The sequence below is a fragment of the Podarcis cretensis genome (genome assembly GCF_951804945.1).
Source record: "Podarcis cretensis genome assembly, chromosome: 3".
Classification (NCBI taxonomy): Eukaryota; Metazoa; Chordata; class Lepidosauria; order Squamata; family Lacertidae; genus Podarcis; species Podarcis cretensis.
Window position 1 is genome coordinate 76,286,408 of NC_137172.1, and position 72,089 is coordinate 76,358,496.

Consider the following 72,089-nt stretch of genomic DNA (forward strand, 5'->3'; position numbering starts at 1 on the left):
AAGATATCTAAAGGGAAGATTTTTAATGTTTTATGTTTTATTATGTTTTTATGTATATTGGGCAGAAAAGAAAAAGAAGAAGAAGAAGAAGAGATGATGATGATGATGATAATAACGCTATTTTCATCAGAGAAATGTTGGAGGTTATGCATTCCTAGTCTCACATTTCTAACTCAGTTCGAAAGCCAACCTTATATTCAGCAAGGGAACCATTGTTACTGAAACCCAATCAGATTAAAATTCTTTTGAAGCCTTAACACTGGGACATAAAATGCTGCTCTCACTTCTCTACCATGTGTCTCTCCAAACACATCATTTTACATAGCACATGGGAAAGCATGGTTCTATAGCTCTGGAATAACACTCCAGAAGGTCCTGCTTCTCCTGGAAGCCTTGGAGTAGCATGAGATCAAAAGCAGGGCTGCCTCAGCAGAACATGAGCTGTAGAGAGATTGATTTGGAAAGAGGTGTCCATGAATATCCAGTACCCAGACTACTCTGGGCTTTATAGGTTAGCCAGAACCTTGAAGTGGACCTAAGAACATGCTGGTACACTGTTTCTGTACCAGTGTAACACACTTCTCTTTTGGTATTCTCATGCAGATATTATCCTCAGACTTCAGAACACATCAATGCCTCATTTTTATATCTCCATTTGAATTAGGAGAAATTCTATTTGGAAAATGCCAAGTGGTGTCATTTATGTTAGCCAGTTAGTGATGGCATGTTGACTCCTAGCTGAAAACAGAACTGACACATCTAGTCAAGAAAGTGCCAGCTGGATGGATTTTTGCCCAGTTCCTCTCCCAATAGAAGGATGACAATGTGCGATTAATGACCAACCATGTGGAAGCTGCGAATTAGAGTTATTCTGCCACTACATGAAAGGCACTCAACAATGAATTATTCTTAGTTATCATAAACAGACATTGGGAAAACCTTGAGAGACTGCCACCATAAGACTTTTTGTTCCTGCTACTGAGAATCCTTCCCCAACACACATCAATTAAGCTTGATAAAGCAGAATAAATAAAAGTCACATGTGGTGTATTTCTGACTGACTGCATTGATTTTGTCCTTGTGGGTAGATTTAATTACACAGTGTATCCCAACATTGGTGTTTTGCTTTGGGTGAGGTGTTGTTTTTTTGTAATTTTGTTGGTTCACTTCATTCAATAACTTTCTATTTCTCTGTTAGGGTTACGGAATAGCTTTCACAACCTTTCCATTCTGCAAATTTGTATCAGTGCCAGTGAGTTAAAAAAGAAATGCCAATTGTTACAGGATATGACTACAAAAGTTTATACGGAAACTGTAAATGGCTGTTAGGTAAGCCTGATTTTTTTTTCCTTCCAAAAATGTTTCTTTCCGACTTCCGGAGGCGGCGCGAAACAGCAATGGCGGTCCTCTTCGCGCTCTGAAGAGGGGCTCCGCAGGAAAGGGTCGTCCGCTGCGGCACAGCGGTGACCCATTAAGAAAAACCACGGGCAGAGTGAGCTTGTGGCTGTGGGACTCGGCGGGCGCCAGGAGCCCCCCCGGAAACGGAGAAGGAACCCCGTAAGGGGCTCTGGAACGTGAAAGGGGGAGCGGCGCTGTGAGTTCATCGCTCTTTCTGCGGAAACAAAGCCGCGCGGCTGCGGCTGATGAGCGCCGACCTTTCTTCTTGGAACATCAGATTTGCAACTACAACCCGTGAGTAAGGGGACTTAAAAAATTATCGGGACTAAAGTATTCTAATTTGGCTGAAAACGGGAAACGCAACCAGGAAGTCCGTCTCCCAACTGTGCTAAAGAGATCAAAGTAAAAGTTTCGACAAGCGGGAAGCGCTTTGAAAGAACTTTTAAAAGATTGGATTATTGTGCAGACAATTGAACTTTTGGCCGGGAATTAACAGAGACAACTTTGGAGTATTTATGCTGGTTTTACTATTTACAAAAATATTATAAGTTGTATGAATGTTAAGAATCTGCATGATTTGGAAACTCTAGCTCCTGCAACTAGACTGGGAAAATAGAAGATTAAGTTATAAGTAAGAGAAAGCTAAAACTTAAGGTTAATCTATGTTTTACTTTAAGGTATAAATAATTGATAAAAAGTACTTTAAATCTAGAAGTATAATATTTGAAAGATATAAATAAGGTACGAAACAAGGTAATAATTTGCTGATATGTTTATTGTAAAGAACGCAGGGTGAGGGAGATGTGGGGAAGTCCAGTTAGTAATGTAAAAATGTCTTTGAAAGTTGGATTGCTTTTTTTTCTTTTCTTTTTCTTTTTCTTCGGCTTTTTTCGTTTGTGTTTTTTTCTTTTAAGTCTTTTTATATTTCTGATTTTGTAATTGAAAATGTAATAAAATTCTTTTTTTAAAAAAATGTTTCTTTCCTCTTTCTTTCTTTTTATCAGTAATGAGAGCTGTTCTTTATGGCCTCTTGCATTTACATGGGCATCTTCAGTATTTTGTGCACTGTAATGAAGGGGTTTGTCATTGCTTTTCTCCCAAGAAGCAGGCATCTTTTAATTTTGTGACTGCTGTCACCATCTGCAGTGCTCATGGAGCCCAAGAAAGTAAAATCTCTTACTGCCTCCATTTCTTCCCCTTCTATTTGCCAGGAGGTGATGGGACCAGTGGCCATGATCTTAGTTTTTTTCATGAAGACTCCCTGGAGAAGACCCTGATGTTGGGAAAGAAGAGTCAGGCACGAAGAGTCAGGCACGACTAAACGACTATACAACAACAATGAAGGGGGAGTGACCAGGTACAATCTTTCCAACTGCTCTTCACAGCTTCACAGCCCCATGACTATTGCCCACTACAGTGTCTTCAGTTCTAGCCTCTACTTTTGCTTTCCTACCTACATTTCCCACAAATTTCTTCTGTTACAAAGACTTCTTCCCTTCAGCAAAAGATGGGCCAAGGGCAAAAGGTCCTTACATGCTCTGAGACATAGGATTATAGGGGAAACACCCAGTTGACAATAGCAGTTGACAAATCATAGGATTCTCAATATTTTTTTCTGTCCAGCAAATACCACTTTAATTGGCTAGGATTACCCTTTCCACGTTAAACAGAATTACTTCACTACCTAAGAACCCAGCACTTTCTAGTTAAGACAGGAATGCAACTCAGCCTTCAAAAGAAGAAAGAAAAGAAAAGCCTCATTTTAATTTCTCACTACAGGGAACGTTTTTGTTCATTTTCTTTCTCTATTATATAAAGACTCTCCTCCTGCAAGAGAGGGGAGTGGTTGCGGTCGGGATCCAGACTACGCCTCAAGCAGGGGGCGTTAGCCCCTTCCTCCCACTCACCTGGCTGGCGCCCACGCCCACTGACAGGCACCCAACCAGGTGCCTGCGAGGGGGCATGTTTAGCAGCCTAAATTGCTGCGGCGCCATCTTCCCAGCCTCACTCTCCGTCGTCCCATCGCAAGTCACCCACCCTCCACTCCCTTAGAGCTCAGGGTCTCAGTTTTCTTTTGGCCTTGCTATGGACCTTAGGTTGGTCGCCCTGGTTGTCCAGGGGGCCTGGTAGGAATTTTTCCATTTGGCATTAGGCTTTTTGTTTTTTTCGCCTACCTCGTAGCAATCGTCACAACTTTTGTGGTATTGGTGGGTAGGTTAGGCATTGGAATAATGTGTTGTGGTGTGTCAAAGGGCTAGGTGTGGCCATCCCATCGCCTATGCCTTCAATTTTTGGGTATTCCGTTAAAGGAATCCAGCGGTCGTGTATTCTGTCTGCCTGCGTGGCGGGAGGCCATGGCACAACCCTTGGTGACATCAGGGGAGAGCTTATAGTTGGATTAGCATCAACAGGCTCCACCTACTGGTGAATAAACCCCCCTGTTTTAGACTCACCCCTCTCTGAGGGGGTGGAATCAGCTGATGTAATCCAATGCCTAAGCCAATACCTTTTCACTTGCTGTAATCAATAAAGTTGTGGCCTTTTCTTGCCCATTAACCTTATATCACGTGTCCTTGTGTTTTCATTCAACTATGCGGAGGTCGGGTCCTCGAACCACAACCAATTATTCAGTCAGGGCTTGTCCACACTTACCCTTTGGACTCTCTTTCCAGGCACAGGTCCACACTTTAAAGCTCAATGTCCCAAGCATCCCCCCCCCCATTTAAAGCTGTAGTGCAATGAACAGCAAATTGGTTGGATTCTCCTGTTCAACTTTAAAAACTGGGGTTTGGCATGGAGCAGAAAGGAAAGAAAGTTCTAAAGCGTGGACCATGTCTGGAAAGGACAAGGTATGGCCCCTCAATGGAGATGACGAAAACTATCAGTGCTTTGGCTAACCTTATATTACCTAGCTGCATTTGGAAAGATGCATTTGTTGTGGGAAGTGGAAGAGAACTGAAGGATTGTTTCTTTCCTTGTGTTATATTTGGAAAATATACTAAAATTTAAATAGTAAATAAAAGACCAAATATGTCTGAGACTCAAGATAAAATAAAATCAGGTATGGCTATAAGGTAGGCTTTCCTAACCTAGCTCCTTCCAGATATTCTAGGCTTCATCACTGGTGACCATTTGTCATGCTGGGTGAGGCTGATGGGAACTATAGTAAAAAATATCTGAAGCGGACAAGTTTGCAGGGAAGTTGCTATGGCATGAGCTGTCAAGAAGCACTTGCATTTACTACTTCTCAACAGATCTGATTTTAAAAGTGATCCAAAGGAAAGGAATAAACACGCTCAAATGTCTCAGCTCTATGACTATTCCTAAATCTACAGAAACAGAAACTTTTTTCATGGCAAACTAATACTGCATCCTATATCATTAACGATCTCTTGACAACAATGGAAAAATTGCCACCCTGGGCTCCTTTGAGAGAGAGGGCAGGAATAATAATAATAATAATAATAATAATATGCCACTACAATGCTACAGGGTACTTCTAACAAGGAAAAGTGGGGTGTTTGAAAAGCATATATTGTAGGAAAGATTTTACTATTGTTTTTAAGAATTAATAACAGAAGTGCTTCAATGTTCCTGCATATGCATTCTCTTGCTTGTATTCATTAAAATAAATCTAGATTAATAGAGCTATTTGCACAAAAAGGATTTAGATAGCAGGGAATCCATTTATTTAAGAAGCTTTGATGTTGTAGGTTGTGAATAATAAAAAACCACATTAGTGTTAGCAGTGGGAGAACTTACATACAGGTATTTTGTTTCCTCGAGTACTTTCACAGGAAATGCCTCTAAGTGGATTAGCTGGCAGGAAAGAAGTAAAGTGTAGTTATAAGTGCTTAGTTCTTAAATTTATAAAATAAAAATAAAATAGGATTGGTGTTCCCCTTCTGCCTTGAAGGGTCTGAAAAGCATACACTGAATTATGATTTGGAATAATAATAATATCTCTGTTTTTCTAGCCCAAGTACCAACTGCACCAACTGCTCAGTCATTTTTGTTGCTTTTAAAACAGCGAAGTGGTCCCAAAATAGTTTTGTTACTTTGGGGAAAAACACACAAAGGATTGTTAACAGAAATGCGAATGTGCACTGAATGGTTGTTGTAAAATATGGATGGTTTCTTATTATTTACTCTGATTTCACTCAAAAGGAATACAGTGCTCAACCTGGTGATAACAGAAAAAACAATATAAGGAGGGAGCTGCAGCCCAAGACAAGAAAAGAGGTGCTAAGGGAACGCCTCTCTACTTTAAATGAATTGTTGGCTGTGCCTCATTTCCAAAAGGAAACATTTAACCCTGTATAAGTACCTGGAGGCGGGTGGACAATGGGACGCGGGTGGCGCTGTGGGTAAAACTTCAGCGCCTAGGACTTGCTGATCTCATGGTCGGCAGTTCGAATCCACGCGGCGGGGTGCACTCCCGCCGTTCGGTCCCAGCGCCTGTCAACCTAGCAGTTCGAAAGCACCTCCGGGTGCAAGTAGATAAATAGGGACTGCTTACCAGCGGGAAGGTAAACGGCGTTCCGTGTGCTGCGTTGGCTCGCCAGATGCAGCTTGTCACGCTGGCCACGTGACCCTGAAGTGTCTGCTGACAGCGCTGGCTCCCGGCCTATAGAGTGAGGTGAGCGCACAACCCTAGAGTCTGGCAAGACTGGCCCGTACAGGCAGGGGTACCTTTACCTTTACCTTTTTAAGCACCTGGAACCCATTGGTATCTTGCACCACTTGAGACATTGGGCTGTCTTTATGATATATGTTTTGTTTACACATATATACAACCCGAGTCTACAATGGAGGGGTTTGCAGACTTGACACCGAAAGGAAGTTCTGCTTTTCCTATGGCCAAAGTCCTGGGTTTCAGCCTGGCTCACTCTCTCTCTTCTCTGCTTTTCCGTCCTGCAGATTTTGCATGCCACTTCTAGATCACCTAACTCATCACTCAACTCTAGCCTTTTGTTTTTCTAAGTAACAGACAGTTGAGGGAGGGAGAACCACCCATTTGCCCTCTGGCACAGAGCCGGCCTCTTTGTTCCCAGGCTGGCCTTGCTATTCCAGCAACTGAATCCATGCTGGATCCAGGAATTAGAAGGGGGGCTCAGACATACATCCTACCCCCAACCCAACTCATAACATTACCCTGGAATCTTGCACCACTCTTAGATTGGGGTGGTCTGCAACAATGTGTACTAGAACTTTTATTACAAAAGATGTTTAGATAATCAGTCTAAGATGTCCCACTGTCCATGTGAAAACAATGTTTTGCGCGTTGCACTAAAGGGAAAAACAATCTCCTATTGTGCAACAGTATGAACAAAATGATGATCCTCTTTTAATCTGAATTATCCAATTCACATTTCTCAAAATGGCAAGCAGCTGAAAGTGCCCCAGTAGATTATTTACTCCATTTGTTCATCTATATCAACATAACATTGGCATGAATCATGATTTTTTTTGTACTGATGCTAAGACAAAATGGATACTTGTGATGGATAGACTTCTGAAATATGATGCCAACCTCCTTTCCTCTCGCTGTATTAAAAAAGTGTGACATTTATATGCATCCCACATTGTAATCTCAGGCTACTGGCAGTTGGAAATGGGATTGCACCAACCATACAGTCAGAGAGTTTCCCATGTTTAAAATGCTGGTCACTGCTAGGGCTTTTGTTACTTTTGCTCTGGGGTCAACTGCAATAATAGCATGAGCCTTGCTAAATCTTCCAATTTCAAACAGAGAGAGTTGTCAAAAAGCACAATAAAATAGATGAAAAGCATGTCAGAGGGAGAAGATCAAAGACCAAAGGACAACCACCTTCACCTCAATGTTCACAGTTAAGACTCATTGTGGCCTCTTCATGAAGGAAGCGTTATACCAGGAGAGAGCAAAGTGGCAGGCTGTTTCTTATTACCTCTCATCCCCATGATAGAAACATCTGAGAGGGGCTGACTAAGTAGTTGTAGCTGAGAGTTGTTGTAACTATTGTGACTTTACCAGTCTTTCCATCTGATCTTGAAAAAATCACTTTCGTGCTTTGTTTCTGTGACTGTGTGAAGTTTGCGAGAGGCAGCAGCCAAGAGGGGCACTGGCTATAACCAGGTGAGGATATACTCTCACATCTTTTAAAGTCCATGAGTGTCTCCTTCTCAAACATCTACTCTAGAAGTAGCCACAGTGATGTTTTCCATAAGTTATGGACAATAGCCCCCATGAGCTGCAGCCAACATGACTATTGGGCAGGGATGACAGGAGTTGCCATCTACAATGTCTGGAGGCTACCTCTGCACTGTCCTTCTGCCATGTATTCAAAATATCAAATTCTATGTGTAGACTGAGAAAGGAATATTCAAAGTGTATATATATTCTAATTCAGTTTGCATTACAGGTTAAGTACTTAATTCATTCCAGAGGTCCGTTCTTAACCTGAAACTGTTCTTAACCTGAAGCACCACTTTAGCTAATGGGGCCTCCTGCTGCCGCTGTGCCGCCAGAACACGATTTTTGTTCTCATCCTGAAGCAAAGTTCTTAACCCGAGGTACTATTTCTGGGTTAGCAGAGTCTGTAACCTGAAGTGTATGTAACCTGAGGTACCACTGTAGTAGTAAAAAGATAATCTGAAAAGGTCTGTTCAATGTTTTGACTAGCTAGTAAGACCAATTTTGGGGGCGGGAGGAGGGAGGGAGAGAGAGAGAGAGAGAGAGAGAGAGAGAGAGAGAGAGAGAGGCTTGATCTGCTTTTCAGTTCAAGTCCTAGTCAAACCCAATCTGAACTGCAAACTTAACTCTGCCTTTATTTATTCCAGTGCTGAACCTGAAACATTATTCGAATGCTAAAGCAGCAGGACTCTTTAGATGTGACTGTGAACAAGACAAAAACGAAAAGAACAAGTATGATATCATAACACCATCCATCACTCATTACAATAATAAATTCAACCAGCATGTGGTGACAGGATTGTGGCCAAAACAACGCTGGAGAGAAACAAGCGGGGACATGCCCAGGGCATGCAGAATACTAATTGCCTCTATGAAAAAATTGTCCAGTAGTGACCAAGTATGCTCAGTGGTTACAAAATGTTGGATGTTGTCATGCTTTTCTCTGTTGGAGGAGTGATGGAACACAGTACCCTGAAAAAAAAGGAGGCAGAAACACAAAGAAATGCAAGAACACAATGTAGTGCTTTATGGTGTACCTAAAATGTCTAAATGTATCAGAGGTGAAAGACTGGAAGAGGACCATAATTGCTTTCCATCCACACTAAAGCAGGAAACAGAAAGGTTTGTTAATTTGTTAAACCACTTGGCCACATTTTGCTTTGAATTCTACCTCACTTGAGCTGCCATAGGTCACCAAATGAGTCCCATCAGCACAAGCCCTGCACAAGGGCTTCTGTTTGTGCAATGGGGCTTTCCCTCTCATTCCCCCCAGAGCCCTGCAAATTGGCTCAGGGGCTCAGGAGAACCCTCAGAATAGCACAAAGGGAGAGGAGAGGGAGATTGTTCCATCAGGCAAGCTGAAACGTCTGCACTGACAAAATGTGCATCATGGTGTGACACTGAATTCCAACCATAAAGCTAAAAGCATATTCAACGTTTCTGTTTTTCCATTGTTTAATTCTCAATTTATTCCTTTTTAGTTTTTTTAATCGAAAAATTTCACTAAGCATATGCAAATTTCCATGATAAGGTTTACAAAGTACGCTGATATGTATAAAAGAAGACACTGTGTCTTAGATGCAATAACGTCATAATAGTTGTCTGCCACTCTGTGGAGATGCTCCATAATTTTGGTGCTCAAATATAAAGGCTTGTTTTCATATGTTCAGAAGCCACGGAACAAAATTACCAGCAGAGTGCTTTGTTTCCATTTTATTAAATACAGTAATTATTGTATAAGCAGCATGTTATTTGGTGTGTCTGTAGATGTTAACAGTTCTATGCAACTCAGGGTTCTGAAAAGAATAGTGCTTTCATTCACTTATAAATAACCAGGTTGTTCCATTTATAGAGTAGACCGAGAGATCAAAGACCACTCAGTCTAACAACAACATGCAGAAGCCATTCATTCTGTTTTCCTAGTGGGCCATCCCTCTCATATTAAAGTACACAGCACTGATTGGAAAAAAACCCATCATGAATCTTGTTGCTTTAATTGGGGGAAATATCACATGCAAACAGCAAAGTTTCAGATCTCACCATTGCTGTAGGTGAGTGTAACAAGAAGTGGGAGGAATGACCGTTCCCCACATCAAATGGGGGGAGTACTTTGCATGGATGTGTGCAGCACCCCTGATCCTACATGGCTCCTAGCAGTTTTGCCTGGCATTGCCCCCCCCCAGCTGGATACCTGGAGGTTTCCACCCAACTTCAGATAGTCAACCAATCCCAGTGGGGGAGGCGTTGCCAAGGGGAGTTGGCGAGGTAGGGGTGACACTTCCCCACCCACACAATAGACGGTGGAACTTACCTGGGGGATCAGAGTCAGCTCCAGAGCTTCGCAAGTGGACATCACTGGAATTCTTCCTACATCTGGAGAGGTGAGACTGGGGCCCAACCCTTAGTAGCCTGGCTGGGTGGGCCACGAGGAAGGCCTTGCCACATCGTGCAGCCTTCTCCTCTCCCCCCCATGCCTGTTTTGGCCCCTTGGGGGGTGGAGGCGGCAGAAGGGGCCTCCCGCCCGTTTCCCGTGATTCTGGGGGGCTGGGCAGGCTGGGGGGGGGGCTTGCCACGTGGGAACCGGTCTTGGATTGGTGTGGTCTCTGCCTGTCCATGCAATGACATACAATGGCTACCCGTCTTGAGAGATAAGGAGGAAAGAGAATCGGTTGTCTGGATTTTCGCAATGACATAAAAGGACATGGTCATGGCTGTCAGTAAGAAGGAAGGAAAGGAAAGGAAAGGAAAGGAAAGACACAGAGAGTACTCCTATGATGGATAGATGTTGGGTCATCCTCCTGGAGACCCTGCAACCAATCATGGCAAGGTGGAGAAACAACCAAGCAGGAGGGAGTGGGGAGTCAAAAGGTAGAATGTGAGAGTTTAACTGCCAGATAGAACTTGGCTTAGGATGTAGCTGGGTGCTTAGGGGTTTATTAGGCAGGACAAACTCATTTAATTTCTTTAGGACAGTAGTTCTCAAACATTTTCCCTCTGGGCCACACTTTCAGAATGAAGATTGGATCACATCACACGAAATTTTTAATCGATAAGTGGGATCATCCTTAAGGATGCTCCTGGTTGCGGGCAGGCCCCCAGGCCGGTTCCTCCCGCTCCTGGCGTGGGCGGAGTAATGCCGTCATGCCAGGGTGGCACCACGATCACCCCGGCTTCTTGGCCAATCACTTTTGTGTGGGGTGATATAAAAGCGGCAGCATGACGTGTGTCAGGCACCTACTTCCAAACTTGCAAAACATGTCTTTGTTTAAAGTATTGTTTTATTAATGGCTGGAGAGGAAGGAGGACAATGTTCTTTTAAAAGGGGGGGGGATCCTGTGTCCCTGTATACAGCCTTTAAATTATGGGCATGTTGGTTCATGGTCAATCTTTGTGCTGCATTAACTGTTGAATCAGATCAATTTCTGTGAGTCATGGAGTTTCACAGGAATGTCTTTCCGCTCTTCCTCCGCTATGCATCTTCTAGGAAACAGCAATATAAAGCTGTCAATGCCTCTAAAAATATATGTTTCTATTTGCTTTTGGTGGACTTGAGATTGCTCCGCAGCCATCCTTGTTTGCTCTTTTGTTCACAAGCACTAATATGCCCAGAATAAAACAAAAGACCAGGTAAAAATGTCTGGTCAGTACCTTGAAAATAATAAATAGTACTTCAGCATATTTTCACCTGTTATAAGACTACTGTTTACCTAAACAAAGCTGAGGGGAAATGTGACTAGAAGAGAATAACTATTTTCCCAATTGAGCTAAGATCCCATGTAACATATGGACCAACTGAGTTAGAAATGTCTAAGAGTACTCATTTCTCTGTATTTCCATTAAAAATGCCTCCTAAGGAAGAATTTCCCAATTATTTATAGGGCACAAACATAGAAAAATATAGGTGGAAAGTCAAAGATTTATAATTATTATAATTTTCGATTTAATGCTGCAGTGAGGCACCCCAGATACAGAGGGCTGGATATAGCCCAGAGCTAGATTTCATACTGCTTTCTGAGTCTCCATCTGACCACTTGCCTTTCAGCAGGGAGGGGAAAGGGCTTTGATGTTGTACAGGTTGTTCAAACTGAAGCTTTTTTTCTCCCTAGAAGTTCTATCACAAGCAGATTAAAGCAGGGGGCAAATTTCTCTGCAGACTTGTGTTCCTCACAAATATACCAAAAGTAATTTATGCATTCTGCCACTGATAAATGCAATTGCATTTTAAAATTTATGACTTTAAATATTCGTAAGTTGGGACTTGCAGTTCATCTGTGCATTGGCCTTATTTCCATTCTTCTGCAAGGATTACCAAGATCTTTTTATCTCCCCCCTCCCAAACAGGATATCTGTCTGTCTGTCTATCTATCTATCATCTATCTATCTATCTATCATCTATCTATCTATCTATCATCTATCTATCTATCTATCTATCTATCTATCTATCTATCTATCTATCTATCATCTATCATCTATCTATCTATCTATCATCTATCTATCTCTATCTCTATATCTATCTCTATATCTATCTATCTATCTATCTATCTATCTATCTATCTATCTATCTATCTATCTATCATCTCTATATCTATCATCTATCTATCTATCTAATCATCTATCTATCATCTGGAGTTATGAAGAACTAAATATATGCCTTGATTTCCGTGGGGAAGAGCTATGTTAGGGTTGCCATACATCCAGAATTTCCCTGACATATCCAGAATATTGCAGTCGGTGTTGGTGCCTGGGTACATGGAGCTGGACTCACTGGTCTTCTTGCACCAGCTTGGAAAACACCAGGCAGTTGCATTCTCCCCCACAAGCTACCCTCGGGATGATTCATCACTCTTCTTTCCCGATGCGCTTCTGCGACATATATCCGAAGACATATGCACACAACACATTAGCAGAGTCCAAGCAGAAGCTAGGCATTGGTGGTGTGGGTTTCTAAGTTACTTTATTATGTACAAAACAGAACAAAAGAAAACATGGCTCCTCTCTCCTTCTTCATCTCCGAGAGAGCAGAAAAGCAAAAGTACAGCATAACGGAACAGTGTAACTGAACTTCCGTTCTCATGACTCCAACAGTATGGAATGTCAACACAGACATGTGATGAAAACAATCACACATCCTGCAACGGGAGGAATGAAATCACAACAGTTGGCAGCAGTGTCCAGGCGGAAATCAGGTAAATGTCTGGGAAAATCCGGACATATGGCAGCCCATATCAGCAGTGTCTTTTTGATCCAGAGTTTTGATCCAGTAGAGGAATCCCAATATTAGTGGGGGGCAGAGGACTCTTTTGATGATTCCTCCCCCTTAATGCCACCTCCCATTCTGTTCTAAAGAGTCCCATTGAAGGTTACAAAGGGAGGGAGAAACTGGCAAAGGTCACCTTCCCTCTCTTTCCGCCCAGTGGAAGCATCCCTTATTGTAACTCTGCTCTGGCAATGCTACTGTTGTTTGAAGCAAAGTGTGAATCCAGTCCCATATCTGCTGCCAGAGCCTGCTCCATGGGTTCCAATTCTGGGATTCTAAAATATGAGGTTTTGATTGGGGAAGGAAGCTCACAGACTCACTGCCCCAGCACTAAGTCTACCTGGTGATACTCTGAGTTTTTCCACAATGCCCACCACCACTTCCTCACTGAGTATCATAACCCACTTTCGGTTGTTACCCATTACCATGTTCACAAAGTTGCCACCATTTTAAATCTATAGTGGATGTCTGTTGGGATGAAATAAACGACAGACGAATGACAAGTGTCATATGGGAGGCATCTCTCGAGCATGTCTCGGGGAGTCCCTTTTATTGAATATTACAGCATTGCCACATATGTGCTTGTTGCTGATTGGTTAACACAAATACAATGCAAGGGTTGCATATAGGCATTAATCATCAATAGATTTGGGAAAGGGAACACAGAATTGGACAGGTATGAAAACCTCCTTATTAAACTATTACTAGTGATTGATATAGCAAGACTTAAAAGAACATAACTATCGCATTCCGTAGATGTGGTTAACCATGCATTGAGAACAGGTCAGGGTACGATGTTTCATGAACTCAATGTGAACTAAACATTCTAGGGTGGGTGAGGAAGGAACGCTTCAGCTTAGAGCGGTTTGCCAGAGTCATGTGCAGAAGGAAAACTTCCCATCAGATGTCTTTGTTTAGCAAGGACACCAAGCCTTTGACCATTCCAAAGCTGTTTTCACTTTCGTCCATTAGCTTTGCAAACTCTGCTGCTCAGACCTTTTATCCTTCTCAAGTTCCTAGTCCTTGGTGAATAGACACTATTTGATACAATTGAGATATCCTCTATATAAAACGGTCCAACAGGGCTGATCACGACAGTGCAGCATCAGTGATCCCTAAAACCCCCAAAGCAGAAAGGGTGCATAAAAGGATAACCACGGTTGTCAACTTGTCTCATAAAAGAAAGTGTGAACAACATGAGCATTAAATAATCATTTCTGACAGTCCAAGGCATTTTGTTTAAGACAAAGAATTCATCTTTAAAGTTTATAACACTATTTCCCCATACTTCCTCTCCCTGCCATAACAGGGCTAAACATGCCATCAATCAGAAAACCAACACAGCAAGACCTTGGGAGAAATCACTCTATAGAGGTGACCAATGATTTGACAGATTCATTAACATTAGCACCTGCTGTCACTGTGAGGATCACATTTTTTAAAAAATAGATACAATTTAATGAGGATGTAACTGCTACAATCAGATTATTCTTTATGTGTCCAATATATGGATCATTACATAATGATAATTTTATGGATAATAATAATTTTGCCTCAGATGTTGCTTTTATTCTTGTTGGTACAGTATTTAATATTGTTTTACTAGTCATGTGTACTTCAAAAACATCTGCAGTACAGATGAATGAATATGCCAATTTTGGTTTCTTGTTTTTCTCATCTTAAGTTCAGTTCTCCACAACTGTTTGAGATGCAACTTTGTCTATTATACACATTTTTTATATTTTATATTTTTATATTTTCACTAGTATATCCAGTCCATTGAACCCACTATTGGTCTCATCTGCTAAATCTGCCAGGACCTCTCTTCACATGCAGAGGAACTCCCTAACTCACCAAGCATTTGAGACCCATCGGCTACTCTCACCTGGTTTATGGAGGTTTCTGAACATACTGTAGAGGGAAATGAGGGGCAGATCGTGCTTATCAACCTGGGAAGGTAGCCCATCTAGGAGAATAAAACTCTGATCCTAAACCTCTGCTGCCTTGTGGGATATCTTTGGGGAAAGAAAAGGCTAAGGAGTAAACTCTAAAAAAATCTGGAGTGGAATCCCTAAGACAATCGGATAGTCTAGGACTGATCCCAGTTTTATAGCAAGTATGTTTTTGCTTATCATCCATTATACAAAACATGTCTTATAATACCTGCAGCTCATTGTGGTCTTTAGTATATCATGTATTCTCCCTGTATCCACTCATTTCAAAGCAGAGAAACATATCTGTTGCTTGACACTCACAGATGAGGTTTATTTATCTGTAACCTTCTCAAATCAGCTTTCCAACCCCCAGAAGATGTTTGCACTTGTGTGATACTGGAGGATGTATCAGAGGAAAAATATCGCAAAACAAAGCCATAAACCATGGAAGGAAAAACGACAAAGATGTTTCCACACTGTGCAATGATGGTGATGTCCAAGTGTCATTACCTTTGTGTCTGTTCATAGTTTCAAATAAGAGCTTATTATCTGAGCCAAACATGGCTCATAAACATACTGAGGTTTATTTAAAGCATTAAATGCAGAAAAATCCTTCCTCCACCTTCACACTTAAAAATTTTGTTTATTCCATCTCCAGGCTGTAATTTTCTAAATGCCCTGGTGTTTATTTCCCCCCTAGTCAACAGCATCATTCAACAGTACTATCAAATAAATATAAGACAAAACCACAAAAACTTCACACAACAGAGTTAAATGTATGAAATGCTAAATTTTGATATGCCAATGAAATCTTAGTAAGATGTGCTAGCATATCCAAAGTGTAAAGCACATATGAGAAACACAACTATGTACTCGAAAAATAATAACACCTTATACCAAAAATCACAAAAAGGGTGAATTAAGGTTGTAAAGGCAACTGCCAATGTATTAGCCTTTTCAAAAAACTTTCAAGTTGTTGACTTAACAACCTCAGTAACGGTCCTTTAAATGTCATTTTAAAACATGCAATTATCTAGGTTTTCCTAGGAACAGCAAAACCACAAATCTCTTATGTATTTAAAATATGCTTTTCAGAGATCCTCTGCGAGAACTTTAAATTAAAGATATAAATAAGGAACTGGTATTGGAGATATTAATATTGCACAGTTTGAAGTGACTGGATGCATGAAAACTGACTCCCTTTGAAAGGAAGCATTGTCCAGACGGATTAGATATTATTCAAAAACTTTACTTGCAGAACTTTCTTCATAACAGAATTAAAACATCAAATGATACATCCAAACAGTTTCATAAAACATAGGCTTCTCCAAGCATAGGCTTAGCATCATCTTAGAAATAAAATAACTTACAATCAGAGCTTGCAAACATAGCGCTTTTACACTTTCTCTTTCTTTCTGTCTCTGTCTCTGTCTCTCTCAGGTTCCATTTTGCCTACGCTCCAGCCCTAAGGATGTATACTCCTGGACAGCCATTTATACCTCCTTACTCTGCAGAGCTTGGGAACTAAGGCAACTCCCTTCAAAATGGTGATTTGAAATTCAATAGCCTCCTATGTGGTCTAAGGTTAAACACTCATGTGTTAGCTAGCAGAAAACAACAATAATTATCAACTCAGTTAAAGCTCAGTGTCCCTTTCTTGGCTTAAATATAGCCCCATGGAAAATCCCCATGTTAAAGCCTTCAGTAATATACATTTAGACATTCACCATTTCAGTGTTAATTAAACCAATTATACTTAACAATTGGGGCGGGGCAGGGCAGTGAAAAAGAGAAGGATTTAGGAAAGAGGTGGGAAGGGACCTGCCTGCTTGCCTCTTAGCTTCATAGAGGCAAGCTCTTGGCTAACTTGAACTGATGCGGATTGGAAGGATGTGCAGGCAGGCAGGCAGGTGACCTCTTCTAGACAGGTGAGGCAGGATAAGAGAGATAGCTCTTTATAATTAATATATAGTTCAGGGAGAGGTAATACATGTCTGGCGACCTGATCTGGCCCTTCTCAAGTAATTTTTTTCTGGTGACTGAAAAAGGAAAAACATAAAGCAGACATAGAGCATACAATTACCTGGGCACAATTCAAAATGTTGGTTATGACCTAGAAAGCCCACATGGCTGAGGTCCAAGCTATCTGAACAAGCCTGCCCAGGTTTTGGTATATTTGGGGGAGGTCCTTCTCTCAGTCCTGCCACCCCCACAAGCACGCTCGGTAAGGATTAAAGACAGGGCCCTCTCTGTGGCTTTAATCCCTTTCTAGAGAAATTACACTGGCTCCCTCCTTGTTGTCCTTCTGTTCCATCAGGCTTTTGAGAACAGACTGCATTTAATGAAAGGGCTGGTGCCATGCAGTTTATAAATATACAGATGGAATGATAGTTTTAATTCTATCAATGTTGAACTGCTTTTTAAAGACCCCAGCTATGTTTTAGCTGTTCTTATTTTTATCTGGAAACCACCTTGAGTCCCTGTCAGGGAAAAAGGTGCGGGTATAGATAGATAAATAAATTTGTAGCAGCAGCAGCAACAACAACTGGAGTAGGTAGAAAGGACACTCTGCCCTGCCAAGTGCCCTGAAGAAATGCAAATACCCCCTTTCCCAGTCATTAGATTGATCCCCCACTTCCTCAGTGGATCTACACAGATATGTGGAGAAGGTGGGGGTGTTTGTCCCTGTGGGTTGGCCACACCCACTACTGGCATGTGGTTCCAAGAGAGTTCGCCAACAGTTGACTTTTGAGGCAGAAGTTCTTAGCCGCCCCAGTATAGAACACTTTATTGTTCAATATGGTGATATTTTCCATTAATACAGCACTATCAGAAGTGGTTCAGTGGTGGGGCAAAGCAAACAAAAACATGTGGGAGGAGCACTCCAGTATCTTTGCATATTGTTGTTCCTTATCCTTTTCAGGAGATAGTTACCTGACTTACAGTTCAAAAACTGTAAGGTATCATTTTTCAAATTTATCCAAAGGCCAAACTAAGACTCAGTTTGAAGACTGCAACTTAGTTTTTTTTAAAATGAAGTATGTTTGAACATGTATATAGTGTAAAAAATGAAGTTACTTCCCTCCCAAGTATTCCTTTTAGCATGAATGATAATACTTAGAGAGGGAAAGATATTTTAGATCTACTTAGTAACAACACACGAAAATAGAAACAAACACAAATGATATTGTTAAACCTGAGTGCAAAAAGCTAAAATGCCTTGGTTTTTCAGTACATTAAGCAATTAGGATCCCTAATTTAAAAAGGACTATTTTCCTCTCTCATCAATTTAAGCAGATGTAATGCTGCTGCTCTTTCACCTTCCCTTCGGCAAGTATGTGTTAGCAACTGACAATCATCAGACATTCTCTTTGCCTTGAACCTATGGTTGCTTTTGGAAGAGAGATGCTTGCATTTGAAGTATGGGTGGTGTGAGGTTAAATTCTCCCTGTCTAGGCAATGACATCCTACCAATCCAACTTAGTCATGTTAGAATCATAGAATCATAGAGTTGGAAGAGACCACAAGGGCCATCGAGTCCAACCCCCTGCCAAGCATGTTAAAACCTTAAAAATTTTTTGGAATAGATATCAAAGAGGAATAAAAAAATATTTGCTATATATTTCTTATCAGCAGATGCTGACTGGGAATGCACATCTTTGAGGCTGCATTTGTTCATAGGAACACAGAAATTTCACTCCATGAAATTTAAATTAAATTGTCACAGGTCTAGGTGCTATGATTTGAATTAAATTGGGCTGTTTCCTGGGTTGCATGCTACATTAAACACATTAATTTTAAAGCGGTTAAAGCAAATAGATATTCTTGCATGATTTATTTTTTTAAAAAACCAGCATTTTCAGCTCAGTCCTATGGCTGCCTAGTTAACCGAGTTCCATAGCACTCACTCCTAAATATGAATGCATAACACTTCAGTTTGCACTTCAGTTTGAACTCACAAACAAATTTCATTCATTTCAATGGGACTTTCTTCCAAGTATAAACATGCTTAGCACAATTCGTATAGCATGTTTATGGATTCATTCCCCAAAGAGATGCACAAGATGGTAGTGTTTATGTCCTCAAATAACATCCCAGTTTCTCCTTGCAGTCTGCCCTCAATTACTTCCTCTTGGAAAAGTATTTTTAGAACAGCAGTCAGTTCCAGACCCTTAATAAAGCACTCCAGACCAAAAATAGATCATCGCATGCCTTTGTAATTTTGATCTGTATCCAAACACTGATTGTCACCTGTTTCACTCAAACTGTCACCATGGAGATTGGCACTTGCACATCAAGAGGGCTAAAAGAAAAGCCAGAAAGGAGGTTGCATCCTTGGGAGATGATAATTCTGTGAACTCAATGGGTAAGAATTTGATGTACCGGTACATTGTATTTACTCCTTTATCTCCACTTTCCCTTTATGTCCGTTGTTGATGTGTTGATGAATAATTGCATTTTTTAAAAATATAGCTTATCAATAAGAAGTAAACAAACAAACAAACAAACTCTGTTCAAATGAATGGCTGTATCTGCTGCTCAGAGGCCAACTGATTGTAGATATTAGGTAATATTCAGTCAAAAGTTCTTCTAATTTTTTCCCAAGCCATTGGAAAAATGGCATGGAAGTAAAAATGCCCTGAGCTATGGACACTTTAGAGTTGGGAACTGCAGGTGCTACAATCCTGTTGTGTCCATGCTCTCACCTTCCACTGCCTCAGACTCAACATTTTACGATGCATTTTGCAATTGAGTACACAAAAGGAATAATTTCCAGTGCAGTGACAAATACATTTCATAGCCCAGAACTCTTGTGTCATTGCCAAGTGGAGGGGGGATGTTTCCCTGTTTTTTAACATTTCACACATAACATCAATCAAAGGTGCTGGGCCACCTGATGGTAAATCCTTAAAGTTCTCCTTGACGCCAATTAGTTACTCATTTATTTACTCATTAACAGACTTCAGTCACCTTGTCATGTTCTCAATCAGGATTGATTACTAGGCTCTTTTCCAGTCCTTTGGGAATCCCATAGCTTATGTGTTATGTAAACATCCAAGGGAGCCCAGTCATGGGAGCAGAACTTATTGATGTTTCTAGAAGCAATGTTGGAGAAACCACAGAGCAGAAAACAACTGCTTTGCCCTAGGCAATTGCACAGGAAGCCTGATATTATAGAAGCGGCTTAGTTGCTACTCCCCTGCAACTACAGTATTGTAACACAGGAAGGTACAGGACAGGAGAATCATATGGAAAGAAGTGTGCTATTAGTACATTACTTCCCCATCTATTGCTGCTGAGCTTGTATTTGGTTGCACATTTGGGGTTGATGGGGGAGTGGATTCTGCTGTGCAGCTGTTGATGAGTAACAGCAGTTAGAATATCAGAAGGTCTTGAAACATGGGGATTGTCCCACTGCCTCCTCATTATGCGCCCATTGACAATAACAGGAAGCTAAGTCTATCTTGTTTCAGAGCTGCCCTGTTACTACCTAGCATCTCAACCAGCCACTAGAATGTTTTCAATGCTATGTGGACTACTTAAGAAGGTAATACTTGAGGGAACCTGCATGTCATCCATTTCCTGCAGTTGTCTTGGAGCCATCCATAAGTAATGGAATCAAAGCCCAGATCACCTCCAAATTAGTTGGTCCAGTTTTCAATTTGGCCAAATCTGGTGCAGACCCAACAAATTAAATGGTTAGTGGGGTTACACAAATAAAAAAGATTCAATAAATGACCAGTTGAAAGACATGAAGACATTCCAAGAAACCTCATAAACCCCCTAATTGCTGTATTATAAGATACTTTTTCTTTCTCTGAGAAAAATTGGCTATAAATCCTCTAAGTAAATAATCCAGATTCACAGGGGTGAAATTTCCCCCACATAATGGTGCACCTTCAAAAAGGTTCTGCACTCCTACGACAGCAGGGTGGCAAAGTATATATATAGATATTGTGGAGGGTGGACAACCAGACCATTCCTATTGTGAGACTCAAGTGGCTTAAAAAAAAAAAGCTGAAAAATTATACAGTGGTACCTCTGGTTACATACTTAATTTGTTCCGGAGGTCCGTTCTTAACCTGAAACTGTTCTTAACCTGAACCACCACTTTAGCTAATGGGGCCTCCCACTGCTGCCACGCTGCCGTCGCACGATTTTTGTTCTCATCCTGAAGCAAAGTTCTTAACCTGAGGTACTATTTCTGGGTCTGTAACCTGAAGTGTATGTAACCCGAGGTACCACTGTAGCACTATTTTCACTACAAACTTTACTTCATGTTAGTATGGAGTAAAGTGTGACTGTGGGTATGGAGCCAGGAGAAGGCAGTTAATGCTATTAATTAAGGAGGAGATCTTGTGTAAATGGCACTAGTTTCTTCTCCAAGAAATTTGCTTACTACACCACATACTTTTCAAAAGCAGCAGCCTATGAAAGAAATTGGAGGTTTCTTTCTGCTACAAAGTACAACTGCTCTTTTGCAGCTAGTCATTAGTGGTTAGGCATACAATGAACACATCTGATCTCGCGGCAGTAAATATATGGTGCATAAATGGGGAACTTGCAGAAAGGGTAAATCTGTGCCAACAGTGCAATCAGAATGTTTATGTTTATCACATCCCTTTATATAGCACATTACAAATCGGTCTTCAAACAGTTGAGAATTGGTGAGATGGCGGCCACCATCCAGGCAAAATGGTAAATACTGCATTGTTACAAAGCACCTCAATCTTTGAAAGGTGTGAGTTTCCAGATGTCCAGGTGCCTTCTCAGGCTTCATGTTTCCTTTGGAATCGAGGCACAGTGGAGATTGTTGTGTCTTTATGATATATGATATTTACAAGGCTTGCCCCACAGCTAGTTTTGGATTATCTGTGCTCAGATCTGATCAGGATGGTGGAAGGCTACCGCTGTTACCATTTTCTGTGCCTCTGTTGTTGCCTCCCACAAATTCTTGCTCAGTTGAGGCTTGTGTAAATCATAATCATGACAATTTATACCCCGAAAATCTGGCTGGGAACCAGAGCCTAAAGCAAGAATGGCTCACTTGTGGTCCTTCAAATGTTGTTGGATGGGATCTTCCCATCACTCCAGACCATTGACCACATTGGCTGGGGCTGAGGGGGGCTGGGTCACAGGTTAGCCACCCCTACATAGGCATGCATGTGTGCTTCACAAATGTCTCTAAAACATTTAGAGATGGAAATATTTGCAGGAGTTAGCTCAAGTGATGTGTACCAACCTGAATGGCTTTAAAAGAGGGTTACACACATTCATGGAGGTAGAGACCTAGCAGTGGCTACCAGCTACTAGAACAGCAGGAAGGGACAGCTATTGTCTTTGTGTGCCTGCTGGAGGGCTGGAGGGCTCACTGTGTGTCAGTGGCCCCAGACAGCCATTACCAGAAAGTCCCTTCTGAAGTTTTTTCTTAAAATAAAAAAATAAGAGCAGGAGAAAGTGAGAAAGTTCCATAGCCTTACTTCATACCAAAGCTGTATCAGTTACTGCCATGGAAACACTTAATCTAGTATCTCTCACAATAGTGTGGGCGGGGTAGGATAATACAGCTTTCCCTGTAAACTAGCAAATAAAAGGAAAGCCTATAATTTAACACATTTTGTCATTAAACCCTGTCTTTAACATCTATAAGTCTATTCTTCTACATGAAGCAACCAATCTGGGGTTTGGTCAAGGAGAATGAACTTCTTAATATATACCACCAGTGTGTTTTTCTTGCCACATAGTTTTCGGAACTTGAGAAAACTTGTGTGATAAATGCATTACTTTAAGTCCTAAGCACAACTATAAAATGTGTTTTCTGTAGTTAGTACTACAGTTTGAAAAAGACACATGGGATAGGCCTAGTATTTGTGAGGGCAGCATCATACCATTTCAGCCTGGACGTGGGAGCAAATATGACTGAATTGGTTCCCCAGAAGAGCAACAACACCAACAAACAAGCCCCTTTATATAAAACTACCACATCGGAGGAAAGGTTATTAGTTTTCATTTATTCAAAGGGGGAGGACAAGGCAGGGTACACAGGGTTAATGGCCAGCAAGACCTGCTTAGTAGAGTTGGGCAAGCACCAAAATGTTCTCTCTCACACACACCCCAAGTTATTTGCTGCCCTTTAGATTTAAAGTTCTTTTGAGTTGGTTTTCTGGGCTTTCAACATCAGTGCTTGCAGGGCACATATCAGCTCTGTACATACTATCCCTGAGTTTGTCCATGATAGGGAAGGAAGAGCTCACTTAAGAACACAAGAAGAGTCTGCTGGATCAGGACAGTGGTCCACCCAGTGCAACATCCTGTTTTCACAGTGGCTAATCAGATGCCTGTGGGAAGCTTACAAGCAGGGCCTGAGCTTTAACAGCGTTCCCCTCTCCTGAAGTTTCCAGAAACTGGTATTTAGGAAGCATTACTGCCTCCAGGTGTAGGTGCACAGCATAGCTGTCATGGTTAGTATATCTGATAGCCTAGCTGTCATGTTTAGTAGCATAGCTGTCATGGTTAGTATATCTGATAGCCTTATGCTCACCTAGGGAAAGTGTGTAGCAAAAAAAGGAAGGGTTCGGCAGTGGTGAGAAATGATATACTGAGCATCTTTTCCCACCAGGAATTATGGGGTCCAATATTGCCAGTGGGCTGCAATGCTCAGAGCATATTTTTCATCAGAAGAGACAGGTTACTGGACATGAACAATACCTTGGGAATCTTTTCCTGCTGGGGATAATGGGTCTTGTAGACAAGCACCTTCATATTTGGTGAGAAAAAATATTATCAGATATTGTTAGGCTTCGGGGAATCAGATCCCTCCCCCGGTGGCAGCACAGAAGCAGATAAAAAGAAGAGTTATTACCAATTCAGTAATCACAGTGAGAGACAAAGGAATGCGGTCTCTCTCTAGAAATTGTGTTGCTCCAAGTAAAGTCTCTACTATTCTACGTCACCCCTACGTCGGCTAATCTGAGCTTTCTGTTCTACTATCCTTCACGCCCGCCAAGTCTTGGGGGAGGAGGAGTCAGGAATGCTTTCCAAAGACACTGAGTCTGTCAGCTGTCTCTCCTTCCTGCTGTTCCTCTTCCAATATTTCCCAGCTTTCCCCCTCTGCATCCTGAACTATGACCTTCTGCAAACCACTGTTCTAAATCTATGCTGTCCTGTCCTCGGAAAGGTTCAGGAGAAGGGGGCAGCCCCCACCATTCTTCCTCAGTCCAGCCCCTGACAGATATGGGATTACGTGTCCTACTTTACAATGGACAGTTTTTAAAGGCCTATTAGGGGACTTTATTTGAAGGGTGATAGTCCTATAGCTGAAAAGGTCATATATTTCAAAGTGTTTGCAGTAGGAATCCCAGTGTAGGTCTGTTTGTTCTCCCAATCGGGCATTAGCATAGAAAAGAAATCCTACCATACTCCTTCCACCCTGGACAGCATGAGGGGCAGGGCTGTGAATGCAGAGGCGGTTCCACCACTGTGTTAAGCCCTTCTGCTTCTGAGGCTGATGCTCTGGCAGGGTCAATATTGAAACCATAAGCATTTGATCCACTGGTAGATTCATAACATACAAAGCTGATTTTGGTTCTCATTGATTATAACCATTTTATTGCATCCATGAATGAGAGCAGCTAACTTACAGTATTTGTCTTATTTATAGTTTATTAAGCAACAACAACAAAATAACGACAACTTGAACATAAAAAGTGTGTGAAGCACATTAATCAAACTTGGTTCTTGTAAAATTGTGAAGAGGGACAGTAGGATAATTTGAACACTAATATGCATCCTGGCAGTTATTTAGAATCTGTTCCCTTTGGGAAAGAAATATGGTAGTACAGAGTATATTGTTATTAAAATTTGGCCTGGCTTTACATGAAAGGATGGGTTAATAAGTTACAAATCTGGGAAGATGCTTCCGCTGACATTTCCATTTATCTCTCAAAGGCAAAAAGTAAGACAAATTGGATGGCTCATACTTGCTTTTTCTGCATCCATTTGGACTAGCGTGTCAAGATGCTTGCTACTCAGGGGTTTAAAATTGATGTTCATTTTTTTTCACCTGATGTTCCAAATGGATGCAGAGAAAATGGGAATTAAATGATTGCTCATATTTTTAAACCATCATCCTATAATTTCAGCTGTTCTCAAAAAGAGGCTATATATCTCAGTCTAAAGCTAAAATTTAACAGTCGAGTGCATGGGAGTGGGGAGCAGGCATCACAAGATGACTTGCATTTAGTATGATTTGAGGGTCTTTTTTTTTATTAAAAAGGGGTATTAATTACAAATAAAATTCATAGTAGCATTGTGCATCTACCTACAAACTCTCTTTCAAATCTCACCTCTCTGGGTATTATTAGTTTGATGGATAATTCTCTTTCCATTTGTTTATGTAGAATTCTTATATCTCACTTTATAGCCCCAAGAGGTTCTCAAGGCAGCTTACAAAAAGTGATCACTATTAAAATAACACTAGTATTATTATTATGTATTATTTAATAAATTTCACCCTTCATCTGAGGATCACAGGACAGTTTACAATATAAATATACATAACACAGTAAATAACAAAAACAACACCCCCAGACACACAGTTTAAAAGACTATAGATGGTTTAATTAGCCAAAAGCCCGGGGGAAAAGGAATATAATATCAGACAGAAACCAGGCAGCAAATGCCACCATCTATGTAACTTCTCCAGCCCACAGCCTCAGCTAAATGTGATTTATCAATGTGTTTTGGTTGTACAGTGGTACCTCAGGTTACATATGCTTCAGGTTACATACGCTTCAGGTTACAGACTCTGCTAACCCAGAAATAGTACCTCAGGTTAAGAACTTTGCTTCAGGATGAGAACAGAAATTGTCCTCCAGTGGTGCGGCGACAGCAGGAGGCCCCATTAGCTAAAGTGGTGCTTCAGGTTAAGAACAGTTTCAGGTTAAGAACGGACCTCCGGAACAAATTAAGTACTTAACTCGAGGTACCACTGTATTGTTGAGAAACATGCAATTTTATGTTGGTTTCTATTATCAGATTACTCATGGATCTGGAAAATCTGGATTGATTGTGGAAAAAGTACAGAACCCCACTTTGTTGAGGAAGTTGTTTTCTGGATTCCAGCATAAAAACTGAGACAGAATGAGCTTTGAATCCACATATAGCCAGGTTTCTTCAGGCAGCATTTTTGCCTAATAGGTAACAATAACTTGCCACCAAATTATTTGACTTTTAGGGTGAAATCCAATGCCATCAGGACAGATTTCTGCTCACATAATAAGAGTTCTTCTTCTGCTCCTCCTCCTCCTCCTCCTCCTCCTCCTCCTCAGGAACTATAAGTAAGCCACAACCCACATCTCCCCTGGGTTCTCTAGTGATACATGTCTGTGCAGACCTTCCAAGTGTCCCTATTTTCCAGGGATGTCCCTGATTTAGAGAAGACACCCCAATTTCTTATTTGATCCTGGAATGTCCCATTTTTTCTTAGGATGTCCCTATTTTCATTGGAGAAATGTTGGCATGTATGGAGTTATCTGACCCCCGAGCTATCTGAAAGCAATCCTGCATAGGGAAGTTTTTTAAATGTTTAATGTTTTATTGTGTTTTTTTGTATATGTTGGAAGCTGCCCAGAGTGGCTGGGGCAACCCAGTAAGATGTATGGGGTATAAATAGTAAAATTATCATTATGGAATGGGACGTCCCTGGTTTCATCAGAGAAATGCTGGAGGGTATGAAACTCATCCTTAGCAGTTTTAAGCATTCAGAGTTCTTGTTGTTATGCTCTGAATTTTGAACGCTGAACACCCACCTCCCCACCCACTTGCTGGCTGTGTTCCAGAAAGCACAAACAGAGTCAAATTAAAAATAGCTGTAGCGCCAATATGCAACCCAATCTACTGACAGAATAGCCGTCTGTAGATGTGTCTTGTATCAGTGTCCCGACATGCAAGCGCCAAAGCACCTCTCCACAGGTAAGAAATGAGAAATTTTCAGGGCTGTTGAACACCGCACATTTTCACAGTGGATCAAGACAAAACTATTTAGTCCAGGTGCTCCTGTAATTATGTTACATTGGAAAGCTCAATATTGTTCAATGGGCCTCAAACTCTCATGTCTGAGGTACAGAGACAATGGAGCTATCACTAGAATATTGTGTTGCAGTCATGGAATAAAATACAGGTCAAATGTAGGTGTTTATACTTTTTCTTCTTACTATGTTCCTTAGGAAGATCTAGATGCCAAGGTTTGTATTAAGATGTCTCAGTTCCAAAGGAAGATATTGCAAATAACTAAAAGTTAATGATTCACATAGATTATATTGCTATTGTGTGCTATTAGACTTTTAGACAACAAAACAAGCCAGTGAGATTATCTGTACATAACTATTATTAGAATCATCCTCTGTATGACTCAAAGGTATGCTTGAGAAATTTATTGTTGCAGCTTCTGATATGATCTGGTACCCAGTCCAAACTTTCCAGAGTAATGTGCATATCAGAAATTAAGCTACCCATTAGTACTAGAGAAGCTTTTTTATTACAATGCATCACCGTTTAAAATTTTAAAAAGAGAAATGTTTGGTTAATGTGAATATATAACAACAAAATCTCGAGTTAATATCCCCTAGATGTGCTCAACGAGAAACCAGCCAAATTCTGTATCAGTTCTGTATTGCAGTAGCTATCACCTTTATTTGTTCTGCTTTATACTTCCTTTAACAGCCTATAACAACATAACAACAAAATAAAAGTCCACACATTTTATTCTTTGAAGACCATTAATGGTTTAACATCTTCCCATATATATATATATATATATATATATATATATATATATATATATATGCTTTGCAAGTGTTTGCCTTAGATTTCCTTTACTTGCCCATATAGTTAGCACTAACCTTGGTGGTAACTAAAAATAAAAATAACTGCAAGTTATTTCACATGTTTGATTGCATTTTGTGCAGGGGTAATTGACTTATGAATTGGTGTGGAATTCAGCTGAATCAAAAATTGACTGTCAGTTAGGCAACTGGATTTTTGAAAGGCTATGTGTAACATTTAAAACAATGGGAGGTTTCTCTATATTCCCCACCCCACCCCTGCTGAAAGCTTCCACATGAAACTACTCTAGGGATGGCTTTACAACTGAAACTGAAACCATTCATAGGATAACGTTAAAAACCTGAGGTACTACTTCTTGGCTAAAGTTGTTGCTGTGTGAGTGACAACTTTATAAATTGGCTTTTGAATTGTCTAGAAACCTTGAACTTAATCATGGGTTCATAAAAAAAGAAGCAAGAAAGAATATAAGTTAACTGCTTTGGAAAACAGTGTATTGTGATGCTGTGAGCTGCTGCATCCACTTCCAACTTACTTTGTTCCTTGATTCAGAAACTGACCTTGGGGCAAATGTAGGTAAACAAGGAGAAAAGGAGGCCTAGTTAAGGGTGCAGTCAGAGCATCTTTTCTCACCAGGGACTGGGGCAAAGATTACAAAACCTAGAGTTCCCCCCAAGACACTGACATGACAAGCATCGTTTTCATCCAGGAGAAGACCCTCTGAGACAAAGATTCTCTACTAGGATCCTGGGAATCCATGTCATCAGCGTTTGTCCCTGCCACAAGGTACATTTCTGAGCTTTGAGGAATGGGGAGGTGGCAGGAGCAGAAGTGACCTACAGATAACATACAAGAACAAGATGATACATTACATCAGTGTCCTCTGTCAGCCACAAAAGAGTGCTAATGGGTGCATTGCTGGTGGTTCCCAGTGCTAATGGGTGCATTGCTGGTGGTAGTGCTTTAGTTGTGCATCTTCCCTCTGCAGGTATCATGGGTAATGTCACATGTTCCACAGCCTCGTTGGGATCATACATGAATTGGCAGGCTCAGACAGAGGAGGAGGATGAAGGAGAAGGGGTGTGCATTGTGGGAACTGGGGTTGACTCCAGTTATTATGGAAGGGGGAGTAAGAGCACCAGCTCTCCTCCCTTGCCTTTTCCATAGAGTGTAGAGCCTCACTGGGGTTTGGGAAGGACCTTGACCAGCTTCTGGGAAGGATGAGTAGGAGACAGCAGGGGAGGGCACAGCCTTGTCACTGATGGCCAGGGACCACCTTTGTAGATTGGTACAGACCCACATGACCAAATAAAAATGCAAAGTGAGAGAGTCTCACTAATAAGTTTACCGTGCCTCACCTTTAAAACTTTGACTGGAAGGGCATGGAAATTGTTGGGACATTTCCATTGCTTCTGTCCAGTTCTGAACTTCTTGCTTGGTTCCTGAATTCTTGACCTCTAATGCTAATCCTGCTGCTGAGCCTTTACTGTTACTTGGCTAAAGAAAGAGCTTTCTCTTACTCATAAATAATAGCCTATGTTGTCATCCTTTAGGTAAGAGGCATGATAGGTAGCCAGATTACAAACTGCTAGGATGTGTTAATTAGGTTGAAGGTCAGGGAGAAAGTGAGGGGCATTTTATTTTATGTGAAGATTTCTAAACTACTTCACAACAAAAGGCTGACAATGAAGTAAGATGAAATATAAAGTACAAAAGGTTAGAAACCCAGTTAGCTCAAGACAATAAAACTAGTGCATACAGTGCATACAATTATTCCATAAAATGGCCAGATCACACTTCAAGGAAAGTGTGATCTTCCTTACCTAAAAATGTCTTTAATGGACACCTAACTATGAAAATGTTAGGGTCTTCGTGAATGTAAGTTGCTAACTAATTCTAGAGGACTGGACCTGCAACACTAAAAGCCCATAAGAGAACATCTGTTTGATGTAATATACATAGTAAAGGTAAAGGTAAAGGGACCCCTGACCATTAGGTCCAGTTGTGACCGACTCTGGGGTTGTGGCACTCATCTCGCTTTATTGGCCGAGGGAGCCAGCGTACAGCTTCCGGGTCATGTGGCCAGCCTGACTAAGCCACTTCCGGCAAACCAGAGCAGTGCACGGAAACACCGTTTACCTTCCTGCCGGAGTGGTACCTATTTATCTACTTGCACTTTGATATGCTTTCGAACTGCTAGGTTGGCAGGAGCAGGGACCGAGCAACGGGAGCTCACCCTGTCGCAGGGATTCGAACCGCCGACCTTCTGATCGGCAAGTCCTAGGCTCTGTGGTTTAACCCACAGCGCCACCCACGTCCTTTGTAATATACATATGGAACAGCAAATACCAACTACACTTTATGCTTTGTTTGCTTACATTTTTGCTTTGCACATTTTTCCAGAGCAACACGGAGATTTCTTGAATCAAGAGACTAGAGATACTTAATATGATTGGAACAGTGAGTTTCTTGGACTAAATCACAGTACACCAAGGCATTTTAGTGCTGTTGCTTTGGCTTTTTTAGTTGCCATTTTTATTCTTGGCTTCTTTTACTGTGATATATATCCTGGTACCAATTTTGATGAAGCCGGTGGTATATATGTATGAACAGGGATGCACAGCATATTGACATCCGGGGCCATCAGTTTCTATACAGAGCCCCCATATGTATAGCTGATGGGTAGCTAATCAAGCAGAGATGCTTTGGATGTTTTGGACTGCAACTCCCACCAGCTCCAGCCAGCATGGTTAATGATAGAGAATGATGGGACTTGTAGTCCTGCCCAACAAATCTAGACAGTGCCATATTGGCTACCTCTGCTTGATCAACTGGATCAAGGACCATGTTTTTATGGCAAACCTAGCCCTCAAGTGGCACATAAAACACTCATTAATCAGGATTAGAAGTTATTTACATAACATAATTACATGGCTCCAATTTTTTAAATAAAAAAAAATGCGATGAAACTCTCTACTTCAAAAAAAAAAAAAAGATTTAAAATACTTTATTAATGGTTTTATACCAAGCACTGTTAAGGGGGAAATATATTTGATTTTCTTAAGTGTGATATAATGTTATATAATTAGCTTCCAATCACAGACAAGGCCCTATTCATCTGGATTAGATGGTATTAGCATAATAGAATTGCTGCTTAAGAAAAAGAAAATGCCGCAAAACACTCAAGGGAGCCTAAATACACCACACAGATATTAATGTAAAATTATAATTAAATTGAAATGATCATAAATTTGCCATACTATCATCATAACATTTCATTAGCCAACATATATTCATTGTAGTGCATGGGCTCAACAAGTTTACACATCACCCACTACAACAATGCCTTGTTTTTCCTGTAACTTCAAAATTATCTTAGAGATTGAATATAGGGCGAAAAGTTGTGTATTATCTCCTTCGGTATCATCATTCCTCTTACCCAGATAGATGCAGTATGACATACAGTGGGACCACAACCTACACAAACTCCACCTATGTGATCACAGCTTTATATGAATTGCCCATAGATAGATAGATAGATAGATAGATAGATAGATAGATAGTGGGTAGGACACCCTGAAAAGTACATTAATTGAACCAATGGTTATCTCCTAGAAGTTACTTAAGGTTTTGTTTAAATTGAGGACCATTGCTTTCCTGTCTATTTCCTCCTGAGTTATTCATTTATTTTCTTACATAAAGAACTGTAAGAACTTGTTCCCACCAGAGGGGATGCGTCTTCATAACATTTTTAATACAATCAAGATTACCGCAGCATAGTCTCTAATTACGCTAATACTAGCCCTCAGAAGACCTAGTAAATTTACAAAGCAAGCAAGCAAAAAGGAACTATGGACCACGATTATAACAGCAGGAATGACAGTTACACAAATGAAACCTTACAAGGTTGGCTCCAGAATGCTGGACTCGAACACCGCTGTCATTTCAAACTTCCAAGAGTGTATTGTTTGGCTTCTACTGACCATTATCACCTTGTGTCTATTTAAATATTGTCTGCATGGGAGATATAAAAATAGTCCACAGAGATCTTTGTGATACTTCAATTTGCAGCTACTCCCATAGCAATAGCTTGCCATTGGAAGACCACAGAAGAGGCTGGCTGCATCTATTTTGGGAAATGGCTCTGTTGCAATGTTTAACACAATAGGGTCACTGTGTAGCACAAGTACTTTGAGACTGTGTGGATGCCCTCCCCAGAATATGATAATTTGGAACAGACAGATGATATGACATCAACTCTGCCATGTTTAATTTTGTAAGGGTGTGATGCAAAATGGAAGCTAAAGTTATGGTTGCTTGAGGATACAAGTAATCACTTCAGCAAGTTTTAACTGTAACTCTTTATTGTGCTTGTACAAAAATAAGATTGTATAGTGGTACCTCGGGTTAAGTACTTAATTCGTTCTGGAGGTCCGTACTTAACCTGAAACTGTTCTTAACCTGAAGCACCACTTTAGCTAATGGGGCCTTCTCCTGCTGCCACGCTGCCGGAGCACAATTTCTGTTCTCATCCTGAAGCAAAGTTCTTTGAAGCATTATTTCTGGGTTAGCGGAGTCTGTAACCTGAAGCATATGTAACCCGAGGTACCACTGTACTCTACACAGAATTCTACTATTTGTTGTATTTTGGATAATTTTTTTAAAAAAAACAGTTAAAAAACAGTTCCCTCTAGCAAGCTGGATACTAGAGGCAGGATATAGTTGTCTGGAAACTGATGTATGTCAACTACTTTCAGTCAGGTCTAACTATAGTTTGCTTTTAATTCAGTGGATCACTTGATATTTTATGATCAAGCATGATAGAAACATTATTTCACATAAATACATTTACGTCAAGAATTTTGAGAATGGTAGGGGATTGTATTGAAAAAGGAGATGCTTTCAGGTGGACTATAATGTGGAATTCAATTCCTCTATTTAATTATCCTATATTTTTAATAGAAGACATAGCAACAGAGTTCACACACCTGACTTTACTGCACAGACGAATGAGCCCAGCTAAAATGTCATTCAACTCTGGTTAGGACACATGACATTGATAGATGAAACTGAAAATTGCCAATTCAAGTTGACCCTTTCTTGATAAAACATGGCTGCTTTGAGCACAAGTGAGATAACTACCTAAATTAGTCATCATTAGAGTCCAGCAAACTCTGGGAAGCTTGACTTTCGGCTTTGGCACAAACCTGAACTATTTTTATTTGCTCTTCAAAAATAAAAGAGAGAGGGTGCTTAAGCAATACAAGTTATTAGCTCTTCTATAGATTTAGTCCACTAGAAATTTGAGATTTCTTTCTGAAAACTCCTTAGTGTAGTAATCCTATACAGAAATCAACCCCACTGAATTCAATGAAATTTACTCCAGATAATTTAGGTAATTTACTCCAGGTAATGTATTTAGAATTGTAGCCTAAGATACAATTTTTTAAAACACATTTTCCCCTTCTCTTTTCTTTCAGTGGTGAGCATTGTATAAGGGACTGCTCACTTCATTTCTGTATAAGCCAATGAAGCTTCTGCAGTATTTTGAGAGCTCTTGATGAGGACCAATAAACATCATTGACTTAGCAGATGATGAATGACTCATAACAAAAGGAATTGGTTTCAGACTGTGCATGACAAATTTCTCTCTCTGGGAGACTCAAATCTAGTCTTGCTAGTTTTAATAGGATTTATCACTGTGCAGACATTACTTTCAGCCATTTTCTGTGCTCATAGGCTATTTACCATTATGGGTTGCTAATACTATTTAGAAAACTATTTGGCTACTACTATTGATCATTTATATGGTACATTTTCTATCTGCATTGCAGTGCTTTCCACTCCTCATTGTGTCTGCCCCTCCATAATAATAAGTGTGACGTAGGTTACTATCATTCCTACATTACAGGCAGTGAACAGAATGTGAGTGATGCTTAGCCTGTATGAATTGACTGTATAGACAAAGTTCATTATAATTACATTTACAAAAAGCAAAAAGAAATCCTACACAAAATACTAAAATTAGTGCTGAGTCAGAAATGTCCCTGGCCCCATTCTGAGGTCAAGAAAAAGAGAATTCTGGCTTCAGAGAAAGGGGAAAATTGCAATATTAGGGGTGACTGAGTTTGGGAGCTTCTGCTGCAAAGTGGTAAAGGCTTGTTTCTTCACCTTTTCCTTTTTATACATCTTTCAGGTAGTTTTCCCACTGTAACATGTAGTAGCAGCACTCTCACTTGCTGGGTCATTTGCAGGGATACCAAAATGCTTGTTTACAAAGCTCTTGTACTACCAACTTTACTGTATGCTTGTGAAATATGGACCACTTATAAACACCATCTCCAACTCCTCAAAAGATTCCATCAATACTGTCTCCGGAAAATTTTACACATCACTTGGGAAGACAGGCAAACTAATGTCAGGGTACTGGAAGAAGCAAAGATCATCAGTGTTGAAGCAATGATTCTTCAACATCAACTTTGTGGGACTCGTCATGCTGTTTGGATGCCTGATTATCGTCTTCCAAAGCAACTACTCTATTCCCAACTCAAGAATGGAAAGCAATATACCGGTGGACAACCAGAAGTTTAAAGACCCTCTCAAGGCAAATCTAAAAAAAAAAAATGTAACGTAAGCACTGATAACTGGGAAACACTAGCCTGTGAGCACTCCAGCTGGAGAACAGATTTTAACAAAGGTTTTCATGGACTTTGAAGTAGCACAAACTCAGGGAGAAAATGAGAAATGCGCTAAGAGTAAGGCATGTTTGGCAAAGCCTCACCGTGATCAACTCCCACCTGGAAACCTATGTCCCCACTGTGGAAGGATGTGTGGATTCAGAATTGGCCTCCACAATCACTTATGGACTCACTGTTAAGCCCATTAATGGAAGACACAATCTTACTTGGCTACGAGTGATCACCATAGAAGAAAGAAGCAGCCCTCTGATCAAAGAGCTGATAGTCCACACAACGACTCCTCTGAAAGGGCACTGAAAGGGCTTCCCCCCAAGAATCCTGAGAGCTGTAGTTTGTTAAGGATGCTGAGGGTTGTCAGGAGACCCCTATTCCCCTCAAAGAGCTACAATTTTCATAGTGGTTTAAAAATCATCACCACCATCATCATAATCCTCAGTCCCTCTTCACAGAAAACTGGGGGTCTCTGAACAAGTCTCAGAACCATTAACTAACAGGAATCTTGAGAGAAAGCTATGTCTGTTTGAAGTATTATGATACTGCTTTAAATGTATAGTGCAGACAAGCTCAATTTTTACCTCCATGACAGAATGCAACATGGGCTGTAAAAACCATGCCTTCACATATGGTAATATTTCTTATCTCCTTGTTTTTGCTATGAAACCTATCAGTGCTTGTACCTTCTGACGGATCACAGATAAGGGATGGGTGGAGGAGGTAGGCATCTAGCTCTACCTCCTGACTTGTCAGGCTCTGCACCTTGACTTTTGACCTACCAGAATCCATTGGCAGGATGGGTGAGACATGCATAGTGCAATCCTGCTTTTGAAAGCACCAGGTGCCATGGCTTTCAGTGCACAACGTTTCACACCATAGGCGAGCGAGTCCCAAAAGCTAGGAGGAAAACCAAAGTGCTTAAATAAAGCAGCTTGGAAAGTCAGAAAGGGCAACCTTCCATTTCATTCAGTATCAAAAATTTAAATAAATTGTGCCTATAGAAATCCTTTACACAATTTTTGTGACAGACTAAAAAGAAGAAGTTAACAGCTGTTATGGCTATAAAAATCTTCCTTTATTATTGGTATACTAATCCCAGGAAGACAAATAAGGCTCAGCACATGCCAGGGATGCAGGCCTTCCAATCATAAATGAAAGATACAAGGCATCAGTAAGGAAACCTATTGGCTGTGTCAATAATCTTTTATTTAGCAACACATGTTGGTAATGTAAACAGCATGGCACTAGATCCCTTTGGTAGGTTTAAATGCTTGGATGTGCAAAGCAAATAATAAAAGTAAATCTTGTCATGTTTGGTTTCATGGCCCTATAAATATGCAATCAGATGTCGGCACAACAGCTTGTAAGTTAACAATATCAAGTTCCCATTTCCAATAAAATGTGGGAAGCATAATGTGTGATTATTTGCTACTTACATTTCTCCAATCTGATTCTATCTGCTGGAGATCTGCTACAAATAAGAAGACAGGAAGAAATACAAAATCAGCCTTTAAAAACAAAACAAAACTTCAGTTTGTAACTAGGGCATGAAGGTGATAACTTTATCCTGAAGTTTCTTCCTTGCATCTGGAAGAGATGGAAGCTCTTCAGATGTTATTTTAACCAGGTCAAAGTAACATATGGAGGATGTGAGTGTCCACACCTGTCTCCAAAGCTCACATCCTCACTTCCCCCACCCTGACCTTCCCAGCTTAAAGGGAAGGTCTTAAGTAGCTCTGAAGGGGAATTCCTTGTGCATTCAGGTGAACCTGCTTAGTAGCATCTAGGTGATCAGAAACCCTGATTGTATGTGGTTCTTGGTCACAGGGAAGGTTCTAGGTTCATTTAGGCAAAGAATCATCTTTCAGACCATTCAATTCAGGAATGAGAGGGCTGAAGCTTGCAGGGATGCGGAGGAATAGAGCAATAGTGCACATTGTACACCTCATCTCTTCTGTGAGTTTCTTTCTTTCAAATGAAATGTGGGTGGGATTATGATGTGGATTTGTAGCTGGTTGATGACTCTCCATCAGCAAGAGTAGGGTGCCACAGGTTTTTGTCCTAGGGCAGGTGTTGTTCAACATCTTTATAAATGATGTCAATGAAGGTCATCAAGTGTGCAGATGACATCAAAATGGGTAGGATAGCTAATACTTTATAAGATTTTTAAAAAGATTTAAGATTGCCTTGATATTATGGGGAATTGACCATAGCTAACAATATGATTTTCAGCAAAGATAAATGCAACAGTCTGCATTTAGGCAGGAAGATGGCTAATACTGCCATCTTGGCTGCTGACAGAGGCTCTATACCACTCACAAGTGCAAGATCATCAGGTATAGCAATTCCTATCACTTCTATCTATGCTGGCGAAATCTGATACAGGTAGGAAATGTGGATTTTCTTCCAGATGTTCAGATCTTAAAAGGTATGTGACCTGTGACAAAAATGTACAAGTCCCACAAACGATGACTGTTAAGGGTCAAGAAATTGCTTCAACCCAATGAACTTTGTTGATAATTTATAATTACATTGCCACACATCTCCTATGCAAAGACAAGTGATAGGAAAATAGGAAGTTCAGAGCTATCAAAAGTGGATGATCCATGAAAGTCTAAATCACAATGAAAACAAAGATAAATTATCTGAAAGAACACGAAATAGTTAGCTGATTTGCGCCCAGGGAAACTGAATGACAAAATACTCCTCCCAAGGGTTTCAAAACCAATTAAATGTTTGTGCATGCCCTGGAGAATAAAATGATGAGGGGAAGAGAATAAAGAATGTGACTTAAAAAAAACCCATCAACTCTCAAAAGATGTGGTGTGGATTAGAAGACTGGAGGGATTTAAGTTTACTGCAGTACACATTTTTTCTTGCTTTGTGTAGACTTTGCTCCATTTTGATCATTTTGATCATTTTGTTCCTCTGTTTGTTTCCCATTCCTTTTGGTTTTAGCAATGATTACCCCATAGCTACAATGTTTCCCATCTTTCTCTCTCTCATTTGAAGAAGAGAATTAAAATTTCACCTCAAGCATTCATGGTTCCAGAGAATTACTTTCTGTGCAAGAAAACAACAAAGAAAAGACTTTTTTTTTACTGAAGACAAGCTTTTATATTTACAGAAATTAAAGTTGCCTTTAGACAATTTGGCATGGAGAGATGGAAGAGGATATGCTAAGCTCATTACCAAAGAAGAAAGCTTCATTAAAATGAATTGTAGCAGCTCAGAAATACATATTTGTTTAACACAATATAGCTTGGTTCTTTCAAAGAGTATTATGGAAATACTGCATTATAGAGGCACAGCCCTGCTCTATTCTCCATGCACTACCCCTACACATGAAGAAGACTCATTACTAGTGCCTTGCAGATGGCAAATATGGGTTCGTCACTAATCACTTTGGAAGGAGGGAGAAAGATCAAGTCTTCTGGAGCTTGGATAACAGAAGTGAAATATTGTTCTATGCGAGGATATGGAAACATCTGTCCTTCATCAAGGAAGAGAAGCTCTTCATGCATTATAACATCCCTTTAAAAAGCACACTCATCTTGCCAAGATATAAACCCATATATTTTTATCCCTGAGATTAATTTAAAATGTATTTATAGAGACATCATTTCTTAAAACTTACATTGCTGAAGATACTAAATGTAATTCTTTCCTGTTTAAAAATAATAACCTTATTTGACTCCATGGATGTAATTTCTTATTAAAGTCTGCTGAAAATTCACCATATGAAATTATGAGGAGTTTTCTTTTAAGGACATCTGTTCCATTCATCTTAGAAAGGAAAAATGACTCAGGAGATGAAAGGGGTATCTCTTCTTTCTTTCTTTTAGAAAGTACCATATTTTCAAATAGGACAGCTAGGCATACGCTAACTTTAAAATGGTTTGAGGCTCTCCATGGACATCTAGCTAGTTTCTGTGAGAACAGGATGCTGGACTAGATGGGCCATTAGTCTGATCCAGCAGAGGCTGTTCTTATGCTCTTATGTGCATTGTCTTCTCCTTACTCCTAGGTATACAGCATGAGGACAATGCAGCAGAAGAAATCCAAGGGTGCAGAATCCTATTAGCCTGACCAAACAATACATTCTTTGACCATCCAGTGACCAAGGACTGTACTGACAACTAAACAGCAGCCACCCTTTGGGAGGGATCAGCAATACAGAATAACCCTAGTTTCACTTGAATATCATGGCTAGATTTTCTTCAGCTCACTTAGTGTTGGTATTATGGCTAGAATTATTTATTTTTGCTTTTTTTTTTGTTCAACCATTTAGAGACCACTTTATCCTTTGTCTCTAAGCAGTGTACCAGTGTGATTAAAATGATACAATAAAAGTAAAAAATAAATTAGAACTAACCAGAAAAATCAGAAAACTTCCTTTATTTATTTCAACAGAAAATGCCATTTCTAAAATTAGTGATGTCACTATGGCTATTAGTGATGTCACTATTAGTGATGTCACTATGGCTGCATTCCACTGTCATCTGGGAAGATTTACTGGGTCCATTCAGAGGCAGTGTTAGAAGAACATAAGCAACATTCTGAACTGTATGGGTCCTAGACTAGACAGGTCTCTATGAGATGAGAAACACACACACACACAGAGAGAGAGAGAGAGAGAGAGAGAGAGAGAGAGAGAACTTGTGCAGTAAAACTAGGGCTTGTAGTTTCAGAGAAGAACAAATCTCCTCATGTGACATGAGCTGCATTCAGGCAGCATTTTATTCAGACTTCCTTACCTATTCAATTCCACATTTCATGTGGAATAAAAGCTACCTCTGGAAATTAAGTCAAATCTAGCAGAAGTTTTGCACTTATTTTTGTGTTGTTTCAAAAAAAAATAAAAATTTAAAAATCCATTTGCATCCCTGTTAACTTAGAAAATAATGGCAGCTTTGCATTATAATTTTCCAGCAGTTTTCATGATCATGCCACAGCCGCTCATGTGATGAAATTTGGGGTGGTATCCTGGCAAACAGTTCTTTCCTGCTGTTTAAAATTAAGCATGACATGGCAGTACATTGATCAAAAAACCATAAATGCATAATACAGTGGTACTGCAGAGTAAAAGGAATATTCAGTATTATGCATGCATGTTCTCTCTTGTGCAGACATGAGTCATGTCTGCCAGAAGCCCTCTTCAGAAGGTTTTTCCAGGATTCTACGATGCACAGGGAGGTTCCATGAGTCTAAGATCTTTCCCACTTCAAACAATAACCCTTTAATTTGTGCCCCCTTTCCATGTTTAGTGTTTAGCACAACTTCAGGATAGCAAAGAGCTGCAAGGTGTCAGATTATCAGCCATTCAGTATTTCTGTTGGTCCCATATGTTCATTTGCTTAGTTAAAAAGAACCATCCTATCTCAGTGATTGCTTTGTTTGTTTGCTGTTTGTTTGCTGTTGTTTTTGCATATATACACACTTGTGTGTCCTCAAAGACCGTTGCATGCACCTTTCTGTTTCCCTTTTTTAAATCTTGAGTCTAAACAGACTCCAGTGCATTAAGTGAATTCATGACTGCTGTGAGAGAACCTCATAAAAACGTTCTTACTTTCATGCCATGAGCGCCTTTAGGAAACTGATGTCTAATTGCCTTTTTCTAGAAGTCATAGGCCTGCAAGTGCCAGGCATTTCTGAAAAATCAAACCCTAATTTGCTATTCAATCATTCCTACCAATCTTACCACTTGCCCAGGCAACTTCGAACACTTTCCTCCCTCATACATTTCATATTCCAGTTTATTTCTTTGAAGTTGAATTTCTTGGGCATTCCCCGACAGTGTTTCTAATCTCTCACAGTCTCTTTGAAGTATTTCTCTTCTGGCTAGGTTTTGCTTCTCCATCCAATTTAATATCTTTTTGCAATTTTCTTTATTAGGGTGAACCAGACATTCAGAAGCTCCAGCCCTACAATGAGGTGCGCACGGTTAGATTATGAGGCTCTGTCAGTAAACACGTTGAAGCAACTAAAATATAGTCTTATAGACACCGAGTGTTAACGAAGACATAACATGTAGCTGTCACCAGCAATCTATCACAATTTTATGCCATCTTCTTTGATTCCCTGATTTTGCCATTTGTTTTAATGAGAACTTAAGCTCAACAATCGTAATTATTTTTAGGAACATTAATTGCAGATATAAATAAAGTCTGAACAGTAATGAGGTAATCTACACTTGTTTGCTGATGGGTAGGAAAGCAATGAAAACTAATGGGCCACAAGGCTAATGGACACAAATCAAAGAAGCTGCTGTATATGCAGGAAGAGACCTGCACTCATGGAAAAAGTGCCCGATTATGGAAATTACCAAGAGTGATGCTCCCACATAGACATAAAGCAAAGCATTTGGGAAAATAGGAAATCATTATCAGTTACTCTACTAGCGAACTCAGATGGTTAATACCCTTATCAGTTTGGAAGCAAAATGGGGTTTCTCAATACTTGAGGGGCTCTTAAGAAAAGTCACCGTAGATTTATACAGCAATCCTCTATGTATGCATTTTAGTTCAATTATGATTATATTTATATTATTTACCGTATATCTCACCTTTCCCCCCTGACACAGTCTCAAGGTGCCTTATAGATCAAATAGAAACAGCTAAAACATAGGAGGCAAAGCAATAATTAAAAAAATCAATTAAACAATATTTTATATCTATATCTATATCTATATCTATATCTATATCATCTATATCATCTATATCATCTATATCATCTATATCATCTATATCTATATCTATATCCTATTGAAACATATAAAATATAGATCATTACAATAAAGCCACTTCTGAGCTCGAGGGGGGGGTTGCGGGCCACCCCCTCCCTACACACGTGGGGGCTGGTTTTAGCCCCCGCGAGAAGAGGGAATCCCCGGGCGTGTCTGCAACCCGGCCCACCAATCGGCGGGCAGGGGAGCCGTGGCCTAGCACATTTAAGGCCAGCATGCCCGGGGACCGCCCTCTTTGCCCCGTTCCTGCTGTCCGGTTTTATAGATCATTACAATAAAAGCATCATAGCACCAGCCCTTAAAAACAAAACGGTTCCCAAAAGCCTTTTGGAACAGGAAAGTTTCTACCTCCTGGTAGAAATACAACAAGGAAGAAGCCAGCCTAATTTCTCTAGGAAGGGTTTTCTCAAGACTGGAAGGAGCCACTGAGAAAGCCCAATTGAACTCAATAGGCCTCACACCCAGGTAAATAGGTGCAGCGTTACTATTTAAAGGAGTAAGTTTCATTGAACCCAGTGAGACTTACGCAGTAGAGACGGACAGGATTACATTTTAAAGCTGCAATTTACTTTAAAAACAAACAAACAAACCCATTTATTCAAAAGTTACAATACAGTTACAATACAATGTATTTTCAATCAATATATCCCCTCCACAGACACTTCTGTGATGATGGTGGCATTAAAATACCCTGTTCTTCCTCAATAAAAGAGAAAAACGGAGACCAGATCATATCAAAAGTATCTTTTTGTGGAATTTACCTGAACTCAGCTGGAATTACTTTGGAGTAGGCATGAAAAGGACTGCATTGTTAAGTTCTGTGTCATACATCAGGGATAGCCAACATGGTGCCCTCCAACGGTTTCTGGATTGCAAGTTCTATCATTCTTGGATCACTGGCCATGCAGGCTGGGACTGGTGGGAGTTCCAACAACAAGGGGGAGGGGTACCATGTTTGCTACCTCTGCCACCCAAGGTAGGCCGAAATGAAAGACAAGGGAACCGCCCCCCCCATACACACAATTCTCCTTCCTGCTTCTTCCACAAATTGGTAGCTTTTTAGAACACTCTCTATATAAAGTGTTTTCTTCTGCACACTGGGAAAAAATAGTAACAATCACCTCAAAAAGTAAATAAAATAATAACAGCCTCAAGAGGTTTGGGACATTTTCAGCATCAGGAATTTCACAATTAAATTCTCCTCTTATATATTTATTTATATTTAAAGGAGTTAAAATATCTGCCTGCCTATCAGACGACAGAATGAAGCCTTATTTTGTTGTCCTCATTTGCTCTCTTGACTACATCAAAATGGGATTTCCTTTACGTGATATAAACGGAGTTGTCCCAGGCAAACTGGGACAGTTGGCAATTAAGATAATGCTGATGTTAAAAAGGGTGGTAAAATTGAATTGGTGGCAATAGCCTGACATCAGTTGTGTGCACTGTGGTATGCCAGCAGCATGCCAGTCTCTCAGTCAGGCAGCAAAGCAAGTGGGTTTATGACACTGGGTAAGCTGCTGCATATATCTGGTGGACTATGGTGGGTTTGGTCTCTCAAATTAAATGCCAAAGAAAATAGAAGGATGTGTAGGAAACAAGGGTTTTACTTATCATTCACTTCTATGGGACAGGGCACCTAAGTGTTCTGCCAAAGTCAGTTGTTCATTTGGATTCAAGAGGAATGGGCACACTTATGAATGAAGGCTATAGGTTTTATTGGTTACACCACAATCATTAGACATTAACATGCTCAATACACATACACAGAGCCTGCTTAGATTAGACAAGGCAAACTACCAACACACAACTAGAGTAAAGTCCATCCCAGAGTGCTTCAATCTTATGTTCCATCTGCTGCTGGGGAATGCTTAGACAGAGTAGCAAATAATCCCCCTGGCAGCTGACAGACTCATAGAGCTCTCTCAGGATCTCCTGGACTATGCTAGAGACAGCTGGAGACAGCATCTCCAAAGCTCACATTTGTAGCCCATATCCTGCTGAGTCAGATAACTGGTTCATTACTCGTGCCCATGTGAATCACATGCCAGGGGTCCTAGGTCCCTGCCATAAGGATCAAAGGGATGACTCATCCGTTCCTCTCAAAGTCACAGCATGTGACATCATCCAGTTTGAGTCTAGGAGACACCTGTTAATCAGGGCTCATGAACTTTCTGTTTTGTCTGCTATGCATTCCCATAATAAGTGAGTCTAGCAAAATATAATTAACACTTTCAAAGCGCAAGCTTATGCTATTATAATGACAACAGGCCAATGCTAAGTCCAGGCTTCTGCCTGGACACCACTGAGGACATCAAAAAGGGCAATTGCCACACACCATTCCTTATCTCCTCAAGGGTGCAAAGGTCTTCCAGATCTCATAACCCATATGTCTCATAGTCCATTTCTTAAAGAGAGTGCTAGATATTGCAGCCATTTTGAGAATAAATCCTTTACCTGCTCAATGCTATAAAATGGTACCAGCATTGAAAATGGTGGTGACAAAATTATGGCTGAAGTAGTCTCAAGGACAGGGAAGATAATGGAGGCATTACCTCTTAGGCCTATGTGAATTGTATCCAACTAAGTCATACTCGAGGGACGCAGGAGGCGCTGTGGTCTAAACCGCAGAGCCTATGGCTTGCCGATCAGAAGGTCGGTGGTTCAAATCCCTGCGACAAGGTGAGCTTCCCGTGGCTCGGTCCCTGCTCCTGCCAACCTAGAAGTTCGAAAGCATGTCAAAGTGCAAGTAGATAAATAGGTACCGCTCCGTTGGGAAGGTAAACGGCGTTTCCGTGTGCTGCTCTGGTTCACCAGAAGCAGCTTAGACATGCTGGCCACATGACCTGGAAGCTGTCTGTGGACAAAACTCCGGCTCCCTTGGCCAATAAAGCGAGATGAGCACCGCAACCCCAGAGTCATCTGTGACTGGACATAACCGTCAGGGGTCCCTTTACCTTTACCTAAGTCATACTCAGAGAAGCTTCACTGAAATATATGGGCTTCAATTAGTTGGGTCTTAACTGGAAGTTGAGTGCAGAGCCTTACCCATCTCATTTGCTCTTCTACCCTTTCTTGGAGCATATTTGCTTCAGTGTGGAGGCTTCTTCTTTCCATAGCTCTGTGGTCATATGAAACTCTGCCCATTGTTAATAAACATTTTTTCTTTTTACCTGTTTGTTTCTTTATGCTTTTCTCCCTTTTGTTTCTTTCCTTTGGGTTATTTGTTTGTTTAGGTAAAAGGATTTATTTGGCAGTGTCTCAGCCAGACAGGGTTTTTCTTTTTTCAGTACAATATTATATGACATAGCTCTAAGTTCAGAGGCACAGACGCCTATGGTTTTGCCACATTTGTTTCACATCAGAGGGAATAATTCTTGTTTTGCATTTCGGGGTGACATTGCACTTGAAAGTGAAGAGGAATGATGAGGCAGCAAAGGAAAGGAAGTGCAAACAAGATACACTGTGGTTACTGAAATACAGGAAACTTCACAGAGCCAGGGAGGTGGAGATCCCATAGACAAAGATCTTGTCCTAAAAAGGGGGGAAAGGAATACAGTGGTACCTTGGATTAAGTACTTAATTCGTTCTGGAGGTCCGTATTTAACCTGAAACTGTTCTCAACCTGAAGCACCACTTTAACTAATGGGGCCTCCTGCTGCTGCCACGCCACCGGAGCATGATTTCTATTCTCATCCTGAAGCAAAGTTCTTAACCTGAAGCACTATTTCTGTAACCTGAAGCGTATGTAACCTGAAGTGTATGTAACCCGAAGTACCACTGTAAAGGGAATTGTATTCCACATCCAGGCACTGACCCATTCAGGTTGTACTGACCCATGCAGGATTCCCTTTTGGAATAAATCCCATCCTCCTCTTGGCATCACACCAATACTAAGAAGCAGGACATCCTTTTATAATAAGAATGTGATAAAAGGCCATAGACAAGTTTGTTGTTGATGTTGCATTCAGCTACAGTAATCAGCTAATTATGCACACGAAGTTGGCTGAACTCGTAAAGAGAGCTTCATTTGCCATTCAGTGTTACAGAACGGGATGTTTTAATCTTTCATAGCATTCGCATAAACGACATTACAGCATGCCAGTTTGACATACAGTAATGCATCTGTAATGAAAACGTTTTAGTGGTACCCTAAATATTGAAGCAGAGGGTTTGTTTTAATATCTCTTTGTTTGAAAACATTTCATACATGTGGCGGGGGACATGCTACAAGAAGAGGTTTCTAAGCTGTAACAATAATCAATACAAAAATGCTTCAGGGAATCACCATACGGGCAACAGGTAGGACAACTTATGATATAGTTAAATGTATTGTAGCACTAGGTTGTTGCCTCTAGCTTCTTGAATCTTTATTTCCTCTGTGAAAGTTGCTTCTAGTTTTCTGCCTCATTCTCAGGGCCCCTTTACTCAAAGGATTTCAGACAGTGTGTGTTTTTGGAGTTTCCCTTCCATTGTGAGCTGGCCAAGTTGCGTGTATGCTTTTGGTTTCCAGTAAACATTTCTCCAGCACTCTGGAGCCTCCCTCGTTGCTTTAACTTCCTAATTTGAAGAAAAAGCCATGACTAGTTAAAGTGGTATGGTACTGGTTTAAATGTATGGTGGTACCTTGGGTTACATACGCTTCAGGTTACATATGCTTCAGGTTACAGACTCCGCTAACCCAGAAATAGTGCTTCAGGTTAAGAACTTTGCTTCAGGATGAGAACAGAAATCGTGCTCCGGCGGCGTGGCAGCAGCAGGAGGCCCCATTAGCTAAAGTGGTGCTTCAGGTTAAGAACAGTTTCAGGTTAAGAACGGACCTCTGGAACGAATTAAGTACGTAACCAGAGGTACCACTGTATAGTGTAGATCGTGCCTTAGGGTTACCTTTGTGGAACTCAAGAGGGAGGAGAATGAAGACAAAACTTAGGGCTGCCATACATCTAGATTTTCCCAGATATTACCAGAATTCACGTCTGCAGGGAATTTCTGAAAGGCGGCGCTTTGACCTGGATCTTAGGCAAGTCAATTGAAAAATTGGTGGTGGGGGTGCTCAATAACTTTTGGGATTTCCTTAAAAACGCTCAACAATTTTGGGGTACAGGCACCACTGGGATTGGTCAAGGCTGCTACATCCTCCCAATACCATTTAGGGAACAATGGAGCCTGCAATATGCTTCCTTTATTGAACTCTAGTGTGAGAAACCTTGGGCCAGGCATCCCCAAACTCGGCCCTCCAGCTGATTTGGGATTACAATTCCCATCATCCCTGACCACTGGGCCTGTCAGCTAGGGATGATGGGAGTTGTAGTCCCAAAACAGCTGGAGGGCCAAGTTTGGGGATGCCTGCCTTAGGCCCTCCAGATGCATTTGAACTAAAACTCCCATCAGCTCCAGCAAGCATGGTCAGTGGGCAGAGATGACCATCTGAAGGGCAAAAAGGATCTCCACACCTGAGTTAACCAATTGTCAGATGATCTTATACACAAATAGGAAGAAAATAGCAGTCCTTTGGCACTGTTTCGTAAGGGCAGGACAGATATTTTTGCAACTTGCACATTTAAATCTGAGATCTCTGCGCATGTCTCTGTTTGACACATTTTATTTCCCTTACCAATGTAATTCTCTTGCTCAGATCCTCCTTTGTCCCTAGACAGGTGAATACTGTGTAGGAGAATGCCAGGCTTGTGATTTATTCCCAAAGCTTTTAGCTTTAATAGCTGTGTGCTGTATGTTAAATGATTGTTTTTTGTGATGTACTGAACACGCATGCAGCTGTTGTGCACCGGAGATAAATGTGTGATTTAAGTGAGTGGGCAGCTCTTAGATAAAGGCTTGAGTGTTTTTTAAAAGGAGAAAATAAAATGAGACATGTGATATGTACATGAATGTTTTGTTCTGTCTTTAGCAATCTTTTGTTTCTTTTCTGGAAATATATTGGGGTGGGGAGGGGGATGATAAAGCTTCATTTTTGTGATCCTAGCAGTGATGGGGAGTCATGCTCCCAGTAGTGTGGGTGGCTGGCAGGCACATTTTTTGTTTTTTGTTTTGTTTTGTTTATCCACCTTGGCTCTCCAGTGTGAGAGTGGCAACACATTGCCCTAACTCTTATTGCTGCATTAGGGTGCCATGGGGTGCTGTGCTTAGAAATAAAAATAAAAATGAACAGAGTAGCCAAGTTAGAGAAGGCATTTCAGCTCAGCAATACCCAACAGTTATTCAGACAATCAACTGAAACTGTTGATCTGAAAACAACAACTATGCAACTGGTCACCAAAACCTGCCTCCTTCTTGGCAGATTGGAAGGAAGACAATAGATCACATAAGTTTTTAAAAAATAAATCTAATCCTGCAGAAATATCCAGTCCTTCAGCGTCTGTTCTTCAGTTTGAAGGTGGAAAAATAGTGAATAATAATAATAATAATAATAATAATAATAATAATAATAATATATATTTTTATATATAAATTTATATCCTGCCCATCTGGCTGGGTTTCCCCAGCCACCCTGGGCAGCTTCCAACAGAATAATAACACAATAAAACATCAAACATTAAAAACTCCCCTAAACAGAGCCTTCAGATGTCTTCTAAAAGTCAGATAGTTGTTTATTTCCTCGACATCTGATGGGAGGGCATTCCACAGGGTGGGCCCCATTACCAAGAAGGCCCTCTGCCTGGTTCCCTAGGGTGTTTGAGTGGGCAATGGGGTTGAAGGAGCCAAGGGCTAGGAAGAGAAAGCGAAAGAGAGTGGGGCTGAAGGGAGTAATACTAGAGGAAGCAGTGAAGAATGAGGAAACTTTAAAATTCTGTTTAATCTCATGGCTATCTGAAAATTCTTTGTAGTTGTTTAAGTTGTAATTGATGTGAAGTGATTTTGTTTTATTGTTTGCCAATAGATACACTGACCCATTGTGCCACCTAACAATTAAGCCAGGTTAGCTTCGTGATGAGGTGATTGCCTATGTGATTAGCCATAAAACAAACAAACAAACAAAGGTAAGGGGCTTTGTGTGAGATGGCAAATGGGTGGGCCCCCAGTTTAGAGTTGAGTTTGGACTGTGATATGACCTAGAAGGAAGATAGGAGTGCCTGGCGTGCTCTGGTCCATGGGGTCACAAAGAGTCAGACACGACTAAACGACTAAACAACAACATGACCTAGAAGTAAAGCATAAAACTGGAAGGCCAAAGAGGCAAAGCACAGTGTTTGAAATCTGTTTGAATGCAAGGCATTCAGGAGTGTTAATGCTGTGATCCCCTCCATCATAGGCTCAGGTTGTATATTTGCAGTGTTTCTTTCTGGGGGGATGCAGGGGTACGCATACCCATAAACATTTTGTGAATCTAAGTTTGGCCTCATTTAGGGGCAGTATTTCAATATGAGTAGGAAAATTAGCATACCCCTAAACATTTTTTTAAAGGAAAAAAGCACTGTATATATGTGTAAATAAACCATATATCCTAAAGACACCACAGTCTCTGCTGTGCCTTATTTCCAAAAGGAAACACCAACCCTGTATAAGTGCCTGGAACGTCTGGAATCTTTCTTTGCTTGGAGACTGGGGTGACATATTTTTCTGTTGTTAAACTGGGATCCTTGCTATTAACTACAGATTATGCCAGCATTTCCCAAACTAGGCACAGTTTGTTTTCCTCCCAAAATTAAAATTGGGGTCATGATCCTCTTTTGTTTCCTGCTGGCCCAGAATAATAGCCAGGCATTCTACAGAAATAAGTAGTTATAGTAGCCCTGTTCTGGCAGTCAGAATGTAATAACATACCTTTAAAAAGATCAAAACAAAATAAAAGAAAAAAAATTCCTTCCAGTAGCACCTTAAAGACCAACTAAGTTAGTTCTAGGTATGAGCTTTCGTGTGCATGCACATGCACACTGTGTATCTGAAGAAGTGTGCATGCACACGAAAGCTCATACCTAGAACTAACTTAGTTGGTCTTTAAGGTGCTACTGGAAGGAATTTTTTTTCTTTTATTTTGTTTTGACTATGGCAGACCAACACGGCTACCTACCTGTAACTTTAAAAAGATGTGAGAGAGGGAGATGGTTCATGAGCATCCATTCCCAGCCTCCTAGTCCTTGGCTGTTGCAGCAGAAAAGCTTCCTATAGTTAGTGAAACCTTTGAATGTTCTGGAACTCCACCGGCAGTCACTTGTGCAGAGGGTGAAGGGATGGAAATGATGGGTGAAGGCAGTGTGGTTCTGCACACTCTCCTTGTGGATTTTAGGTAGGCCACATTCTCATTGCCTGAACAGAGCACTGGCCTTCTGGTGCTCTGCTCTTTTGCTTGCCAGGATGAGTTAGGGAATGGGCAGCACTTTGTGGGCAACGATGACGCTCCTGAGGTTGCCATTGTTGGAATCCTGCCTCGGTCAGAGGAATGTGCCACTCTCCAGGCACCGGCTGAATTCCTTTTGACCTCCCCCTGCGACTCCCGGCAGGTAAACAGGCGAGGTCTGTAATCGGCGATCCTTCCCAGATGTGAGAAGAACACACCACTCCTTCTCTCTTCCCCCTTGCTATCCCCAGGGAGGGGAAAGATACAGACAGAAATGTATCTACATGCCTTTATTTCTGTCTTTTGCAGCCATACAGATAAACATGTCTGCTCACTCTTTACAAGATCAGCTGAGAGAATTAAACTCCACCCATGTACTTCCAGTACAGGTCAGATGACATACACTGAGCTAACATCCGGTGCTCAGTACGGTGAATGGACTGCCCCTTTCTTGCCATGGTAACAGTCACAAACATCCTGTCTGGCTTTCCAGCCACCTGCAGCTAAAGAAGCTGCTGCTGCTCGCTGCTGCATTGCTCCTTTTTGGTAACATCCATGCTCATCAGCCATAGGATAGGCTTCTTCAGGAAATCTCGGTGCATGCTTGCTCCTTCTCATGGGGCAATCTCGGTGCCCATCTGTTGGCAGAGAGCATCAGCTCTGCATGAAGATTTCCTATTTCAATGGTTTAATGGAATATGGTGCCTTCATTTTTTTAAAAAAAAAATGCATGCAGTTCCCCTACTTGGGGCATATAAATTTCCCTGAGTGTACAGTTTTAAGACTCCCCAGCTCATCCAAGTGATGTCAGTTGCATGCAGTCAGAAGCATAGCTCAAGATCCCCCCAGTTTGAGCACAAGTGATGCTTTTCATAGACCTGGATAATATCACAGACGAAATGGACAACAGTAGTCTCATGTTTTCATTTTTTCAGCTATCTGTAGGGGGCAGCAGAAGCTAAACTAAACAAAGAGGCAAGTTGTCCAATATGGGGGAAATGGAATCACTGAACTGTGTATCTTCCCTGCATGTAGGTAGATTGTGATGGGCCTGGATTGCTGCAAAATTAACATTTCCTAATTAAAATTCTCCATATTAGCAAACTCAGGTTCCATGTATTCCTTTTTTTTATCTAATCTCTTCTTTTATATACAAAGCTACTGAAGCTGAACAAAACCAGTGAGATAAAAATTAACACACAAATTGTTTTTCCTCCCTTTGGGCAGGAAAAATCCTGTTTACAAGGAAAATGCAATTATGTATAAATATTTATGAAAATAAAAGGGGGGAAAAGTCAGACACCAGTGATTGTGGGGGGTGTTTTTGTTTAGGGTAGAAAAATAATCATGAAACAAGGCAACATACATGATATAATTATTGAGATTTCTACTGAGTCCTGATGGGGAGCCTATTTTCTACACTTAACATTTTCTGCTATTTTAGTGCCAATAATTAATTCTAAATGGTAAGTCAGCACCTGACAGAAAAATATTCTGAGTTTTAATTAAGCAGAGATACATAGAAGTTATCTTCCATCTTGAAACTACTAAACGTTTTTACATCTGAACAAGACTTTAAAAACAAACAAACAGATCATATGGTTATGAATTCATGCAAAGGAATTGGGAATGCAAAGGAGAAAGATTCTGTGAAGAGAATGCAATCTGACCAGAGGTTTAAATGAAATTACTTTAAGAGACAACCTTCACCATGTAATGAGACAACTGGATCTATTCCTTTGGCCATGTGAGTGAGAAACCAAGGAATTAATTCACCTTTCGTTATTACTGTTCAAAGCCTTTGATGCAGTCATTGCAGCAAAAAGTTACAGCTGAATTTTAAGTTGTACCTGTAGCATATTTATTTTTAAATGATGTGCATTTTCACTAAAGACTTCACATTAATATACATTAACAGGAACTTTTTCTGATTGAAATCAATCAGAAATTGAAATCAGATGAATACAGTGGTACCTCGGGTTACATACACTTCAGGTTACAGACTCTGCTAACCCAGAAATAATGCTTCAGGTTAAGAACTTTGCTTCAGGTTGAGAACAGAAATCTTGCTCCGGCAGCACGGCGGCAGTGGGAGGCCCCATTAGCTAAAGTGGTGCTTCAGGTTAAGAACAGTTTCAGGTTAAGAACAGACCTCCAGGACGAATTAAGTACTTAACCTGAGGTACCACTGTACTGTTGCTGCTGCTGTTGTTTTCTAGATACCTTGGAGAACAGAACATGTTTCTAAGGCTGAAATCCTATCCTATACACTAGGGATAGCTAACCCAGCATGGGGTCTAATCTGAACTCCCTGAAAAAGACAGTGTTTGTAGCCCACCATGACTCCACTAGCAGCAATGGCAAACAGGGTGCAGCAATAAAATCTATCATTTGATGTCAGGGACCGTGCTGAGGAGGGCTGCACTGAGGAGGAATGGTGGGAACCTTCCAACTGCTCCTGATCAGGATCCTGAATCTTCACAGAAGCAGGGAAGTAGTATAGACTTGGAACAGTGGTTTGCAGAGGGACATAGTTCAGAAGGCAGAAGCTGGGAAGTACTGGGTGGAGAACAGCTAGGAGGAGGAGAACTGGGGGAGAGAGAGTTAAACAGACTCACTGTCGCTGGAAAGCATCTAGCCGCTTAGCCCAAGGTCAAGGAGAGCATATAAGGTGGCAGCACAAAAAGAGCACAATGGTTGCGAGATCAGGTTGCAAGATGTGGAAGTGATGGGGACGGGAACCAGGGAGGAAGTGGGTGGAACCCTTAATTGGGAGCGCCTTCATTCCGAGGAATGGATTCTTTGTTCTCTTGCTGTGATCATTAAAATTTCTAAGTGGTAAGAGACTCCCTTTCGCTTTGTTCTGCTTATCTATGGCCAAAGCGAGCGGGGGGGGGGGGAGTCCCTGAATCCTGACGAGGGGAAAATAATTTCCTTTTGCAGCTGATCTCTGTGTGTGCCTGTCCTCCGTGTTACTGTGCATGCAAGTGTATGGAGTGGTGAATCCTACCAATGGCAAGCAACCCTTGGATTGATGCCCAAAGATAAATGCAGCCCACAGGCCAAAAGGGTATAGCCACCCCTTGTTTTCTCACTAGGGCTGTGCAAGGACTCACCACAGTTGACCCTGAAGATGGAGTGGAAAGCAGAAAGGGGGGATCTGATTCTGCACAGTGCCTTTCCTTGCAGACTGCCTGCTGCTCCTACACAAGTGACTTTGCTTACATGCAGGAACTGATCCTCCCGCTGAGGTAAAGGTAAAGGACCCCTGGACGTTTAAGTCCAATCAAAGGCAACTATGGGGTTGAAGTGCTCATCTTGCTTTCAGGCCGAGGGAGCCGGCGTTTGTCCACAGACAGCTTTCCGGGTCACGTGGCCAGCATGACTAAACCACTTCTGGCGCAACGGAACATTGTGACAGAAATCAGTGCATGGAAACACCATTTACCTTCCCACCACAGCGGTACTTATTTATCTACTTGCGCTAGTGTGCTTTCGAATTGCTAGGTTGGCAGGAGCTGGGACAGAGCAACAGGAGCTCACTCTGTCATGGGGATTTGAACCACCGACCCTCCGATTGGCAAACCCAAGAGGCCCAGTAGTTTAGACCACAGTGCCACCTGCTGAACAGCTTTTCAGCCAAAGCAGCTCCCACATGTTCCAGAATATACGCCTCTGCTGAAGAACTGTAGAGCAGAGGCATTGATCCTTCATGATGTGTCACATTGGGCAGAAAAAGGACCCCGGCTTGCCCATCTTGCCTTATAGCGTAGGTAATCCCAAAATTTTCGAATATCAACTGTTTAAAAAGCACAAGAGTAGTAAACCATCACACATCCAAAGCAACATTTCCTGCCCATATCCTGAGATCTTTAGAGAAGGCTTTTCCCCATATTCCACCATAGTGATAAGCTTGCATTGTGTTGATGTGGGATAGAGACTTCTCTGCAGTGGCATCTTTTTGTACAGCAGGGATGACTAACCTGTGGCCCTATGGATTAGGTTGCAACTAAGTGGAAGAGCACCTACTTTGCATGCAGGATGCCCCAGATTTAACCCCCAGCAATTTCCGGTAGGGCTGGGTGAGACCTCTGTGCAAAACTTTGAAGAGCTTTTGCAAGTCAGTGTGGACAAAACTGAGCTAAATGGGCCAATGGTTTAATCTGGTATAAGGCAGCTTCCTATGTTCCTAGCTCCCACCATCCCATACCATTGGTGTTTCTGAAAACTGGCGTCCAACAAAATCTGGAAGGCCAAGTCTGGTTTTGCTGCCTTACAGGTACAAATAGCCCTGGCGCTGGTGCCAAGTTAAGATTTAGTTCTTCGCCCAGGCATTTTAACTTGGGTAAGCTGATTAGCGTTTAATCTGCTGTGTTGTTTTTTGCTGCTTTATTTGTTTGATGTTGTATTTTAGTATGCACCGTTGTTATTTTATGATACGATCAGTTGTTTTTATTTTATGTTCTGCAGCCTTCCCTGATACCTCTATTGATGAAGGACAGGTGCTAACTATTTTAAATAAATAAATAGGCTTTTGTGAATTTCCATCCCGTACCCATTTAAAAGGAAATACAGGCCACTGCCATTCAAACTGATGGGCAGTTATTTTGGTTTCTCTCCCCTCCCTGCCCTCTCCTCTTCAGTCTCTGTTTCCTCACTATCACCTTTAGCCCATTCCATTAACTTGGCAAGTCAAAACATAAACAAATCTCATTCTGTTTAATTAACATGATAATCACTCTTCACGCTCGCTGCCAACATCCCAACTGATATCAGTCGACTGCTTAATATGCTTCAAAAAAGTCTTTTATATTGTGGAATCAATACAGAGGAAAGCCCATCCTCAGAAATGCCAAAAGCCTGAGTTTTAGATATAAAATTCCACTGGATAAGAGACTTTTTAAAAGACATACTTGAAGGGCATACAGTTAAGTACATTTATTACTTCTCTTTTAAATGGAGATGGGGACCTCTGGCCCACTCCACCTTTGAAATTAGTCCTTCGTACCTTGCCTGTTGCCCCCAATTAGACTGGTCCCCCAGCCTGCTTTATGTCTGGCTGTTAAAAGAAAAAAAGAACATTCCCCATACCAGTAATAACTAATAGCTTTAAATGCACGTGACTATCAACAGGAGCTGAAGAATTAAACTACAATTTTATGTATATTTTCAGGACTAGAAGCCATTTAAATAAAAATAAAAATCTCATTGCTTTATTTTGGGATGTCTGTCCCACCATCCCATCTCTTGCTAGGACACTCTGTGGCCTTGAGTATCATGAAGATATACATCAACGTTGCAATATCATAATTTCAATATACATATGTAACTAAAAATCAGCAAAAATGAAAAGCTAACTACCAAACAGAAACTTTGCAGAAATGCACTAGGCTGAAGGTAGGGAACCGTTGTCCTTCCAGACCTGACCACTGGCCGGGGTGCTTCAGTGGTCATGTGGCCAGCATGACTAAGCCGCTTCTGGCGAACCAGAGCAGCGCACGGAAACGCTGTTTACCTTCCCGCCGGAGCGGTACCCATTTATCTACTTGCACTTTGACGTGCTTTCGAACTGCTAAAAGAAACCAACAACACTGATAGAAATATAAGAGGAATCATGGGTCTTGTGCGTAACCCTACTGCAGAAACTCAGTTTCCCTTTTAAAAAGTTGAAGAGAGTTTAAGTTAGTTTAGTTACTTTTCTTCAAAAGTACTTTTTTGCACTTAACTGGATCACAAAACAGTCCTTCAGAAATTCTGAAAACAAGCCACTTTCAATTAACTTAAACTTCCTAAGATTGGAATTACTTTTGGAGCTATAGGCACAGCCATAATCAAGAAAGCATCTCTCAAGACAGGATTTCTCTGTATCCTAGTTACACTTGGATGCATTTCTCTTTCCAACCAAAGAATTTATCCACAGCTGATATAGCCGGAAGGCTTGTTCTGTGGTGTGAACCTTCACTTGCCAAGGAAACAGTCATTTTATTACCATGAAGACATCAAGAAGGCTCTAGAGAGAATGGTGAAAGCTCCTAAAAGCATTTTTAGCCTCCCCACTTATTCCCCCAAAGCACTATATTTCAAAGTAACAAAATTAACAACCAGAGAATTGAACTGCACAATGACTGAAGAGTATTGCAGTTTGTTTTTTCTGTTGGATTTCTGCCTTGTGCTCTCCATGTGTCTTCTGTCCTTTAATGTACATTGTTGTTGTTGTTGCTATTATTTTTAAAACAACAACAACAACAACACTGTAAATGTCAAAATTAAAGAACTAGATCTTGTACAGTCCTGGTTGTTCTTGGCTTCCCCTCACTTCAGATAAAGTTACATTCATACCTCATGTTACGTCTGCTTCATGTTACATTTTTTCAGGTTGCGTCCCGCGGCGACACGGAAGTACTGGAAAGGGTTACTTCTGGGTTTCACCGCATGTGCTGTAGCGTTAAATTGCACTTCGCGCATGCGCACAAGCACCAAATCATGCCACGCACATGCACAGATATTGTGCTTCAGGTTGTGGGCTTTTCACGTTGCGAACGGGACTCCAGAATGGATCCCGTTCACAATCGGAGGTACCATTGTATTCCTGATGGATAGGTCACCACCCAGTCTTAAAAGTTGGATTTCCAGCACCCAGTCTTGAGATTGTGGCTATTATTTTGACAGCTTTTGGTCAGAGAAATGCCGTTTTCAACAGCACCTTCTTCTCCAGTGATACAAATTCATTTGCACAGCATACTTCTCTGCTTCATAAGCAGGACTCCCATTTCTACCAACAGGAGTGGGTGGGAATGTGTAGGTAGGAATTGGCACTAACCTAGAGCATACACTGCAGACTTAAATGAGTTTCATGGTGATCTCTACTTATTCTTGGCATCTATCTGTCTTGAGAGACAATAGAAGAGTGCGCTATCGGGGCTAAAGTTAAACTGTTGGAGAGTTAGAACACCTGCTATTGGTGCAGACCAATATGGGAGAGACAGGGGTGCCATCTGGGGGGAGCATTCCCCAAAACAATATTGAAAGCGGGGGCCAGGCCCTCACAAAATTCCATGTGGAACCCACCAAATACAGTAGCACAAATTAGCATAGGACTAGGCCTTCACTTGCTATGAAGCGGAGCCAAAGCAAATAAAACTGTCATGGAATTAGATTTTGCACGGAAATGATGGGAGATTCCAAAAGTCAACTAGTACAGGTTACTTTGCCACCAGAAGGCACAAAAGCTGACTGAAAATATCTCCAACCCTGTCAAATTGATTGTGTGATACTAGCTAAAACTGTCTGCCATCTTTGGACAAGAGATCCCTGTTCCCACATTTAGCAACAGGGGAACACATTTTGTGTGAACCATAGTGAGTCTTGGAAAAGGGGTCCACAAGAGCTAAGTCAGTGGAGAAACATTTTCAGTGTATGATTTGCCCTGATGAAGTAAATACCAGTACACAGAGCCATAGAGTCAAACCATAGAGTGGAAGGTACCCTAGAAGAGTTCTCTGGTCCAGCTCTCTGCACAATGCCAGATCTACAGCACCACAGTCTCCTACTTGATAATCTGACTTTCTCAAATATTGCCTTTGCGTGTGTTATTTCAAATATCTTGATTTGCTTGACAAATGCCCTGCATGAAGTTTACAGATTGCTTTGACTACTCAACATTTAACTTACATTGTTTGGGCTGCAAATAAATAATTCTCCAGAGACCATTAGTACACATTTTGAACAACTCCAGTAGACCTAAATTAAATTTTAAAATATTGTGCAGAATGTACATATTACCATGGCACTGCTAGAAAGTGCTTGGTGTGTTCATTCTCTTAAAGATCCCTGTAGACTTGATAATGTAATGTACTTAATATTAAAGAATTTACATGAGTAAATAATAAATGAGTAAATAAATGGCGCTTTTGCTTAACAAAGGGAAAAGCAAAAGTTTCTGAGCCCACCAAATACCTGAATTATCTTCTGCGTAATGGGCATAGGTTATGTGTCAACCAACAGCAGCTGTATGGTCAAATTCTTTTCCCCATATTGCAATGAAATATTCTATGTGACTTCATTATTAAGTTCATCTCACACCGTGTAAGCCTGTTTTAATCAACACAGTTGAAGTGTGTACTTGAAGCCTATTGACTTTTTATTCTACTGTGTAAGATCAAAATTATTTAAATAGCCCTTAAGCTTAACGTATCGGCTTAAGTTGATATTTAATGGGCTGAAGGAGAGTAATTTACTTACTTACATTTATACAATCATGTCCTGGCTTTCTTTCATCAACAAACCCAAGATGGTGTTCTTGTGGTTTCCCAGTGGTCAAACATTCAGGCACTGGCCAGACCTAGCTTCAAGAAACTGGTGCCTTCTCTGCTTTAAGACCATGCCCTGGGCATGGTCATATATTTCCAGTTATTTTTCCAGATATTTTTTATAATATCATTCTAATAGAGCGAAATAATGTTAAACAGACCAGTGTAGACCAGCCTAAGGGTCTCATGCTCTACCAAATAAGCTATCCCAGGAATACAGTGGTATCTCGGGTTAGGTACTTAATTCATTCCAGAGGTCCGTACTTAACCTGAAATTGTTCTTAACCTGAAACACCACTTTAGCTAATGGGGCCTCCCGCTGCCGCCGTGCCACCGGAGCACGATTTCTGTTCTCATCATGAAGCAAAGTTCTTAACCTGAAGCACTATTTCTGGGTTAGCAGAGTCTGTAACCTGAAGCATATGTAATCTGAAGCGTATGTAACCCGAGGTACCACTGTACTATGATATTGGCAGTTATTTTCACTTCCTTTCATAATGATCCCTAGCATGGAGCTTGCCTGTTTCATAGCTGTTGTGCACTTGAGGTCCACTATAAACCAAAGGTCTCTCTCCTGGTTAGTCTCAGCTTCAGACAGGCATCACTCTACATTTGTTTACACTGAATTGAATTTTACCAGCCATTCATTCAGTTTGGAGTCTTTCACAATCCTTGTTTAAATGACCTTGATTTAGCATCATAACCAAACCTGGCTATCTCACTGCTCATTCCCAACTCTAGATTGTTTATGAATGAGTTAAAATGCACAGATCCCAATACCAGTCCTTGGGGGACTCCACTTTCTACATCCTTCCATCAGAAGAACTGTCAATTTCTTTCTTCTCTCTGCTTCCTGCTACTCAGTGTTCTTCTTCTAGAAAAAAGTGAGCCGGTACTAACACCATGAAGTTGTTACAGTAAGTGCAGCACTTTTAACCTGGGCTTTTCTTCTATAAAAAGGGTGCCAGTACTGTATACCCTTGAATACGCCCAGAAAAAAAAGCACTGCTGCTACTTAACCAGCTCCTGATACACAAAAGTACTACACCTCTTATTCCATGACTGCTAAGCTTATTCAGAAGTCTTTGGTGGGCTGCTTTGCTGAAAGCTTTTTGAAAATCTGAATACATTATGTGAACTGGATAAAGGTAAAAGGTAAAGGTACCCCTGCCCGTACGGGCCAGTCTTGACAGACTCTGGGGTTGTGCGCCCATCTCACTTAAGAGGCCAGGGGCCAGCACAGTCCGGAGACACTTCCGGGTCACGTGGCCAGCGTGACATCGCTGCTCTGGCGAGCCAGAGCCGCACACGGAAACGCCGTTTACCTTCCCGCTGGTAAGCGGTCCCTATTTATCTACTTGCACCTGGAGGTGCTTTCGAACTGCTAGGTTGGCAGGCGCTGGGACCGAGCAGCGGGAGCGCACCCCACCGCAGGGATTCGAACCGCTGACCTTTCGATCGGCAAGTCCTAGGCACTGAGGCTTTAACCCACAGCGCCACCTGCGTCCCTGGATAACCTCCACCTATATGCTCCAACTGGATAACCTCCACCTATATGCTCATTAACACTCTCAGATAACACTGAGAGTGAGACAGGTTCCCTTGCAGGAACCATGCTGATTCTGTTCCAGCAAGGCTTATTCTTCTGTAGCTTGGCTGTTTTACCTTACTTTTCAACAGTTTTTCTGGGACAGATGTTATGCTGGCACACTTGTAATTTTCAGGATCTTCCCCCCACATACATGTTTAAAATTTAGGTGCACATTGGCTGCTTTCCAGTTGTTTGCCATGAAGGCTGATCTGAGGGACAAGTTACACATTTTTGTTAGCAGATCAGCAATTTCATCTGTGAGTTCTCTGAGAGCTTTTGAGTGGATGCCATCTGAACTTTGCCTCATTCCTTCACCTATTATGTTTCAACAAGAGCAAAGGACAGACTGAAAGGTGTCCTTTGTCATCAGCAAAAAGTGCAGTCTTGCAGAGTTGGCTATTCAGCTGTCCACAGCAAATGTCTTACTTCCTTTCAAGCACACAAGCCCTAAAATAAAATATCTATATCACTTCTAAATCCACAGAGAGATTTCTGAAGGAAATGCAGGCAATAAAATAGAATACATTTTGAGAGAGCGAGGTTAACACAGCAGAGCAGGAAGAATGACTGATGACAATTTTAGAGTATAACACCCATCTCACCGAGCTTCAAACAATTGGTATTTGCTGTTGCTGTTGCTTTCAGTCTGCAAACACTATGGAACTGATTACTCCCCCTGCTCCATTTGCATTGAGTTTCCTTGCATGGAAATGAATGGGGTGGAATAACTTAACAAGTTACATAATTTTGCCATGGTAGACAATCTAAGGAATCCCTAACTCTCAACCCTATAATCCTGTCTCCTGCTACTAAGTTCATTTGCAGGGGTGAATTCTGAATGACTGCTGGAAACATTAACCAAGAAGAGAGAGAGGGCTCTTTCTGTGGCAGTTCCTAAGCTGTGGAACTCCCTCTCCACAGAAGTATGTCTAGTAACTTCATTGTACAGCTTCTGACATATGCTAATGACATACCTCTTGACCTTGGTTTTCAGCAGCTAAAACTGTTTTGTGGGATCCACCTCTTTTACTCAATTTATAATGTTCTGTTCCATTTGGAGTGGTTTTAATATTTTATAATTCTAATGATTTTATAATTGCATTTTCTACTGCAGTAAGATAAAAAGGTAAAGGACCCCTGGATGGTTAAGTCCAGTCAAAGGCGACTATGAGGTGTGGCACTCATCTTGCTTTTCAGGCTGAGGGAGCCAGCTTTTGTTCACAGAAAGCTTTCCAGGTCATGTGGCCAGCATGACTAAACCGCTTCTTCCACAACGGGACACTGTGATGAGTGCCAGAGCACATGGAAACACCATTAACCTTACCCCCGCAGCAGTACCTACTTATCTACTTGCAGCGGTGGCATTGTGGTCTAAACCACTGAGCCTCTTGGGCTTGCTGCTCAGAAGGTCGGCGGTTCAAATCTGCACAACAGGGTGAGTTTCCATTGCTCTGCCACAGCTACTGCCAACATAGCAGTTCTACTGCAGTAACCCACCTTGAGACCTTATGGCAAAGGGCCAGTGAGAAATCAAATACATACATACATATAAGCTGTGGTTCATGACCAAAGTAAACCTGAATGTCTATCTTGAGTGCAGTTTCTTTTTCTGTTTGGGGGGGGGGTGAGAAGCAGAAAAGCTGACAAGGCCTTAGTTGAACTAAGAAAATGCACAAACACAAAGAAGATGCAATATTTGCTATTTCATGTGACTAGAAGCAGGTCTTCATAAGTTTTCCTGTATCCTGATATGGCTTGAGATCACATTAAGCCCTATAGCAACAGTGAACTGTTCCACATGTATTTTGTCTCATTCCTGAAATTTACGTATACTGTACTTTTGATTTTTGTTTTATTCTTTTTATATTGACATCATATATATATATATATATATATATATATATATATATACTGAAGAAGAAGAGGAGTTTGGATTTGATATCCCACTTTATCACTACCCTAAGGAGTCTCAAAGCGGCTAACAATCTCTTTTCCCTTCCTCCCCCACAACAAACACTCTGTAAGGTGAGTGAGGCTGAGAGACTTCAGAGAAGTGTGACTGGCCCAAGGTCACCCAGCAGCTGCATGTGGAGGAGTGGAGACATGAACCCGGTTCCCCAGATTACGAGACTACCGCTCTTAACCACTACACCACACTGGCTCTCTATTGAGAAAAGTTGCTTGTCTGTTCACCATGAATTTGGACACCTCTAACCCTGATTTTATATGATGGTTCTTGAGATCAAGGAGCAGGTTTCCATTTATGTTTGGATACAAGTGGATGCCATTTTGAATCAAGATGTTGAACCGAACCTTCCAAATCTGCACTGATTTTAGCTAAACCTGCAGCATTAGAAGGGGGTGGGGAGTGTTCTCAAGCAATGCCAGGTATGAGGCTGCTACTTGTTCATAAACTAAAATGCATTCATTGATCTTCTAATGTATTATTTACTTATGTTAGATATTTGTACAGCTCTTAATCATTAGCATTTATAAGTGAGGTATATAAATGCAAAACATGCATAAAATTAAACACGAAAGCAATAAAAACTATTCTAAAACTGAACACATCAAAATAGCTGCTGAAACAAGAAAGTCAGTCATGCACCTGAAGTTCAGCAAATAACTTAGCTAGGTGGGAGTTCCACAATGAATGCATGGCTTTAATTAGAAGCCTTGTATCTCAGCTATGTAGGAGCACCAAAGGATACTTGGTGATCGGGCCAAAACATAAGTGATCAGAAAGTCCTTCTTTCCAAATGTAGTTAATATCTTACCCACTGAAGCAAACGAAAAATCCCACTTTCATCTCCCATTGGTCAGCTTTGTGAAATTCACATATTCTACATATACTGGCCTCCAAGAAGAAGGGAAATTCAAACCCATTCTTGCCTGCTGTATGGCTACACAGAACATGATGTGGCTGATGCTCTAGCACCATCTTTTCCTCTAGTGTTTGAGAGTCATAATGCTGCTTAAATTCATGCTTGGGGTATGACCTTGTTCAGCTTGTGATGCTCACCTGCATTACAAAATGAGGATGATTTGTATATGAGCTGTGTGCCTCCTTTGCACTTTGAATCCCAGGCATTAGGTAGGAAAAAGGAGACAATTTCCCTCTCAGTATGAGTACACAGACCATTCTCCGTTGTTGCATTTGTAGATTCTTTTTTCTTTTGAGCTAACAACAGCTCCGCTTACATTCTGGGAGTTTTAAAAAAGTTTTAATTTCATTCTAAAAAATATAATTAGGTAATTGTACATTCCATGGAGGTATTAGTTCTTATTGGCAGTGGTCCAGGTAGTTTCTGCAGAAACAAGCAAAGAGGGAATCTCATTCAAAAGTCCGTTAACTGAATGCTTCCCTGGGGAGATCGAAGAATGAAATGAAGAACAAATGCCCTAAGTAGAACTAAAGCAGAGAACAAAGTATTTAAGCAGTTTATGAGGACTGCTCTCATTGTCGTCACTTCTTTTGAAAAGCCTATCAGTAGAACTTAGTGCCGCCATTAAGCAATTTCCCACTACTCTCTCTCTCTCTTTTAATTCCTGTAAACATTTAACAAGTTCAAAACTGGACATGGCAAAACTGAGCAAAGGCAAAAATGATACAGTGAGATTCTGTGGCTTATTCAATACATGCATTATAAAGGAACTGAGATGGTGGTCACCTGTCCCATCCCACAGCATGCCCTCCTGATCCGCTCATTTGACATCTTGTTTGCACTGAAACCTATGCAGATGGAGCCCAGAGGATGTAAACCTGGTCCTTTGATCTGTACACCACAATATCAGAATGACTATATGTCCTAGTTGGGGCTATATGTAGAGATGGCCATATGTTTTGACTCTCGGTCACTTTCACATATATGTTCACTCATAAATCTGTCCCATCCAGTTTCTGCATTAATATCTGATTTTTTAAAAAGTAAACAAAATGGACTGCAGCATGAGAACTCCACTCCAGATTTTAGAAATCGGGTCCTCTCTTAAAGAGGGCACGTAGTGCGGTTAGACATAGAAACCAACACCCTGTGTTGTGGGTGGGTACGATTGGTCAGCCACAACACCCGATTGGTAGGTCCCTCGTAGCTGGGTGCAATCTAGCCAATGGGACGTAGTCCAAATGGTTCGAGGGACCTATTTATGCCCATTCACGTGACCCAGAGCTTCCTCTTTCAGCACGTGCATTCGGAACACCTGCCCACCTCTCCCTACTTTTAGGGCTTTGCGCTTGACCTTGCTATGCCGCTGTGTGTCGTCTGTCGTTGGGACAGGGGCACAGCAGGAATTTTCCCCACTTGGCTGATTGGCTGTTGCCATTTGGGTTTCACCTGCCGCATAGCAAATCGTCACAACTTGTAAGGTTGCTTATAAGCTCTGGTTCAGGTGATAGGGATGGGAGAACACTCCCTATCACCTGAACCAGCCATCCCTATCTGAAGGGTATTCTGTTAACGGAATCTCGGGACTCGATGATTTGGTTAACCCCTGAGAGGGGTCTGTGCCCGTGCCTGAGTCCAGGGGGACATTTGGGTGGCGGAGATAGCCCGTTCTTGGCTTTCCGCCTATCCAGGTTTTCACCCTTGGCTGACCTATGCTGGAACCCTGGATCAGCGCTACCTGTATGGCAGGGAGCTAGTTGAACCAGAGCCTATGCAACCAATCACTTTCTGTAATCAATAAAGTTGTGGCCTAAATTCTGCCAAAAACCATAACCAAAATTTGAGTCAAGTGTGAATTTATTTAGGGGGGAGGTTTCTGGATCTGAACACGCAATGCATTTCCATTCAAAATATACTTTTCTTGACTTCTGCTCTCTCCCAAGTCCACATTCCCAGCACGTTTACACTCTTGTCTTAGTGATATCTATGTTGGCTTGGTCATGTCCACAGAATGGAAGATGGTAGGATCCCCAATGACATGCTCTATGGGGAACTGGCTTCAGGCAACAGGCCCGCTGGCAGACCAACTGTGTATTACGAAGATGTCTGCAAACGTGACACAAAGGCTGGCATCATCAACCTCACCATGTGGGAATTCCTTGCAGATGACCACAGTGTCTGGAGCTGTGTATCCACAGCAGTGACCAGAGGAGGAATGACTGCTGGGAGGAGCACAGAGAGAAGAAACACCATGATGGATCTGCAGCAGCACGACCAGATGCCTTCATCTGCCCCAGCTGCAACAGAAGATGTCTCTCCTATATTGGTCTCTACAGTCACAGCAGGTTCTGTAACTCTCCAACGGTTTGACTTCACCCCAACCCAATAGTGCATTCCTCCATTGTCTCCCAAGACAGATGGATGCCAACCAGCCAAGACTTAAATATTAAAATGTATGTTTATATATTTTTGAGCTGAGCCCAGTGCCGAGTCACTTGGGAAGTGTGGAAAAACTACTGAATAATTAGGTTATAATCTGCATATTAGTCAGGGAGCTATGGATCAGGTCAGTCTGTACTGGAAATTGCAAACATCAAATTCCTCAGCAAACCCTTACTATTTCTACTGAGCTCCGTGTATGTAGATCATACCACATCCTGGTCTATATCTGTAATGGATTTGAAATTGTTTTTACATATGGAATTGCCTTCATTGTTAATGCTTATACTATGAAATTGCTTTGAGATACTTTATGGGAATCAACTCATAAATGAAATCAAACAAAAAAATAAAATGACAAGAGCAAATTAAATTAGTATTCCTCCATTCTTATGACCCCCCCCCCCCCGTTTTCTTCATGGCCTGCTGCAACCAAAAATCAACATTCTGCCCCTGATATTTTTTGACAGGCTGTCAGACGAATTCTATTTGAAGGCGTCTTCCATTTGAAGAGTGGAGCCATCCAAGTCTGGTTTCAAGATAAAGCAGGGGCTTTGAAGTTGCCCATCAAAAGTTAACTCTGGGACAGCAGAATGGAGAACACTGGTCACTGCCTTTTTGATTACTGTGAGATTATTGCATTGTAGGAATTGTTTCTGAATGGGCATCTCAATCAGCATATGCAAATCTGCATCCTCTCTATGCTTCTGTTTTGGTGGTGGTGATGCATAACTAAGTGGCCACCATAAATGGAAAGCTCCCCTGTACCACTCAGTATAGCACTCTGGTCATGGTGGACAGAACGACAGCTGTAATAATAATGTCATTTGTTTGTTTGTTTGTTTATTACCATATATACTGCCAAGAATTGATCGCCGAAGAATTGATGCTTTTGAATTATGGTGCTGGAGGAGACTCTTGAGAGTCCCATGGACTGCAAGAAGATCAAACCTCTCCATCCCTTAAGGAAATCAGCCCTGAGTGCTCACTGGAAGGACAGATTGTGAAGCTGAGGCTCCAATACTTTGGCCACCTCATGAGAAGAAAAGACTCCCTGGAAAAGACCCTGATGTTGGGAAAGATGGAGGGCACAAGGAGAAGGGGACGACAGAGGACGAGATGGTTGGACAGTGTTCTCGAAGCTACCAGCATGAGTTTGACCAAACTGCGGGAGGCAGTGGAAGACAGGAGTGCCTAGAGTGCTCTGGTCCATGGGGTCACAAAGAGTCAAACACGACTAAACGACTAAACAACAACTGCCAAGTAAGCCTTGTCTTTTGGGTGGTCTACAAGTGGCCCATGTGAAACCCTTTCTACAAAGCTGAAAAGATGTGCAGAGATCTGGACAAGAAAGGATGAATATCTCTTTTGATCAGCTGCATTTCAGCATTTTAAAAACAGCTGCATAGATACAGCCCAACTGATAATGATGATGATAATAATAATAATAATAATAATAATAATAATAATAATAATAATTTATTATTTGTACCCCACCCATCTGGCTGGGTTTCCCCAGCCACTCTGGGCGGCTTCCAACAAAGATGAAAAGTACACTAAAATGTCACATATTAAAAACTTCCCTGAACAGGGCTGCCTTCAGATGTCTTCTGATTGTCAGGTAGTTGTTTATCGCTTTGACATCTGATGGGAGGGTGTTCCACAGGGCGGGCGCCACTACCGAGAAGGCCCTCTGCCTGGTTCCCTGTAACTTGGCCTCTCGCAGTGAGGGAACCGCCAGAAGGCCCTCGGAGCTGGACCTCAGTGTCCGGGCAGAACGATGGGGGAGGAGACTGGACTGGGTTGAGAAAAAGGAAGTGAAGCATCAGGGAAACTCATCTGGAAACTTGCTTCCACACCTGTGTAGCTGGATAAGAGCATTGGCCTAGAGCAGCTTAGCTCTTGGGATGGCTTTTTCGGTCTTCAGGATTTGAATTAAGAAGCTTGTGAGCAAATGGGGTGGAAGTGAGCCCTTTCTTCTATGGCAGAGCATTGATGTCTTTTGAATGATGTAGATCAGTTTCACATTATCTGAGCCTTTTAATGCCAGGAGACAGACAACAGTTGTTCTTTATGTCAGTGAACATTTACATGTGCTTCATTCCTCATTTAGCAGGAGCTTTTTAATGGGGGGGGGAGTGCACCAGCACCAAGACAGCTTTAAATAACAGACTACAGCTGTGTGATCCCATCACTGATCTTTCTAGTTTGAAACCTGCAGGATCAAGCAGTTGATGTGGAGCGAAAGCACTACAGTCTAGGTGCAGATTCCCATGAGTCAGGGTATTAGAAGAGAACTGCAACAAAGATATGTTCTAGTGTGTACATCAGGCATCCCCACTCGGCCCTCCAGATGCTTTGGGACTACAATGCCCATCATTCCTAGCTAACAGGACCAGTGGTCATGGATGATGGGAACTGTAGTCCCAAAACATCTGGAGGGCCAAGTTTGGGGATGCCTGGATGGTTCAATGTTTTCAGATGTCTTAAATGTTTTTAGATGTCTAAAAAATTTAGATGTCTTAAAATGCTTTAAAATATATATTTATCTTAACTTAAGCTGTTTAAATATTTTGATGTCTGCTGCCCTGGGCTCCTTTTAAAGGATAGGATACAAATTTAGTAGCTAAATGAACAAGCACATGCCCTTAGAAGGTTATTGGGCTGCAATCAAGGACACTTGAAATACACTAAAGCCCCGTGAAAACCAATCCGATCTACCTATTTTTTAGGTATAATTGCATCTCTATGCCCCTATCCAGAATCCTATGCACACACACACAGGGCTTCTGAATGTATATGCTTTCATATTTTATTCAAGGGATAAAGCAGCGACATACACATACGTACAAAAAAGAAGAATTCCTTGTGGTAGGGGTAGTTCCATAGAGATATTGCAGCAATCATTCACTGTAGATCACAACCTTTAACAAATGTTAGCAACAGTCTGGAGATGATTGGCTAGGACTGGAGGTTACAGGTAGTTTCACACTGTTTTTCACTTTTCCAATTTTAAGTTCAGCTCCCCACATTTCCACAACAGTCCTCATGAAAATTCTTTATCAATATAGGGCACCTTTCTCCTGCTGTATACTTTTCTGCATGCAATATACACATCTTTGCAAAGCTATTTTGCCTAGTATGATGCACCTTTGCATGTCGTTTTTAGTAATTAATACTTTTACACAGTACTTTTTTCTTCAAAAAAAAGGGGGGGTTAGGGGTACTCTCATTTTGACTCAAGAAAACCACCATTTTATAGTTCAAATCAGGAAAAATAAATACAGTGGTACCTCTGGTTACGGACTTAATTAGTTCCAGAGGTCTGTTCTTAACCTGAGGTACCACTTTAGCTAATGGGGCCTCCCGCTGCCGCCGCGCCACCACCGCACAATTTCTGTTCTCATCCTGAGGTAAATTTATTAACCCAAGACACTACTTTCAGGTTAGCAGAGTCTGTAACCCGAAGTGTTTGTAACCCAAGGTGTTTGTGACCCAAGGTGTTTGTAACCCAAGGTACCACTGTACAGTAAATGGACAAAAGTACAAAAAACATACATTACCTCATATTATACAGCTGATGGCTCACAGTAACTTCCACATTAGCATGAAGCTGTGTTCACTAACATCTTCCTGATTCCTCTGCTTGCTGTTGGTGTCCATTGCCAAAGTTGTTCTTTCAAAAGGTATGAGACTCAGGAAACACCAGCAAAGGAAATGAATCCGCCATCGGAGGTGGTAACAACGAAAATGACCAACCATCATGCTAGATTCCAACTCCTACTTTACACATTAAACGCTCACTTCCATCTGAGACTCAGGAAACACCATGACAGGAAATGAGGCCACCATCAGGGGTAGCAACGGAACAGACGATTCACCATGCTAGAGATGAAACTATCTTTTAAAAATTGTTTCTTCTCCCGTTAGATTCACAAAATGTTTAGGAGTATGTATACCCCTGCGTCTCCCCAGGAAAAAAACCACTGCCTTTACATGTATATTTTACCTAATATAGCTGTTCATGTTCACTGTACATGGCTGGGGAATGGCACTGCAAAATTCAGAAACTATATTTTGCAACTATATTTTGGTTTGCATCTTGTTTCAGAAAGTGTGAATTAGGTGGGGCCAACTTTAAATGCAAGTTAAATCTCATTTCCCACCCCCACCCCCACCCCATGCCTGGGTACAGGAGAAGCAAAAGAGAAAGTATAGTTGCATGATCTGCCTTCCGCTCACTTAACAATTGGAAACAGCCCCGTGTTGTTAATTAAGCCTCCTATAAATACCATGGGGGAATAGTGAGGTCAAATAATCTCTTCAGATCGGCTGAAGTGGATTTTTAGTGAGTTTGTGGTCAAATTACTCCTACTGTTGAAGTAGTGGTCATATAACTCCTTATAATACTTAACCTCGAAGTGCTTCCAACTTTGCCTTTTAAAAAGTATCATGTGTTGTAGAAAGAGGCTTGTGAACTTGTCAGTGGTCGTCCTCCAAAAGGAAGAAGGGTTCATTTGTACTTTCTGAAAACGCAAACTAAATTATACAAAAGAGATATAAAATGGGTGTCATCTACATATAAATTGCTTTTGGAACCTAAGGGGGCACAGATTCTGTCTATATTATGTTAAGATTCCATCACATTACCTAATGGATTAGATTTTATTAACTACAATAAAACAGCGTGAGATTTTCTTCAAGAGAAAGCAAACTAAAGTGAAACTAGATAATTAATTACAATAAACCTTTATTTGTTATCCAACGCGCACATAAACAGGTTTTACAGAATAACTGTCTCTTGCCCACTCCATCATAAAAGAAGCTTTTAACGCTCTATTTACCAAAGAATCAAGTCTTTTTGCCTTTGCCATTAGAGGTCATGAAGGGTAATAGTATAAACTGGGTCTGAAAAAGGGATTCAATGCATGAATGGATGATAAGTTCTCCGATGGCTATAATCTAAGAAGGTCAGGATATGTAACATTTTCATTGTGTTTCTATCTAATGGCTTATTACTAGAGTCTGCATGAATGGCAGTGGATGTATCTAGCAGTGTGGGGACACTGTGGGAAAAACATAGCCATCTTTTTTTCCCCTGGCTCTGCTCTTGTGCTCTTATTTATTTATTTATGAACAAAATGAACCTTTGGAGTGACAAAGATGTTTCTAAATAATATAAAACAACACATTATGCAAATGCTCGGCAACAGAATGCAACTAAACTTGTGAATCAGTTTTTTTGAAAGAAAGAAAGAAAGAAAGAAAGAAAGAAAGAAAGAAAGAAAGAAAGAAAAGAAAGAAAGAAAGAAAGAAAGACCCATCTCATGCAAAAGCAGGAGTTCAAACAGGCCAAAAATATTTGACCAGCTTTAAGTTAAATTCCAGCATATTCCAATGGAAGAACAACTGTATTTTAGAGAGCCAGTGTGGTGTAGTGGTTAAGAGCGGTAGTCTCGTAATCTGGGGAACCGGGTTCGCGTCTCCGCTCCTCCACATGCAGCTGCTGGGTGACCTTGGGCCAGTCACACTTCTTTGAAGTCTCTCAGCCCCACTCACCTCACAGAGTGTTTGTTGTGGGGAGGAAGGGAAAGGAGAATGTTAGCCGCTTTGAGACTCCTGAAGGGGAGTGAAAGGCGGGATATCAAATCCAAACTCTTCTTCTTCTTCTTCTTCTTCTTCTTCTTCTTAGCCAAGTATTGAAATCTCAGGAAAGTTGAAATATTTTGCACCTCTGACAGGGTGGTACAAGTAGAGAGAAGGTCCAATCCTTTGTCACTACCCAAAAGGCTAGATCTACTGGGAGGGCATCAAGAAGCTCCTCCCCCTTTCAAACTCAGAGCCTGGTTGGTTGATATAGGGACAAGTGCTCTGACAAATTCCTGGGTCTCAGCCTGTGAAGGCTTGCCACACACAAATTAGGCACTACATGTTTAATTAAGTACCTGTTAAATCTTGGATTCGTTAGCAGGAAGAAAAGCAGGGATACTGTATGAAGCCATAGCTATTATCTACACCTAATCCATTTCTCTGCTTAAGTAGCTAATTAGCGACGATACAGCATTAGGTGTACTCAACATTCTGTGCAACTGTAGGAGCGTACATATTCAGTCCTGCCTGGTACATTCAAAGTATTTTGAGAGACAGAGGATTCGCCAAATCCTACTGTTGTTAGGATCCTTGGGGTGGTTCTTTCTCCTACCCTATGCTTCTCATTTCCATTCCACTTACATCAGGGCGGGGTTAGAGAGGGCTGCACCTAGGCCAATGGATCACCCATTGGCCACACTCTCCCAACAGAGGTCACCAATCAGAGTGACCAAGGCTGCTTGGGTGTGAAAACTGGATCTGAAACCACTTGACATTGTGACATTTTGTTGCAGGTGCCATTGGTAGACAAGCAGATAAGTGCATCAGAATGAATGGTCACCAGCCGACCACATCACACACATGTGATGAAGCTACATCCACATCAAGGTGGGTCCTACAGTAAGGTGGGTTCAGCAGGGTGGGTGATTTTGGTGAGATTCCATCTTCAGGGCCTCTCCCTGACCCAAGTGCTCAAAAACATACATTGAGGCAAGTGGGAAGTAAAGGAGGCAGAGGCAGGTACTTCCACTCCCTGGTACAGTATCTTTTCCTGCTGGGAACTAATGCTACAACTTACAGAATCCACAGTAATAGACGGGCTTCTGGGCATCCTGATGAGAAAAGACAGTCTTCCTGAGACTGCAGAAACCACCGCTCTCCTTGCCACCGCCATGCCTCAAGTATTTGAGCCCTTGGGACAGTAAAGTACCATAAGAGCTGATGGTGCTGAATGTTTAGAGACCACATCAAAACTGGAATACACTCAAAGCATCAGTCCCTTTTGCGGTGAATGGAAGAATTCCCAGGGAGAATTGAGGAGATGGCTCTGCTCCAACTCACTGGCTGTACCTAGTTTCAGAATGTCTGCATAGAGCATCTGGCTATGCTCCCAGCTGTGCAGGTGGGACCCATGCTTAGAATCGAAATGCACAGGGTTATACCAGTATAACAACAGATGCTTGTGAAGCCTACAGGTACCCCTCCACTTCCCAGCTGGATTGGTCTGGCTCCATCAGAAGGATCCGACTGTAGGAAACTTTGTCACAGCATATAAACAGCAGGGCTTAAGAGAGAGCCAACAAAGCCTTCAAATATATTGTTTCCAATTTCACATGTACGGGGGGGAAAGAGTGCTACTGGAAACGTAACATAAATTGCATGCAGGTTTGCCACTGGGCAAGAGGGTCTTTAACTACTAGAATGTCAGCCTATTGATCAGCAAAAGCCATGTAGTAAAAAGGTCCCCCAGCTAGCAAAGTGGAGGTTTAAAGTGATTACAAAGCAGGTGAACATACGTTCTTCTTAATACCTGTGTGCACCTGTTTCAAATAAATCAGATCTGAACCCTGGAAGGGGTCTAGCTAAGAACTGAAGTTATTTACCACTTTTCATTACTAGGAATGCTATGGAACAAACACTGATTTCATCAGAGCATGGT

General features: G+C 41.3%; 1 protein-coding gene across 1 annotated transcript; it reads left to right on the plus strand.

Annotated features, from left to right (window-relative positions):
• The first annotated feature begins 9,891 nt into the window (after nucleotides 1–9,891).
• On the plus strand, nucleotides 9,892–38,588 carry LOC307213661 (uncharacterized protein). The gene is made up of 6 exons (XM_079971767.1): nucleotides 9,892–9,951; nucleotides 12,656–12,756; nucleotides 14,137–14,201; nucleotides 19,041–19,127; nucleotides 28,314–28,390; nucleotides 38,324–38,588. Exons 2-6 carry the CDS (start codon nucleotides 12,662–12,664, stop codon nucleotides 38,378–38,380), a joined length of 381 nt encoding a protein of 126 aa, XP_079827893.1. The 5' UTR covers nucleotides 9,892–9,951; nucleotides 12,656–12,661; the 3' UTR covers nucleotides 38,381–38,588.
• The last annotated feature ends 33,501 nt before the right edge of the window (nucleotides 38,589–72,089 follow it).

Excerpts from the sequence above, each read along its gene's own strand:
- LOC307213661 (XM_079971767.1), top strand. The coding sequence starts at position 12,662 with ATGTCAACACAGACATGTGATGAAAACAATCACACATCCTGCAACGGG. Across the intron at positions 12,757-14,136 it reads AGTGTCCAGGCGGAAATCAG|GGCTAAACATGCCATCAATC; the intron begins GTAAATGTCTGG and ends CTGCCATAACAG. Across the intron at positions 14,202-19,040 it reads GGAGAAATCACTCTATAGAG|ATTGGCACTTGCACATCAAG; the intron begins GTGACCAATGAT and ends GTCACCATGGAG.